General features: G+C 34.2%; 4 protein-coding genes across 5 annotated transcripts; 2 read left to right on the top strand and 2 right to left on the bottom strand.

Annotated features, from left to right (window-relative positions):
• The first annotated feature begins 7,378 nt into the window (after window positions 1–7,378).
• Window positions 7,379–10,456, top strand: LOC105250062 (forkhead box protein D3). The gene is made up of 2 exons (XM_011255942.3): window positions 7,379–8,266; window positions 8,387–10,456. The coding sequence occupies exon 2, from the start codon at window positions 8,694–8,696 to the stop codon at window positions 9,807–9,809; it is 1,116 nt and encodes a 371-aa protein (XP_011254244.2). The 5' UTR covers window positions 7,379–8,266; window positions 8,387–8,693; the 3' UTR covers window positions 9,810–10,456.
• A 21,248-nt stretch (window positions 10,457–31,704) lies between these two features.
• Window positions 31,705–34,921, top strand: LOC105250052 (ATP-binding cassette sub-family B member 8, mitochondrial). The gene is made up of 10 exons (XM_011255931.3): window positions 31,705–31,860; window positions 32,083–32,410; window positions 32,478–32,642; window positions 32,717–33,130; window positions 33,201–33,512; window positions 33,583–33,806; window positions 33,897–34,071; window positions 34,148–34,326; window positions 34,398–34,545; window positions 34,645–34,921. The coding sequence occupies exons 1-10, from the start codon at window positions 31,802–31,804 to the stop codon at window positions 34,723–34,725; spliced, it is 2,085 nt and encodes a 694-aa protein (XP_011254233.1). The 5' UTR covers window positions 31,705–31,801; the 3' UTR covers window positions 34,726–34,921.
• Window positions 34,922–35,077: 156 nt separating this feature from the next.
• LOC105250174 (uncharacterized protein DDB_G0289357-like) lies at window positions 35,078–37,728 on the bottom strand. The gene is made up of 2 exons (XM_011256137.2): window positions 37,530–37,728; window positions 35,078–37,096 (listed from the first exon to the last, which is right to left on the bottom strand). The coding sequence occupies exons 1-2, from the start codon at window positions 37,626–37,628 to the stop codon at window positions 35,078–35,080; spliced, it is 2,118 nt and encodes a 705-aa protein (XP_011254439.1). The 5' UTR covers window positions 37,629–37,728.
• A 515-nt stretch (window positions 37,729–38,243) lies between these two features.
• On the bottom strand, window positions 38,244–39,595 carry LOC105250045 (TM2 domain-containing protein CG10795). Of its 2 annotated transcripts, none has more exons than XM_020027220.2 (3): window positions 39,224–39,595; window positions 38,810–38,879; window positions 38,244–38,703 (listed from the first exon to the last, which is right to left on the bottom strand). In XM_020027220.2, exons 1-3 carry the CDS (start codon window positions 39,423–39,425, stop codon window positions 38,427–38,429), a joined length of 549 nt encoding a protein of 182 aa, XP_019882779.1. In that variant the 5' UTR covers window positions 39,426–39,595; the 3' UTR covers window positions 38,244–38,426. The 2 variants fall into 2 exon arrangements, with proteins under 2 accessions (XP_019882779.1, XP_011254220.1); XM_011255918.3 differs by having other exon boundaries at window positions 38,251–38,703; window positions 38,810–38,891; window positions 39,224–39,593.
• Window positions 39,596–52,086: the final 12,491 nt, after the last annotated feature.

The following is a 52,086-nucleotide window of genomic DNA, read 5'->3' on the forward strand; positions in this document are numbered from 1 at the left end:
AATAAAGTATCAATAATACGTATCTTTTTAGCACTCAATAATAATTATAATAACAACAATAATTTAAAGATTTTAAAATTTTTTAAAATTAAATATACTTTCGACAGTTTCTCTATCGAGATTTGCTCTCCGCAAACAATGCTTTTAAATGCATATATACGTATTTCAAGCTTAAAATTGCACTAGTCTTGTTAAATTACACTACTATAGAAATATTTGCTTTTCGAAAAGTAAATATCTTCTAAAGGGATAAGATCAATATACATATATATATTATTTTTACAACCAGAGAGAGAGGAAAATCGAGATCGAGTATATAGCTTTCTTTCAATTGATCCAAGTATACAGTAAAGATATATAATAAACTTTGGCGAAATTAGTTACCCTGGAAATTCTCGTTTGATTAGCGATAGATTTCAATTGGATTTAATTGATAACTGATAAAAACTGATAAACAAGATAAAACACTGTAAGTATAATTACGACTTTAATTTGTAATAATAAAATGATTCTTTAATTTTGTACAATTTGGTTTGCATTAAAATAAAAAAAAAATGTTTCGATACTATATTGTACTAGACTGCTAGTTAAAATTTAATGAAGTTTAGAAAAAAGTGACTAATATAAGAATCAAATTTATTTAATTGATGAAGATGAATTTCGTTAAAAGAAAAGTTAAATTTTACAAAAGTGAAGAGAGATCTCTCTCACCGAATATATAGCCTACAATTGTCATTATTAATTTGTTACTCCATTATTGTGGCAGTATTTTGCCAAAATATTTTTTCGAAAGGGAAGAGCTTCAACGAGGCTCTCTTCGGGTTTAACAAAAGCAAAGCGAAACGTATAATAGAGGCGCCAATCGTCGAGGTGACGTCGACATCGTCATCGACATTCTCAGATCGCACAATCAAAGTCGGCACATCCCTCGGGCTCGCGTGTGTGCGCGCCTCTCCATTTCTTGATTCGGCCGCGCACAATGCACAATAAAAGAGCATTAGATCGCCGGCTTTGTCGAAAGAGAGCGGCTGCACGACTTCTCTCGCAACAATGGCGTGGCCTCCACTCGGCGGCGGTGCTCGAAACACCTGGCAAACAAGGAAACAATGCGCCGCACGAGCTGCACTTCGACGGGATTTCGCGCATTTGGGGGTGCGCACACGCTAACAAATTATCACCCTCCCACCCTCCATCCCTCCAGACCCCATGTCCCGTGTCTGTCGTCCTTCTCGCGTCTCGTCCATCTTTTTCCCGCTTTCGTTTCATGCTCTATCGTGAGTTTCGCGATTAAGAGGGGCGCGCGTGATGCTTCATGAAAATTTTTAGAGCATTTTATAGCTACGGAAATCGCCACGCTGTATATCTAGAGTCTTATTTCTCGTGGTACGTACAGGAAATTATCAAACGTCATAAAGAATTTCATAAATTATATGTAGAGAAATAAATAAGGGAATATAACATTCAAAGATAAATATATTTTCTTAAACATAAACATATATTTAAAAATCTAGATCTCAAACTTGTATAGAAAATATTGTTAGGTTCACGAAATAAAATATATTTAGAAAATAATTGTATTATCTAGCGTAGACGTGGACCAAGCACCAGATCGCTATGTCTGTTGCGCGGGAGGTGACGCAAAGGGGAATGGAAAGCTATACAGGAGAGAACAGAGGGTCAGGAAGAGAAAATCAACCCGCATATACTCGTACGCACTCGAAAACGAAAAGTACTTTTAGTGAGAGTCGGGCGCGCGGAAGCGGGAACTATAAAATGCACCGAGAGCGACGAAGGGCGGTGTGCCCTCCTCGGGCAAATGCAACTCTGAAAAGCCACGAGAAATGTTTGTAATTGGGATCGTTGGCCCGTGGTGCTCTCGCGGCGCTTAATAGAGGGAAGAAAGAGAGTAAGAGAGAGCGAAAAAAGCGAAGAAAGAGCGCGTGCCCCTCCTTTTTACTCGAATACGTCCGTGAACGTTTTTACGATTCGCATTGGCGTTTTATTTCGTCAAGAACATGATACGTTCGACTCTACAACTCTCTGTAACTCGTAACGTAAGATATTGTATAATTTCAAAAAATCTATTTCTTAAGCAAAATTCATTAAAAATATAATTGTGCTTCTAAATAATTATTTCACAATCTTGTAAAAAGAATAAGAAAGTAAATATATTTTTTCTTTATATATAATCATTAATTCAAAAGAGCGCTAAAATTCTATTGCAAATTTGCGCATTTAACAATATTTTCAAATATAAAAATTTTCATTACTTTCATATATTATATTTTTACATTTATGTCGCGATATGATTTCCTCTTCTTCGACGTATGCGGTAATAAAGTGTCTCCTTACGAAAGAACGATCACGGATAATTCGTCCGTCGAGTATTTCCCACTTAATGACGACGACATCGTTAGCGTCGTTGGCGCGTTAACCTGTGTCCATCAATATTTCATAAGTCTCGAGTAAAAGTGTCGAGTGTTTACCGCGTCCTAAGCAACTAAGCGAATCCTCGATCTCGTTCGCCGGTTAGCCGTAAGTGTGTCCCCCGCCGACATGCATTTGCATTGAATTGAATTTCAGATTCGATCGCACGGCTTCATCGCATCGGGCCCCTCCGGCCCCCCTCCGTGTCTTTCTTCAATCTGCGCGAAATCAAATGAGACAATATACAGGGTGAACCACGTAATTTAACCACCCCTATCATTTACTGTCGTTGGTAGAGTGATCCATTTGTCTTGAGTAATTTAATTTAAAATTGATTTACAAGATGATTCTTTTCGTCGGTCGCTTTTTTTTTTTAATTTCCGACTTTTTTAAAAACTGAGAGAATATAATATATAAAATTAAATCTGTATATTCTCACTGATGCATAATTAATTTTAAAATTGCTATTATCTAAAAGAAAAACGATTGAATCTTCATTTCTGTTTTACTTTTATTGTGATAAAATAATTTTGCGTGTAATCTAATATTGTGGAACTGAATGTATCAAAATTTGAATTTTGTTTATTTTTATCTCTTATCAACAGTTATTATCCATTCACGAATATATAATTCGCAATATATTATATACGCGAACTCGATTGTGATAAGGCAAATTTCTCGGTTTACTATCTTTGAATCGCACAGGTAAATGGCTGTCCTTTCTCGACGCGATGTGGCAGAAGGGGCGGAATGAAAGCGGAGGACATCTCCGGAAGACCGATGGCAGAAGTAGCGAAGTCGGAGAGTCTGGGGACGGGGGTGGAAACGGGGGCAGAAAGGGAAGGACAGAGAAAAGGACAAGACGACGTTCTCGAGTGAGGAAGGAGTAGGGTTTTTCTCGACGCAAAGCGAGAAAACGGCGTCTTGAGAAAGGTGCAAAGCCGACAGTATTCTTTGTAGCGGGGGATATTCGCCTTGTGCGCCGCCAAGACCTCTCTTCGCACTTCTTTACCCTTTCCAAGCGCCGCTTCCGTCCCGCTCGCCGCGACACTTTCGACTTCCTTGCACAGGCGCCTCCTTCATCCTCGACCATCGCCACTTCGTATAAAGTCACAACTACTACCACCACCACCACATTGTTGGCCGGTTAGTAGTAACGACGGCTTACTTCCCCGCCCATGCCGGGTCCCTCGCTCGACTGGAGCTTCTCTTTCGGCGCGGGATATTTACCAACATCCAAGATGGCGGCATAATCTTGCCTGGCTTTTTGCGGAGAGGGCCGACGACAATGATGACGACGACGACGACGAGTTAGTAGTAGCGGCGCGGTTCCTTTCCGCCAGTAAACACTCGCCCTTTCTCCCGTTGCCGCGCACTCTTCGCGGTTCTTACCGTCTTCATCCTCCCGACTGCTCTTTTTCTTCTTCTTTAAACCCTTTGTGAGCTTTGTACCGCACGTACTTGGGTCACCGCGGAGCGGAGCTTTCTATTTTTTGACGTTGACTACGACACGCTGCATCGCTCCCTCGCGAGATTGAGGATTTTAGGTCGCATAATGCTACGTAGATGACAGAATGCGACAACAGTTTCTTAATCCGGAGTATCCTTTTTGCACGCGCGAATATTTTCAAGATTTTATATATTTGACAAGAGATATTTTTAAATTATTATTTCAAAAAGCGACGCAATGTAAAGTCATTCTATATAAATCTCTCTTTTTGTATTTTTTTTCTCGTAAAAAATTTGATCCTTTAAATCCAATTATATTCGGATACTTAAATGATTAATGATAATATATGTATTTCATATAACGTAATTATTCCATCAATTTTCAACCAATTGAAATATTGGCCAAATCAAATTAGATTCGAATTTGGCACAAACTCACTTTGCCGTTTGTAGCTTCGTAGTTGCTGGTATAAATTTGACATCCCCGACCGCGCGGTTCGCCCTGGAATTTCCGGAAGATTTGGTCCGAGAAGACTGGCGCGAAGGGTAGGGAGGGGAGGGGGGGGAAGAAATCAGGAGGTAAATACGAGCGGCGAGAGTCCAGAGAGAGGTAAGAAGCAATCGAATCGAATGGTGGAACTCTCGGAATCCGCAATCCTCCACCGAGTGAATGGCGAACCTCTAAGAGTTTCGTGGAGCGGGGTTTCACTCCGCGCGTTTCCCTTCCCTCTTTATTCTCGTCGTCGGTCTTAACCTAACCAGAACTCGAGATTAAGACGCGGTAATCGCTGAATCGGCAAGGGAGATTGCAAAGCGGAACACTCTTCCACGATATTTTGCTGCGAGAAAAATCCCGATAAGAAGAGATTGCGCGAAAATATTTTTATTGAGTCGCCACGTCGACGAATCTTTTTCTTTTTGTCTAACAGAATGCAATTATTATTTCTACCTGTGAATATCAATGACCGATGTGTTATTATAGGATAACTAAAAATAAATTAAAAAAAATAAAAATCATGTTTGGAAGAGTTACATAATAATTTAGATTTCATCGAAACATTTTTTTTTATACAAAAGGGATATTTATCTATTTTTAGATAAGCCCTTTGATCAATTTTGAGTGAAATTTCTTTACGTCGAAATGTTATTTCTCAGATTATAAGAGATAAGGAGCTTACAAGTGCAAACAAATAGATACGACAGATATGGGATACGTAAGGCATCGAACAATAATCATTATGGCGCCTCATGGGTCGTGAGAGTTCAGAGATAGAACGGCACACAATGCAACGACGCGGCATTAACATTAACGCGAGCGATATTGAAATCCGGAGAGCGAAGAGCGTTACAACACAAAGAAGCGGAAGCACAGTTGAGCGGGGGAGTGACTGCAGTTGGCGAAGAGTTTTACCCCGCGCGCGTACGTGGAGTAAGTGCAATAATACCAGATTATTTGCACCGCAAAGCCATGCGTACGGGTAAACACAATATTCGCTCTCGGCTCGGCTCTGTGAACCGATAGTGCGCCCAGGTAGACTCGCATCCGGATCCTATATCGCGGTTCCACTCCCTATCTCTCTCTCTATCTCTCCGTCTCTCTTGCTCTCCCATTCTCTTCTCACCGGCTTCTCACTTCCTCTCACTTGTACACCAGGCGTCATAAATGTCACATTTACTCTGGATACATTTTTCAGAAATATTTTTCGAAGAAACGCATCGGCTCTAGATATTTTTTCATTCCTTCATGCAAATTATATTATTGAAAAATAAAAAGGTAAGAAATATATTCAGTATTGTTTTTGTGCATATTTTCATAATAGATTTACTAACACATTTCCCAACAAGTCTTCCAACAAGTTTACATAATAGATTTCACAATAAGTTATAATTGATCAATAATTATCAAGATAAATTTAATTTCGTGTTGAGATAAGTTGTATCGGATTGCTTAAAATTGAATTAAGTTCAATGATTTTATTAACGATTTAGATTATTTGATATAAGATCACATAGCTATCTTCTTTCTTCTATATAAGATGTGTAAATTATATAAAATACATTTAAATTAACATTAACTATATTAAAAGTTAATTATATATACGTATATAATTTTTAATATAGACAATTATTGTAGATTGTTACGATTTGTGTGTTTGTGGTAGATCTAAAATCAAAGTATTTATGAATCCCAGTGTACATCCGCGTCTCTCACTCCTAACAACCCTTTCTCTCTCTCTCCCCCCCTTCTCTCTCTCTCTCTCTCTATGTACCGCTCTGGCGTAATACAGATTCTATTTGAGCTGCCTCAGGGAAGTTAACTTGTGATGCGTGCAGCTCGTCTCGCTCTGTTGGCGATTCTACGGATCTAGTCGTTGGTTGATTGCAACACTTCTACGATGAAAATGCGACGCGTTAATTTAACATGGTTATTTCCTTAACCCTTACGCTACATATCTTGTGTCAAATTACTTTCTTCAGGAATTTTCAAACCAAATAAAAAATGCGTCGTTGCAAAAATGGAACTCGAGGCGACAAAAGTTCGGATTTTTAATTACATAATTTTTATATAAATTTGAACAAGAATTTTTGTCTCAAAAGTTCAGAACATTTCTTAGAGATAGATTCCTTTCCATAGATTTTTTTCTTATAATAAGTAATCTGAAATTTAACTTGAAAGTATTTCTTTTGAATTGTATTATCTCTCTCTCTCTCAAATAAAGTATCAAAATAAAATTTGTGCAGAACCTATAAAGTCTCATACAGTATTTAATATAAAAGAATATTAATAAATTCAAATAAAATCATCATTATTGTTATTACTGGTCAAATATGGACCACCTTCTAACGTTTTATGAAATATGTACGTTGACAGAGTAAAAAATAAAAAAAAATATGAGAATTAGGAAAATTAAATTAAATAAATATACATGACGAGATATTAAATTCCAGATGTTAAATTAAATTAAACGTTAAATTAAATTAAACATAATTGCGGGAGGAAAAATTAATGCTGCAATTTTAATGCGCCGTTTGCAAAAAGCTCGCGCTAGAAAATTAGTGTCCGCGGCGAGAAAGCAATCGCTCTCGACGAAGACCTCGCTCGCGTCGACCGTTCGTAGATCAGCGGAGCTGGCGCTCCATCTTCATCGCGCCGCTCAAAGCAAATCAGCCTTCGGAGTGTTACAATTTTGTTCTCCCGCCCTCTTCAACCCCCACTTTGAAAGTCCCTTTAACTATCCCGCTATTTTCCTAACTCTCGTCCTAACCCCCTCCGGGGGCTTTCTCTCCCCGTCACCACGTCACTCCTCCACCCCTGTACTCCTCGCAGGGTGGAAACACGTCGGCCGAGCAGCGAAGTGGGGTGATTTCGTCTGACGGAGTGCGTGCCAGGGTAGGGGTTGAAACGCCCGCCCATTGGTCCGCCCACGCAGGACCAAAGCGGCCGCTTCAAATCAATTCGAGCCTCGATTTCACCCCGTAGACGATTCTACGCTCGCGATCGTGCACCCTTCGTCATCCGCGAGCTGACGTCCGATTCCGGCTCGATTTTAACCTCAAAAGAAGCGCGTCAACGTCCGAAGGAGCTTACAATGCTTCCTGAAAACGTCGCGAACGATTTCGCGCGTGAGCCCTTCATGTACTCTTGACTCAAGTTCCGGAAGGCGATTCAATTTCAATCGAGATCATCAGATTAATAAAGAAAAAGGGTCGATCAGTCTCGTGATTGCGAAATTATTTTATAGCGAGTGACCTGGTGAAAAGGATTCGATTAATGAAGTTCGTTCGGTTAAACGCTGGCGAAAGGTGCACACTATGGAACGTATTCTTGTAGACGGATCGCGAGAGACATTCTTGTCGAATGCCCGACGTGTGAGTTGCAGTTTGAGGCCGCGAATCGGATAGAAGTAAGACAAAGAAGCAAAGCGAAGCGAAAAAGTTCCGTTATCGTTGTGAAAACAAACTATTAGCCTAAGATAGCACTCGTCAAGCGCAGGATAGAGTGACGAATAGAATGCAACAGTCTGAAATATATCGCAACAGAAGTCGCTTGCGTGTTTTTCCGACAGACGGTCCGCGGAAAAACTGCAAGAAGTGCACTACATGAAGATACAATCGTAGCTTTCTATTGGTTATATAGTTGATTGCGATGTGGAGCAAGTTTTCTTATATAAGGATCTGACTGAAAGACTAAAGTTTGTACTTTGTGGCTGAAATTTTTCATGGAAATTGCTGCAGAAATTGTAACAATTGTTTGTACCAAAGAAATTTTGTGATTAACAACGTGTGGGACTCTTGTTATATTTCGGCAGTCAAGGTTCTCTTCCGAGAGATTACGTTAGACAAGAATTGCTACAATTATACTATGATTCTTGTTGAAAGAGGACGCGTTGTAAGTGAAACATTTCATATATCAGACCTGGTATAATTAGCCTGAAATTTATGATACAACTTTTTTCATAAGCAGAACTTTCCTTAACGAAAAGACTGCTATCAATTGAAACATTTTCAGAGATTCCATGTGACAAAAGTGCTAAATACAGAAAATACCCTGATAAGATTGTCTTCGAAAATCAGGAAAGGATCTCGACTTAGACATTTTATAGAAAAAAGTCACTTCAAAGAACTCTCGTCGGATTGTTTTTGTCGACAAAAATTTGAAAGCTTCCACCAAGAAAATAAGAAAAAAATTTGATATATTTTATACGATAACGATTTGAAGAACGGAGGATGCTAGCGAGAGGCGATCTCAAGGAACCGGTCGCAGGATCGACGACGAAATAGGAGCACGTCCTAACGCTAATGAGGCGGCGATCACGATGGAGCCACGTGCGATGATGATGTCGAACCTGTCATGCGACGGCTGCGCGGATAGCGACCGGGACTCGGACAGCAGCAGCATGATCGTGGACCCGGTGAGTCTCGACAAGAACGATCTGTCGCCGCCGTCGCAGACGTCATCGAGCCCGGTGATACCGAGCTGCTCGCCGATACCGATGCCGACCTCGGCGCCGTCGAGCGGCAGGAATCGAGGCGGTGGCAGCGGTGGCGGCGGCAGCGGGGGACGTTCCAAGAAGACGTACTCGATGATGTCGGCGTCGAGTCAGTCGGGAAAGTCCAGCTCGGGTCAATCCTCCAGCTACAGCCCCGATAAGATGTCATCGTCCTTGATAAAACCACCCTATTCGTACATCGCTCTGATCACCATGGCGATCCTGCAATCGCCGCAGAAGAAGCTGACGCTGAGCGGCATCTGCGAATTCATCATGTCTCGCTTCCCCTATTATCACGACAAGTTTCCCGCCTGGCAGAACTCCATCAGGCACAACCTGTCGCTCAACGATTGTTTCATCAAGATTCCGCGCGAGCCGGGCAATCCGGGAAAGGGCAACTATTGGACCTTGGACCCGCTGGCGGAGGACATGTTCGACAACGGTAGCTTCCTGAGACGCAGGAAGCGGTACAAGAGGCCGCCCCCGCACTACGTCCTCCGGGATCGCGCGATAATGGCTACCTTCGCCATCTGCGGCGATCGGGGACCTTGTCCCGGTGGCGGTGGCGGTCATCCGAACGCCCTGACTTATCCCGGTGCCGCTTATTTATCGCCGCCACCAGGCTTGCCGCTGCTGGACTTCTCCCCGTCGACCTTGGAGGCGTTGAAGCTCGGCGGTTTCCTGGAACCGCCGCCGCCGCTCTACAAACCCGTTCCCATCACGGCACCGCCGATCAGGCAGATCGATCCGACCCCGGCCAGGATCACGACGCTGCCGGCCAGCCACACGACGAGCGTCGACAAGAAGCGCAACTTCAGCATCGATGCGCTCATCGGTAAACAGGCGGCCAACGACCAGAATTGCGGCGCGCTGTTGGATCTCAGCCCGTCGGAGCATCGAGAGATCAGAAGCCAGGCCTCCGCCTTCTCGCCCCTCGTCTAGGATCCCTAGCGATCCTCTTTCTTCATTGCAAATAGTGACTTTCCTAGCGATGGCGTAATTGAGCGCGGATGCGCTTTAAACATGCGTCCTTAAAAAGAATTGATAACTATCACCGAATGAAAAGTCCGCCTTTTTAATTGTCAACAATTAAAGTCCAAGAGCTTTCTTCCGATTTAGTTTCCGCCCCTCCTTGAAATAAAAAGTCGCACAAGAGAGATGGCATTCTCTCCTCTGGAGAAGACAAGTGATCGGACCGTAAAGTGGACACTGAACCTTATCGCGTTATCGAATAGTGACCATATCGAGATCACATTGGTGAACTGTGCGTCGCTCTCTGATCAGAGACTTAACTTTATCGGAGTATCTTCAAGAGATTCTCAAGAATGACCCCAAAGAATGTAATCGCTCCGCGATGGACAACTCGCTTCAAAAATGATGGTAATCGATATCAACGGATATTTTCTGATCGATGTCCAAAATAAAAGAAACATTTTAATTTTGTGATAGAGTATACGATATATTTGCAATTCCAAAATTATATTTCTCCGAGGTCTTCATTTTTTTAGAATCGAAACACAAGAGAAATCTTATTGATACAAAATCAGCATCTCCATAATATTCTACAAATAATAAGTTTTTCTTCAACTATTGTTTTGTTACATCATAATATATTCTTTTATATTTTTCATTTGATCAGGATTCATATATAGTGGAATACTCGTAATAGTTTCACATCTTACGAAATCTCCAAAAACGAAATATTTGTTCTGCATGTGTTAACCGTTTATTATTACGATAACATGAGTGATTGCAAGCGATAAGTAGGAACGTACGTGAAATTTCAAGCGTTATCTGTGTTATCTACAATTTTAATTTTTTATTCCGTGAGAGAAGAATGTCATACTTCGCGTAATCAAATCAATCCTGACATAAAATTCCAGATGGTCGTTTCTTATCGAGTAATCGAGAAATGCAGAAATTATAGGGAGACGTGAATTGATTTAATGAAGATGTATACCGAGGGATAATGGCGCATCCCGTATATATCGGCGCATCTTTGTAAAAAGGCGTAGTGCAATAGCGTAGCATTTTTGTTTAACATCCCGCGTTCGCTTTTCAAAACGACCGGTGGAAGTAGATAAATTTAAGATCTGAACCCTCTCATCTTTTGATAACAATATAACGCGATAATATAACCCGCGAATGGAATAATTAATACTTGAATTACTTCATTTGTGCGCACACAACTTTCGCGTAATATGATTACAGTCATTATAATCATATTAATTCGTAATAAAACGATACGTAAATTAATTACACAATTAATGTAAATCTCATCCACAAACAGAGAACTCGAACAATAACGTACTTCCACTTGTCGAACAAACGAGCTTTTGCGCGAACAAAGTTCGTTGCGCGAATAAATTGCCCGCGTACCCTCCGATTCCAGTTTCGTTGCCTAGAACTGTCGGTTAGGCGAACTTAGGCCGCTTTTATATGGTCGATTAATATCGGCATTGTAAATACGAGTCCCGAACAAATATATGCGCAGCACTTTGTTGTAGCGCGCGCGCGGGGAGCACCTTTCTTCGGTGGATTTAACGTAAAGCCGCCCGCCCTTCCCATTTTAGCCGTAAGCGGTCAAGTAGACGTTTGGTGTACATACAGAACGAATAGCGCGATCCGTATGTAATTGTGAATATCTATACGGCATTTTACGGTTAAATAAAGTTAAGGCACGTCTCGCGCGATAATAAAGAAAATACCCCCGTTTTAAAAAGGGAATATCTTCGATCATTTTTATCATTTCCGAGATATACATTTTGCGTTGTGATAAAAAAAATATCATGCAATTTACGCATATCCGTATTTTTGAAACTTAAAAAGGAATGAAAGATTATCGAATTTTTTTTTAATCGGGAGAAAATGGTGTGTTTTGGAAAATGTGACTTATGGAAAAAGTTCTCTAACGAAAGTTTGTTTTTAAAATTTTGAGAAAATCGAAATTACGAAGGCGCATGGTTAAATTTTGTTTCATATTAATAAAAACTTAATGAAATTTGAATTTTGTTAAAGTTGGATATTTCACGCATGACTGTCGAAACGTGTAAGATCGATTAGTGTACATTAACCCGATATTTATACTATATATGAAATGATATTATTTGACATTTGTTTAAAAATCACGACGCGAGCGTATGCAAAACTTTTGAAAATTAAAAAAAAAAAACTAATGATACACATGTATAATTTATGTTTGATAACGAAATTGAAAAAAATCTACCCGCAAATTCAGATTATTTTAACGTAAAAATAAGCAGGCCCGCTATCCCTACATTGCTACAACTAGTGTACGCAAAATGTGAAAATCTCGTAACGAGCGAGCTTTTAGCGAATTTTTCCACGGTGATATATTTTACTAACGTCATATATTTTTCAACTTGTTACGAGACATCACTTCGCGGTACATCACTTTGTTCCTAAGATTAAGCAGCGAAGTCAAGATATATGTTTAGTTATAGGCTACACATCCTATCGTTAAAAGAATCGTCTGTAGATCTTAGTAAGTATTGTATGTGTCAAAGTGATAGATTTATAATAATATGTATAATGATAAAAAAAACACAATAAAGTATCGTTAAGTATACGTGCATTTTCCTCAATTTCTCACCCGCTCCTTTTATTTTCCTTCTCTTACTCCTCATTAATGTAAGCTTCCAAATACGACGATATTCCATTCGCGATCAAATGATATAATTATAATTTTAGTTACTTTTACGTAATCGGGACAGAAACAAGGGCTGTATAAATATGCCGGATAAATTTGCCGATCACCCGAGAGAAACGAGCAATTTTCTTCATCGTGCTTCGACGGAAGGGGGAAGGATGTCGCGCGCGCGAGATAAAGCGATAACGGGGAAAGATGCGAGAGAAGTCGACGGAAGCGAGAGAGGGCGTACAAAGCAATATCTTGTTTACCCGCTTCTCTCGGAGCTGGCAATACGAAGCGGAAAAGAGAAGAGGGCGGCGGCGGCGAGGAGAATGAGTGGATTTTCATTGCAGTTTAATCCCTGTCCCCTCCCCCTCCCCCTCGCCCCCCCGCCTCGTTTCCCCCTCGTATATCCGAGTCGACGACGGTATTCTAAATGGCGATACGAAGGCAACTCTTGTCGCTTGGGGTGACGATATTACATTCCTCGATCGTGACGAAGATAACGGGCCGCCGCCGCATCTCGCGTCAATTCGAGCATCGCGCTTAAAACACGTTTCTTCTAATCTCTCCGTTTCTCTTTGCCACCTCCTGCTCGTTCTCTCTCTCTCTTTTTCTCTTTCCCTCCCTCTCTGTGTCTCTCCATTTGTTTTCCTTTTTATTCTTTTCACGCGTCTCCCGCGGGGAGGAAAATTTATGACACCTGATGAGACGCGCAAAAGCAACTATATTATTGTCTTTTACACACGATTCACGCAAGCATCCATACCTTGAATCAAGAATGATGAAATAATTTCGTGTACAGTGCTAATTAAAAACTTGATAAAAAGATTTAATTCAAATGGATATTTGAATTAAGTTAAATTAATTATTTTAATTAAAAACATGATAAAAAAATATGATTCAAATATATATTTGAAATATATAAGTTTTTAATTAGCATTTGACTTGAAATATATACGGGTAATTTTAAGGGAAATATATCTCCTGTCCCCGAAACGATTAGGTTAATTAATTTATCGATTAATTAAACGATTAGCTTAATTAACTGATAAACTCAAGAGCGATAAAATGAATTATCTTTCGTATCTTCGTATTATGCGTGATCGCGCTTTCTCGATATGGAAATAAAATCTGAAACTTTAGATTGATATTACATTTGTTGTATGATAAGACTATCAAACATGTTTGTGCTATTGGATAGACAACTTAGTTGGCAAATCATTGTTCGCAATTTTTTTCACATTGACGTCTTTTATATCTCCGTTATACAACAAGCGTAACATCTGACTCTTTAGAAAAGTAGTTGTGAGTGTGTGTATGTGTAAATTTATTATTAGAGTAGTCTTATGATGGAGATATCAATGTTGCAACTTGCAACATTCATTATGAAATCGTTATATTTACGAGTATTACGTTAGATCGCAAAGATTTACGATTACGTGTACATAAGATTTATACGTGCTCCGAATAACGATGATGCTACAATTTACAAAGGCAACTATTATTGCATTATCTCAAACACATAAGTAAACGTTGTATTGCAATGCAATAAAATAATTACGCATGAGATAAGAGCGCCGAGAAGTCCAGGGTCGAGAAGATAGAAAATTCATAGATACATAGGTGTATCGTAGGTAAACAGTGGCCAATAATTTAACATTGGAAAAGTTTAACGTAGCGCAATTTATCAAACAACAATCTTAAGCGCGTCATTTATAATAGTCACTTCAACGTCACTTTATCGCATATTCGTTGTGTGATCCATGTGATTGCAAAGTAATAAGGCAGAAATTATTTATTATTAATCAATTTCTCACTGTTCTTGCACTGTTAAGATTTAAATTTTAAATCATCAACATTTTTCATTAAAATAAAATTATGTTATCTGTAAAAATTTAATAAACATGAAAATAGAGAGAGAGAGAGAGAACATCTATGTGTATTATTTTAATTAAATTAAATACTATTTTAATATTATAAATAATGACAAAAACTGGATAAGTTTTTTGAAAAAAGAACACTAAATTAATTTCTAGAGATTAACTAATTGAATATATTTGAGAAAGAAAAATAGACAGAGAGAGAGAGAGATTCAATTTTTCGATCAATCAATAAATACTTTTAAGTTTATATTTTTACCTCAGTTCCAGAAATCTTACGAATTGCTTTACGAATATTTCTCTCCACTAACATATCCCTACTTGGATCTGATGATCGCGTAATATAATGTACACGATAAATAGTTGACGAAAAAAAACGAAGAGAGAGAGAGATACAAGCGTGTATCGTTGTCACGATCGTGGTTCTTCGCGCGTGCAACACCCCTTTAATCGTTCGCCAACTGTGTGTGCATTCGGAATGTAATATATCCTGGCGGCCACGTGCCGCTCACGTGCCGCTAAGTGTTTGTTTCGGTTTGCATTGTCACCACGGATACAAGGGCGCACCCGTGCCAAAGGCGTGTGCCGGCCCGTATTCACGGGAAATGGAAAAGAAGGAGGTGGTGGAGAGGGGGTAAGTGAGTCTCATCGCTCCCCCCCCCTCTCTTTCCTTTCATAACTCCTCGCTCGGGGGGTAAATAACGTGCCGGTGGTTGACAATTAGGAACGATGGGAACGAGGTTCATTATGCGAGAAGAGAGAAGACCCTCTGATCCGTCGAGCGTATCCGTGAAACGTGGAAATATTTTCGACCTGGTTGCGCCTGTTTCTCTCTCGATATCAATTGGGGGGGGCTCGACTCGAGTTTTTGCTCAGCTTATTGCGAGTTATTTCATTTTAAAGATTGCCGAGAGGTTTTTAACAACGATCGCGTGCGGAGAGGTAAAGTCACTTTTCGTTGCTCTATTTTAATTAACTGCAAAACAGTAGGATCTGTTAGGTCGATGGTAAACATCTTAGACATATAAGGATGTTGACAGCCTTAGTAGAAGCTAGTAATTATATTGAATCTTCATAAATACGGAAACTCTACGAACCGCGTAATGTTATATACGTATGTAGCAAATTTGTCGTAAACAAATTAAAGTTTCACTTTAACGTTCAATCAAAATTAACATATTTATTTTGATAAATATTTTGCAATTATATTGATAAACATAGTTTATCAATATATATTTTGCAATTATATTGATAGACATAGTTTGCAGCTATTTGAAAAGGCAGATAAAAAAATCATAATAAATACTTATTAATCGAAAAATATAAAAAATCAGTATCAGAACAGTACGAATAAAAATAACATGAAAGGAATGATAAAGGAAAAAAAATCTCGACAAGTCTAACTCTGCTATTATGCTGTCGAGAAGTTAGCAAAGCGGAAAAGCCAAAGAAACGCGCAAAAACACCCACGCTCGGTTTTGCCGCGGAAACTTAGCAATTACGCGCTAAAGAGAAATGATGGGAAGTCTTCTTCGGTGGCTCGTCAAGGGTAGCTATGGAGCAAAGAGAGCCTTAACGACGGACACACGTATACGCAGAACGGCAACATACGGTGGTGCTTCAACGCGATGTGGTATAGGGTGGTAATAAGTCGCCCGAAGATGGTGTACACAAGGGAGAAATCAGCTACTTCGCTTTTCGACTTCTCGAAGGAGAGAGACGTAGAGAGAGAGAGAGAGAGATGGGGAGAAAAAGAGAAGCATCAGGCAATGACCAATATTATGATAATTCGAGCCTCTCGCGTTTTATTCTGTCGCCCTCCTCGCGCTTCCCCTATCCATCCTCCTCCTCGTCACTTTCGTACGGAGGGCGAGAACCGGGTGAGTTCTCCACTCACCCCTCCTCTCGCGGAAGGGACCGGAAGCGGCAATGGCGGCAGCCATGTTTCGGAGGCGCGGGCGTGGCCTTCCGGTTGCCCGGGGCAACCGGTGTTATCCGGATATCGACCTGGGTGCGACGAGAAGGGTGGCTAGGCTTCTGTCCGGGAGGGAAAATGTTATCACTGCTTTGTGGTGGCTAAGATAGCAACCCGCCCTACCCCGCCGCTCCTGCGAGTCTCTCTCCTTCTCCTCCTCATCTTCTCCTCTCCCTCGTCGTCCTGCCCTCGTTGTCCTCATCCTCCCTCCGCTCGCTCGGCCTCCTTGTCTCTCCTACGCACGATCCTCCGCGTCGGACGTTCGTGCGGGTTGGCAGTCGCAGGATCTATCCCGTGCTGGTATATCCTTGGAATGTACAGACACCACAGATGGCCCCGATGATCATACGTGCATGTGTACATACATGCGTGCACGCGTTTCGCTCATAAATCGTATTAGGTTCTTGCGCCTTACGAGTTTTCGCACGAATATGTCATAGGAAGAATTTCAGAGAGATTAGATTGACGATTTTGCGGATAATATTTTCCGATAATATTGTCCAAATCGCGCGATCAACATTCCTTGAAAAATTGTGTTGAAAAAGTAGATTCGAAAATGCTTGAAATACGCGACAACTTTCTCAAAGAATTATGCGATTCAGAAAACTTTTGGTCGACAATTATTGAACGACATAATTGCGTTAATATAATTAGAAAAATCTTGAAATGAAAAAAAATAGAATTGAGAAAGCTAAAAGGATAATTATTGCGAAGATGCATCATTGTTTTTAGTAATTTTATAATATTATAATAATATTTATTGTGACAATATTTCTTTAGAATTTTATTACGTATCTAATAACTCAAACTAATTTTGCGCGAAAACATTGTTTTTTTTTTTTCAGTCGTGATCGTTCGAGTATATCTTAAAAGCATACCATTTGAAGAGAAAAATTGGAATATGGCGTCGCAATTCGAATACGGCGTAGCATTATAAACGTTTGCTCGACGCGAAATTACAGGGACCTTGAGATGATTAAGGGGTGAAATCCTGTCGCGCTATCCTAGCGTAAGAAGGACATCGTGTACCATAGAGCTATCATCGTGTCCTGGCGTACTATGGAATTCTGAGAATGTGTGCGAGCCAAGGATGATATTAGATTCTTGGACAAAGTTTTCGCATGGTCGAGGTCTCGAGAGCAGCTGCCGGAGACTGCTCGTCCCTGAGCAAGGACGCATGTTATCCTTCGGCATTGATTTCTTCCCAGCTTTTTCGCCCTACCGTTGCTGCGGCGACAAAGAGCTGAAAAATTTTATTCGAGCGTGGCCCCGCTTAATCTCTTCGCGTATCTCTTAATTAATTTAATATTGCGACACATGTTTTAATATGTCGCTTATTAAAATTCTCTTCATAAAAACTGTTTCAAATATATTCTATAAAAATATCAGTTGCCGTAGTGTCTTAAATAAAGATTCTAAATGTTCTCTATAAAAATATTTTGTACGTTATATTACTATACGTATATAGGATGTTTCGCATTTTTGCTCCATTTTTCTTTGATAAACTTTTCTCTTTAATAAACTTTTTAAGCAACTTTTAGGATCTATTTTCCTCTAATGAAAATATTAATAATTTGAGAGACATTATATCGAAAAAATCATTTATCTCGTCCATATATTATATTAATATATTCCAAGAAAATATCACTTATCGCGGAAATACATTTGAAGCATGGAAACGAGAGCATGAGAAAAATTTGCATACATTTATTCTAAAAGAAAAATTTTGAAGAGGAAAAATTATCTGAGAAGATTGAAAAAGATTCATCGCGGCATAAGACGAGAGATGAGAAACGTATATTGGGAGAGGGAGTACGATATTTATAATGTATAGCATCCTTGGGAAAGTTCAGGCATGTGTCTCAAAACTTTTGGCCGCTTTCGCACCAATATCGAAGTGGTTTCCGCAAGTAGAATAAAAGTATACGAATATATCAAATGTGCCGACGTACATACACGCGATTGAAATACAGGAAAAAGGACGCAGGATTCGATATTTCCTTCTTATTTTTCAGCAAGTTTATGGTGCTAAAAAAACTTTTGTCTCGCACTTTTTTTACGGAAAGTCGATATTTTCTTTAATTGTAAAATGCCGAGATTCTATAAATTAATTTTTCCAATTAAAATTCCTTGATGCAGCATCTGGAAAAATATTATTTGGAGCATCGGTCATAGTTTAATGGACGACTCTCGTCACGCGATCAGTATGCGTAACCATGTATTTACAAATTTAATTTCACTGGAAATAATCATGGTACGAGGTGTGGTCCATCCGATATCACATTCGAACGAGCAGCCTCGCTTATTCGGACGCGTCTGGATGAGCGTAAACAGACAGAGAACGAATCCACGCAGTATAAGGTCGGTCGCGAAATCCCCGTGGGAACAGACACTTGGCTTTGCGTTTAAGGACGCACGATCATACGCATGTACATACAGACGCGCAGTTTAATGCACTGTTTGCTGTTTGCACTTTGTACTAATGGCCGAGCTTAGCGAGATTTAAATTTCTCGGTGAGCGAGCCAGGGAGGTGTGCTCCCCCGGGGCAAAGGAACCATGGAACGATTTAAACTTCTCGGTCCCCTCGAGTAATAATTCGGCCGAGTTATACAGCCCGCGGGACGCGACAGTTTAATTCTTCCTTATCCGCGCCGTTCTTCTTATTATTAGTTAATAGCCACGTCATTTATGAGCGGATAAGTTTGCACCTCCCGATGGGGCTGCGAAAGATTTGCAAATTTCTTGGAGAATTACCTGTCGTCGCGAGGCTTATCGCTAATACACGAAAAAAAGACACATGACAATGCACGAGCATATTTAATTTCAATTCTGATTAAAATAAAAGTGTTATTTAAATTTAGAATTTTAGATTTGAGGTGTAATTGAAATAAATAAACAAATAATAGATATAAATATATAAATGGTTAAAGAGATTTGGAAAATAAAAAGTTGTCTACATTTTATATTATCTTCATCAGAATTGATTTGCGTATTTAATTGTATATCTCTATTTCTACGAATAATATATTTCATGCTCCTGAAATCGATATATAAAGAGCTTATTTCACAATTTATATCTTTTGAAAGATAGAAATGTGCATGTGAATAAGCTTATTTCTATTTTTTAAATATGAATGTATATTTTAATTCTATAATTTGAGTAATAAAACATCCAAAAAATGGATTCTACGCTTTGAATGTGTGCTTTATAGTTTGGATTATGTGTGGACTTATAGTTTCTACAAATGCAAATTTAAGGTTGAAAAAGTAAGCTTTTCATGGATAGAATCGTGGCTCGTTTAAAGTGGGGTCTTTATCGGTAATACTTGTAATTCGAGTGAAATAACGTATGCCAAGATTTTCGACGAGGTTTCGGCGAGTTCGCGTCAAGCGGACTCGCAGCAGTGATTCGTGCGCGTCGCCAAAGGCCGAAGGACGCCCCTACAGGGTGCAGGGCTGCTGAACACGATACGAGGGGTGCTCGGTCGAGTGTACGTCGACGCGGAGCCGTAATTGTTTTACTCCCGTAACGCTCCAACGAGAGAGAGAGAGGGAGGAAGAGAAAGAACTCTCTTCCTCTCTCTCTCTCTCTCTCCCTCAATCTATTTCATCCGCATCCCCGTAGCCACTCTCGTTTCATCCCGACACGACACCACCCGCAGCGTGCCTATCATGCGCCACTAATGCCTAACAGGTTAACGTCTCGCATGATTATTCTATTGCCCCACGTGCTTTTGCCCCCGCTCACGCTAATTCGAGCGGCTTTAACCGTAATATTTTGCGTCCCAAAGCTGAAGCGATTTTCCCGCAGCTTTTCCCATCTCACGCGGAAATGATCTACGATCGACGATTACAATGAATTTCATTGATCGATGTAATTTTAATTAATTTTTTGTAGAGTGTATTATTTTTTATTTTATTTTATTTTATTTTTTATTTTTTATTGCAATATATAAGGAAGATAAGGAAATATTGTATTGCAATTTCTTTTGCAAAAACGATAATTACATTATTCTATTTTGTTTGTTGTCTCTACATTATTCTTTACATGATTTATATTAATTAAAAATGTCCGTTTATAGATTTTTCGCTTCATTATCTTTCTTTAAAAAAAAAATTTTGCCACGATATGGCCGACCAAATTAAATTCGATGTGAAATTTAATCACAGCTTTCGGATGATTAAAATTTACACGCATACATCTGTATGCGGCGCGCTCGATTATCTGCGCTAAAATTGTGAAAAATTATTGCTTAACTCCGCGATAAATTGTTTGCATTAAATTAACAAATATACACTGCAAATACGCGCGCGGAACGCACAAAAGCGGCGATGCATTCGGCAGCCACGTTAAATTAAAAAATATATATCATTAAATTACAAATATATCATGTCTCGGATATTATGTGCATGAGATTCGCGCACGGGCGTTTTTTTTTTATTAAATTGCACACAATCTGTTTGCATCGGTGAAATCGCACCGTTTCGTCTCTTACCGGATTTTTCAGCGACCATTATTCAACGTGCGATTATCGATCGCACGTTTCAATATGCGATGAGAGAAATTTTCGGAAAAACACATCAGATATCAAATATTAATTTAATCTATGTTAAATTCTCTTGCAAAACTCTCTAATTTCACATAGATTTTATAGAAATAATGTTCAAAGGTGACACTAAAAAATATATTTTCATACGAGTGACGCGATAATAAAAAATGTAATACTAAAAAAATCATCGACGGCTTGTAATATTTTAAAAAGCATTCACATTCAATTTATCAAAGAATACATGAAAAAATTTTTATAGAAATATTTAGCATGTGCATATAAAGTATTAATAAAATTCATTAATAGTGCTTGTATATTTGAATTATTAAGATATTAATAAACTAATGTAAATTTGATAATTTTATCTGTCTTGAGAAGAATCTTTCGAAATTTCTCACCGTAAAGTGAAATTATTTGCACACAATACTATAACAGATGAGCCTAAAGACTCATCGATTGATTCGGAAATCACAATAGCGCGTTCGCCGACGGCGCCGACGAATCCGTCAAACGATCGGACACATCGGAGCAAATTTCGACATTCGAACTTACTTCCGTTAGATCGGCATAGGATCCGATGTCTGCTACGTTGACATAACATCGAATGCTTATCGAGCAATCGAGCACGATATGCTCTCTGTACACTCGCGTTCCCCGATCAATGCACCGAACGTTCCATCGGATGGCAATTGCATCCAGACATTTCGCAAGCTAGCCGACCGCTCTAGCGTTATTATAATCGGGCTCCGTTCGTTTAAAAACAGCATCATTTCGCATCGAAGTTGTTTTTCTGTGCCTGAGGAATCGAATCGCCGCGAATTATGATCCTGTCATGTTAAATGATAAGAAATAAAAAATTCACTACGATTTTATTATAAGATGTAAAGAGAAGACTGATCAAGAATTTAAGTATTCAGTTTAATATTGAAAATGCTGACAATCTAGAAATTACGAAGAATAAATTTAAGAGAAAATAATATAATAAATAAAATAATATAATAAATAATGAATAATAAATATATAAAAGAGAAAATTTAAAAAAAAATATAATTCAAATAAATGATTTGCAATTACTGTCTTACTACATAGTTAAATTGTAAATGTGTATATAAAACTTATGGAATTGTATAATATATATTACTTTACTCCCCCAATTTACATTTATTTAGCTCTGTGAACATTCGTGCTTCTCACTTTTACTTTTTAGCAGATTAAAATTATATTGCACAGATTATATATAATTCTAATATATATATGAAACATATTAATTTAAAAAAGAGATAATTCTCTTAAAGAATTAAGATGCATACAAAGACGGATAAATTTAGAACGAGTAATGTTTAATGATATTGCGCGCATAAATGATTTTCCATATTTTGTTATTCCATTTGTCGCTTCTGTGATGGAACGCTTTGTGATTATTTCATCGCGATTATAATCGCGCGAAAAGCAGAAACGGAGAAATAAAATAGCGCCGCGGAACGCGCGTATAACGCGAGGTTATTGATTTCTTTGGCCGCTTTTTACCATACGCGCTTGTCGCGTTTAATCCCGTATAAAATACTTGGTGTTCCCCGGGGCGCTCTTCACCAGTTTAAAACTGCATTCGCATTTAATTCGAACAACCGGTAACCGGAAAATGGCGCGGCAGCGTGCAGTCTGTCGGAAAATCGAAGTAGAAAACTTCGCAATTAGTCCGGCTACCTCTTTGCTACCCCGTCGTCTTCAATGGCAGCCGAAGTAATTAAACGTCGACCAATTAAACTCCTCATAACATTTTTGTAAAGTTCCGTTCGTCCGTACGGCCCGCAAATGACGAGCGAAAATGTGACGGATTGTTATTACGACTATGCGAAAGCCTGCTGAAAACAGATACAATCGCTAAAATATAGAGAATATTTGGAAAATAAAATATCAATACCTTCTCATTGTTAAAATTTATATTAAATTTGTAAATATATAATATGTTATGAATGCACGAAAAATACAAAAAAATAAAATGCATAGTTATTTTAACATTTATCTTTATCAAATCTTATACAAGAAGTACAACGTATTAATAGCTTTTTTATTATCATATAATTTTTATTATCATATTATCATGTAAAAAAATATTAAAAGAAATATTTTTATATTTGCATATATATAATTTAGAAAATTTTATTTGATTTTTATAAAAGATTTTTATAAATCACTTATAAGAAAATAAAGATTCGATTAAAGGTATTTTGATGGTACACTACGGCCAAATATGATATATCAATTGATCCGCAGCCGTCGTGTAGTGCGAAAAATACTATTGCATCACTAGAGAACGTGTTGGAGCCAATCGAAAAGCGGATACGCGGCTGCAAACGAAATTATGCGATGAAACTATGATACGCCCGGCTCGATCGCAACCGGCTGTTTAAAGTTCATAACCAGCTCGACAGTTTATCAGCCGCGGACCGTAAATCCGATTACAAGAACAGATTTATTTTGACTGGCGCACGTGACCCAACAAAAACGCAGGCCGGCTCTTAATCCACTTTCGGCGTGAATTGAAACGCCGCACCTGCTCACGACAACAGATGCGTTTACCGCGACAGATTATCATTCATTCATAAGGAAAGAGAGAGAGAGAGATTCTTCTCCTGTGTATGAGACCTGTCACGTGCTACGAAATCATTTTATTACTTTTCATAATGTATTCGAACGCACGCATTTTCGAGGCAACCCTCCCGGCTTCGATTAAAATGAATTTTTTAAGTCGAGTTTCGGCTTTTCGAGCGATATATTTTTTAAATTTTGCGTTATCAATAATTTTTATAAATAATTAAATTGATCTAAAAAGTGTAATATATACGTATAATATTAGTATTTTTATTATTGCTGAATAGTGTAAATTTTTTAATAAGATTTAAATTTTGCTCTCATCAAACATTATTAAAATGGAGTTAAGAGTTTGCAATTTATATTAATTTCTACATCAAATTATCTTTGACACAATCAATTAATAACAATGCTTAATATGCGAATTAAATGTACGTCACACTTTATCCCAAATATTTCTCACGAGTCAAAGGAGTTAATAAATGATACATTTAGTAATATTACTTCGTAGTTTGAAAAATAGTTCGATATTGGCATCGAATCAACAGACAGGCGTTTCTATTACCCGGTCGCATGGAACTATTTACTTCTAATAACCGTTCTCTGAGGCAATAATTGCGATCCCGATGAAATGGCACAGCGACGGCCACTGTGAATCGGGTTCCGATCCCTCAGTGATGCACGACGATCCCGCAAACAAATCGATCGTCGCGCCCCACAGTTTTACGATCTAATGCCGGCCGTAATTTATAGCGATCTATCCCGTCACCGCGTACTCGCTGGACGAGAAGGGTCGTCCTTTAATGGTTATGTCGTTGGTCGCGCCGAGAGTCATTTATTTCAAAGTGATCCCCGGGTATATCAAGGAAGCTAAGCCGAGCTCATAAGCCACCGCACGCGAGGATACAATGCTGCCGTCGTCTCGAATCATTCATAAATATCCGAGGATATGTGGATGAATCTGTTTATCCGATCTGTCACCGCTGCAAATTGTGGATTCAACCCTTATTCTTAATCCATATTTAGCATCCATCTGATATGGAATGTTATTTTTTTTTTTGTTCAAAGAATGCGAAGAATTGCATCTTGCGCTGAGAAATATTTAATGTCAAATATGAGATATGAATAAACTTTATGATAAAAAAAAATAAAATTTGCCTCGCCTTCTTTGTGAAAGAGACTGAATTAATGCATGCAAAAAATTTTTATTAACAAGTAAATTTTAATTTTTATAATTTCTGAATTATAAGATAGCTTCATATAGCATTAAAATGAATATAATTACGATGATTTTGAAATCGTAATAAAATAAAAAAAATCTGAGAAAATTTAAAGCTTAATATAGCATTGTGTATTTTCCTTATTTATATATTTATATATTTAATTTATATTTAATAATTCAAAAATACACACATAAGACAAAGTTAGACACTAAATAAAAAAAAGTTTTCTTTCCAATAAAATTATACATCATTATGCAACATCAATAAGATGTGATTCATTAAAACGGTTATCAAAAACCTATTTTCCATAATTAAATAAATAAATAAAATGAGGGAATCACCAATATTGCAAAGAGAGAGAAAGCGAAAACTGTATTTATTAAATATCGTGAAAAAATATTTTCTTAGTACATTCAATAATTCCTATCTTGCTTTAGAGCAAGATACGAACGAATAATATATGTTTAACGGAAAATAGTAGCGCAAATCATAATAACTCGCTCAGAGAACAGCAAATACATTGAATAGTCGCGTCATGGAAGGCAATGTCATCTGCTTCGTTCCCCGCACTTCCTGCGTTCTTTCGCTCGTTCCTTTGTCCGCTCCTTCAACACGGTTCTTTTCCCTCCCGCCCCCTGATACAATCAACTTCAAGGGTGCACGAGAAACGAGGTAGCCATTTATCCGCTACCCTAGAAGTAACCAAGCGGAGAAAGTCCAAGAAAACTGAGTGTCCCGCCATTATCGCGACTTTTTCTTCGTCAGAATCGGAGGGAGATATTTTGATGCCTCACGAGCACGTTACTCTTGCACAGTCTCGTAGTAAGAGCGACAAAAATATTTACGAAGCTAATCAAATTTGAACGCAAAAAATTCCGAAAGAAATTAAGGCTCTTTCTCGTTGAAAAATTACGAAAAATAAAATAAATAATAAACTCTGCGCAATAGGTTTCTACAGCAATCGATTAAACGCAAGTGTATGAAATGCTCGAGAGAATTAAGAGGAAAATTAATATTTCTTCGATCAATCATCAGCTTATCAAGATTGTGGCAAAGCGAATATTGGCGAAGGTTTCGCGACGGTAGCCTCAACCGCGCGCATTCTAGACGTGTACGTAGCTTAACGCCCACAATATCAGGTTGCTGAGCGACCCACCGCCCTAGGAGGAAAATTTAATTTCAGCTGACAACATCCTGTTCCGCTGCACACCGCGTTCAGCATTCTACAAAATCGCATGCGAGACGCGATGGCTGCTTCAGGCGCGCCAGCCTTTTCTCGATGACAGCTCGTTTTCTCCGCACTAGATCCACCGATATCCTTCCCCGGCGGATTCTTGTGCGTCGCTATTTACTTCCGCAAATCCGAAGCGTATCCGGCGACGAAAATATATTTGCGACGAATTACAGAGCACCCTTACAAATTTGAACACGCATCGAGATTCAATATTGTATTTTAAATTTTATCTTTTTTTTGTCGATACTTTATTTTTCCTCTACTCTCTTTTGTGAATCGAAATTTTTTAAAGTTATAGAATAAAGTTATCAAAGAATAAAGTAAATATTTAATACACATTTTATTGATTATTGATGTTGACATGTTATTTATTGATATTATTTAAAAACGCGTCTACGAAATTTATTGCATTTCGAAACACAGAGATTTAATTTTGTATAGTTACAATATATATATAGAAAGAGAGAGAGAAAGAGAGAGAGAGAGAGAGAGAGAGAGAGAGGGAGAGAGAGAGAGAGAGAAATGGAGAAAGATGGACAGATGTTACTTTAGATTTAAACCGTTTTTTATACGTTTTATGTCTTTTTGGTCCCGACAAATGTGTGTCGTAACTAGATCCACGAACGACTGACACTCTGCAGAAAAAGATCCATCCATTCCGTTCACCGATGTAATAGAGTTACAGCGATTCAGCGAGATACCCGTATATCCCGACAATGGTCGATTCGGCGTTTTCTCGAATTACTGCGCGTAAGGTACATCGTATATCTGCTTGTGGATGCATTTGAATCTCGTGGCACGTCCCTATATGTGTAAAGATTGCTGACGCAAGAACGCGGAAGATTCACTAAGCGATATCGATGAAACTTCAAACCATAGTTACGTAAATTTGCGAAACTAGCTCTGCAAAAAATTGCATCGAAAGGATGCAAATTTGTTATGACGCACGATAAATTGTTTCCTGCGATATAATTACTAATCCGAAAGAATATTTTCTCATTTTCGTGTGAAATATTTTCTTAAGAATAATTTTTTTGATTTAATTAACTTCGCAAAATGGTGGAAAAGTGTACTAGGAGGCGTTCATATTTTATTCTGAAAATATTTGCATATATAATGCTAATCTCCTTTATTTACGAAGGAAGTTAAACGAACATTTTTTTCGGGATTTTAGCATATTTTAAGAATTAATATCTTATGGGGCCCCCTTGGCAGCCTTGGCGCTCGCCTTTCCCCGCCGAGCGTGCCCGAGTGATTCGCGCGACTGGAAAATACCTCTCCGGAAGCTGAGGCTGACTACAACTATTATTTGTTCTAGTTCGCCGTCGTCGTGGCACACAGCCGCCCGATTCCTCGTGCATCCCTCCCCCGCTCCGCGCATCCCTCGCGCCTGCCGCGCGACCATTTTCTAACCAGACCTGGATCCCACCTCTTCTCCGGCTGGCCTCGAGCAACCATCCGCGACCTCTCCATCGTCCTCCTTCTCCGCCGTATCTCTCCCTACACATTTCGCATATCCCCGAAACCTCCGTCCCCTCGTCCTTCCCCTACTTACCGCGTCTCCGCTCCCTCCGCCCCCCCCCCACCGCCCCTCTGTCCCTCTTCCACGGTCTCTTCTCCTCGTCGCTCCTCTCGACGCACCGACATACCCTCGCGCACTATGTCTATTTATCCACCTAGCGGTATGATATTACACCCCGGGGCACACTTTGGGGATTCTCCCACCTCCGATAGCGGGGAGTCGAGGGCACCCCCTTGGAGCCACGCCCAATCGCGAGCCGGCAGTCGGTGCACCGCTCTCCGGCTGTTTCCAGAGCCGAGTCCATTGGCCCGCGCTGACTTTGCGTCATCGCCACCCCGTCGTTCGCCGGCACCTGCACACCGCGTGTGTTTCACGGATGAGGCTTTCGTACCCGCCGCCGCGGATCGCTTCGTCCAGAACGGGGCGGCGAGAACGGACGGGGAAGAAGGAAAGGCAATGGGGAACCCGGTTTGCAGCGGCAAGACGGAGAGACTCGCGAGACGAGGAGGGTGTTGAAATTTAGAAGGCTTCATTTGATCCATTCTTCGGCCGTCACGGCGCGACAAACTGTCGCAGACAGTTACAGCGCTTATACTTGAATTCTTCCTCCCTCACCCATGCTTTCTCTTTCTCTCTCTCTCTCTCTCTCTCTCTCTCTCTCTTTGCCTCGTTTTCTTCGTTTTAATATCCTTTTTACTATTCGCCTGCTTGCGCGGATTTCCTCTAAAAAAATCTCTGATATTGGATTCTTCGCGAAGTATACGGTATATTTCGATGGTTTGTATACGTATAATGATTGTAAATGGTTTTGTATAAGTCTACTGTGACGAAATATTTTTCCGCGAAAAGGACTTCGTGGCATTGATGCGAAAATCTGAATGAAATTTTAAGAATTTTTCACGAAAATGAAAGTTTTAGTGTATCTGACTTTCACATTCGTTAAATGTAATTGTTTATTGCATGAATATATATGTGTGTTTGCTATTAAGATATATCTATATTTTATCAACTACATTCAATGTTTTATTTATATTTTATTGAAAATTTAACTACTTATAATTATGCTAATAATAAGTGATAAAAATTGATATTTATAAATGAGCAACTTATAAGCATTAAAACTTTATGAGAACCTAAATATAAATTATGTATAATTATCACTGAATTTAATATAAATAAATAAATAAATAAATATATATATATATAATTATTATATTAATATTAAATTAATACAATATTATTTTAGACCTTTTCGTGAATACAATAAAACTTTTTCTTTCATTATCGTTACTTTTGTCGCGTTAATTCTTAAAATATCGCAGAAAATGGAGGAAAGGAAATATATCGGATTAAAAAGTATTAAGAACGATAATAAGACGAACGATCGCGAATGGCACAAATCTGGGTTAAAAGGGTGACCTCGGCTCGATGGCTTTTGTAGGTTTGAGAGGAAGGGTCTAATGTGAAGTTCTCGTCATTCTCCGAGTACGTTGAGTACCACAGATGATGCAAACTCGTTTGCAAGATATTCTTCGTAAAGAGCATTCTTCAAAAACACGTGCTCTAACAATTTATCCTCTCCCTCACCACCCTTCATCGCAGATGAATTGTGCAAAAAGAAAAACTATCAGATTCCCGCAGCATGTATAAGTACAGTGAATTGTTAAACAATTTTCATTTAAGAAAGATTACAGAAAAATACTGCACCAATTTTTTTAAGATTAGTATGTGTACAGATCTTTTTTTTTCTTAATTTTATCTGAAAAATCTTAAAACACACACAAATACGATGTAATAGAATTAAAATTCCTATTAGAACAAAATTTTAAATATTGAAATATTTAATCAAAAATAAGAGAGAAAAACATAGATTATTATCATTGATTTGTATTTGTAAGATTGAAAGATCGATCTTTTCTAAAAAAAACTTTGTATGCAATTATGTAAAGATATTCAAAAGCTTATGTTATTATACGAAAGGAAAGAACAACCGAGATTGATCGATACACAATCAAATGTTCAATCTTACAGCGAGACAGTTTCGTTGATTCTGAATCACCGCAAATGTTTCATAATGCATAGCACACAAAGAGCAATTAGAATCATAAAAGGCATTAACGTTGATAACAACTTCAAGTACAGCTAGAGTAACAATGACTATATGTAATATTAAAATATTATGTCATTTTCAGTCATACATTTTCAAATTCTCTCCTTGTTGCATAATATAATTTAAATTAGTCCAACATAGAAAGATAAAAACATAAATAAAACATTGAATCCTACATATTTATGTTTTTGTTATTATATCTTTGTGTTTTTATAACTGTTTCGAATCTCTTCTTTGAAAGAATATAAAACTTTAGGAGAATATATTCCTCTTACATTTAATAAGACTTAAAAAATCCAGGTTGAGAAATATTTATTTAATTTGCTGATACAATATTTAAAAAAGAAACAATTTCATGCAAATATATAGATGTAATTTTTAATTCTGTTCTTGATGATTATTGCTATAATTTTTTTAATTCTTCGTTTTGAAACGCAATATCATGAATTGAATTTGAATTTATGATTTGAATTCTCCGAAAAAATGCAGAGAAATTAGATTTTATATAAATAAGTACATACATATTATCTTTCTGAAGTTTCAAATTTTTCAAATCAATTTTGAATTAAACAATCTCTTAAAGCATAAGAAGGAGAGAAATGTGCTAAATGCTTCCTTTACAATCATTTTTGTCTTCCCAGATTAGGCAATTCCAGCAGCAAGCGATCAAATACTCACCCCTATATCGCAAGTAGTATTCAACCGCGAGGGGAGAGAAGGCGAAGTAGAGCGCTAATAGCCACACAGGCAATTAAACGCGGCGAATACATAAATACACGTCATTAACTCGCCGCTCAAAGAGTTTGCCGGGACGATTAGGTCTTTTAAGGCCCAGCGCATGCCATTCATCCGGCCGCGGACCCTTCATCGAGACGCAATTTTCGAGCTTTTTTATCCGCACGCATATACACCCACGCACACGCGACATATATGTTTCCGATTCCAAAGTCTTCTACTTTTATTATGTCAAGGATATCGGGAATTGTTGACGGGGCTTTCGACAAAGGGAAAGTTGCAAATAATAAAAGAGGCGAGTTTTTTTTTTATAGAGATATCGAAGGATTTTTACGACTTCATCGAATAACCCAGGTACAACATGAAACTCATAATGACATCATTATGACGTCATCATGATTTTATTTATCACTTAAAAGTTACCTGAACAAAAATGATTAAAAAATGAGTTAAAGATGACAAAAAGAATCATAAATTTTTAAATTCAATAATCGCATTATATAATTTTAAAAAGATTATGTTGCTTAAAATATGCATAAATAATTAAAATATGCATGAATAATTAAATAAACAATTGCGTAATATATATAAAAAATGATATTATGATTGATTCTTAAGATTTCATACGCGAAGTATATATATTCTCCAACAGAGTTCGCTAGAATTGTTTAATATCATAAATAAGTCACCAAAACATTGCCAAAAGTATATCAAATGAGATCATTATGATTTTTCTAAAATAAGACTTTTAGGTGACGTCATAATGATGTCATTATGAGTTTCACGTTCTACCTAGGAAATTAACGAGTTTTTATTAAGTTTTTATCTTTTCGCTAAATGCCCCATTTATCTCTATTATAATCGCGATGCAATTCGCGATTCAACGCAATCTCTCTCTCTGTATCTTGCTGGTGTATATTTTACATAAAATAATCTTACCTTATGTACGATGTCTGAACCGCATTTACCGTGCAACTACATGCGAGACTCTCCAATCTATCCTACTTGCTCTAATTGATCTTGATGAAACAATCGAGTCTCTTCGAAGAAACAGATTTCTTCGTAATATCTTCGTCACCCACTGAAATATTGAAAATATATTTGTTATTCACAACTTCTTTTTTACAAAATTACAACTTACTTTTAACTTCGAACGATGCACATAAGTATGCACGCGAATATAAAAATGGCTGTTTATAATGGCGCAATTTAAAAAACACATTGAGCGCTATCTGTGAGAAATTCATGGAACTACTGGATACGTTAAATATGGCGGCACCCTTGGTCCGATATTATTCTTATTATAACCTCTTTAATCATTAAATAAAAAATCTCTTTAACATATCTGCATATATTAATATTAATGCAAACTTAATAAATACAAAGTCTACAAAAGCTACGAAATACATGTCGACATAATAAATAATATCGATAGCAATAGAAATTCTATTATAAAAATGTCCATGTTACGCGCTGTATTATTTAAATGTCATAATAATTCCTCGATAATTTCAAGGTAATTATAAATTTATTTATATCATACTTAATTGTATTCATCAAATATTTAAAAATAATATAAGTATAATATTTATAAAAATACAAGGAGTCATATATTACTGTATCTACTATAGATACAGTAGTACTATTATTATGGATGGAATTATTTAATATAATAATATAAATTAAATATATTATTTAAAAATAATACTATTAAATGAGTTTTAATAAAATATTTCAGATATCCATTACAGAAATATGTTCTACAAGGAAAGAATCAAAATATATGGGGAATTGCAAAACGTGAATTTATTAAAAGTACTCGAAAGTGTTCCAAAGAAAATATAAATGAATCAAAGTCAGTTCTCTCATATATTTTTAAATTTGGCCTTGGTGGACTTGGAGTAACAACTGCTTGTATTTTGAGATCACGTAATCAAATTGTGCTCTGTAGAGAGGCCAAAAGAATTAGCGACATAAAATCTGACACTCCTGAACTGACTTTTGAATGGGAAAAATTTTTTAAATATTTATATCCACATATTTGGTACTTATTAGTAGCATTATCAGTAAGTACTTGCAATTTATAAATCCCACATTATGCAAATAATAATATTCTTAATTTTTTTTTTATAGAGTGCATTGATAGTTGCACTATTAAATATTCAAATACCACAATGCGTTGGAAGTGTCATAAATGTCCTCACAGAAATATGTCAAAGCAAAAGTGATTCTACCAATGAAATTTTCATGCAACTAACTCAACCAGCTTTTGTTTTGGCACGCATGTATATTGCGCAAGTATGTAATATAATTAGAATAATAATTTTTTCAATCAAATATTCTCATTTGTATAAATTTCAATATTTTTCCAGGCATTTTTCACCTTTGTATACATTTATACACTTTCTCACGTGGGTGAGAGAGTTGCAGTGAGTTTACGTCAAGATTTGTTCAAGTCGATTATCATGCAAGATATAGAGTTCTTTGATAAAACACGTTCAGGTGAAATAGTAAGTCGATTAACTAGTGATATTCAAGATTTTAAGAGCTCATTTAAAACTTGCATTGCTCAGGGCTTGAGAAGCCTCACACAAATTATTGGTTGTGTCATCTCTGTAATAGTGATATCACCACAATTGACTACTCTTGTAGTATTTAGTTTGCCAACAATAATTTTTATTGGTACTCTCCTGGGAAGAAGTTTACGCAAGCTATCAATGGAGGCCCTAAATCAAGTTGCAAAATCAACTGCCGTTTGCGAAGAAGCTATACAAAATATCCGAACGGTATTAGAAATAAATAGTTAATTAAAAAGGTATGCTATAAAATTTTATTTTTATACTTTATTCTTATCAGGTGAGAGCTTTTGCTGCGGAAGAGAAAGAGGCGGAAATGTTTTACAAAGAAGTTGAACGTTCGTCTGAGCTTTACGAACGATTAGGTTTTGGTATAGGCTTCTTTCAAGCAGGAACGAATTTACTACTTAACGGTATTTTACTTTCCACGCTATATTTTGGCGGGCAGTTGCTTTCTACAGGAGAATTGTCTCCAGGAAATCTTATGGCATTTTTGATGGCTACACAAACCATACAGAAATCTCTAGGCCAATTATCAGTGCTTTTTGGATCCTTTGTTAGAGGACAAAGTGCAGGTGCCAGAGTTTTCCAGGTATCTTATTCGAATTATGCAGCCTTGTTCACATAAGAAAGAAAGTTTTAAAACCCTAAATATCTTATAGTATCTAGATATGCCACCTTCGCCAATGATGACCGGCGGTAATATAATCACGGATCAATCTATGGCAGGAAATATAGTTTTTGAAAATGTAAAATTTAGCTACCCCACTAGACCGGATCACATTATTTTAAAAAATTTTAATTTACATATTCCTGCTGGAAAAACCGTGGCTATTGTCGGTACCAGTGGAAACGGTAAATCAACTGTGGCTGCATTATTAGAAAGGTACAATCCATAATAATCAGAGAGATATATAAAATATGTAAATATATATAAAGAAAATTATATATATAAATATATATAATTTTATTATAGATTTTATGATGTTGATGAAGGCTCCATTACTATTGATGGTCGTGATATTAGATCTCTTAATTCGAGTTATCTCAGAGGTAATGTTTTTGGCTACATAAATCAAGAGCCTACTTTATTTGCTACCAGCATAATGGAAAATATTAGATTTGGGAAGCAAAATGCTACAGATGATGAGGTGATACTGTAATTATAAGATATTGTGCAATTATAAATGACTATAATATATTTTACATATTTAATTATCAATTCAGGTCATTGAGGCAGCTAAAGAAGCAAATGCGCACGAATTTATAACAAAGTTCCCAAATGGTTATGAGACTGAGGTCGGCGAGAGAGGTACGCAGCTCTCTGGCGGACAAAAGCAAAGGGTTGCTATTGCCAGGGCTTTGCTAAAACAACCATCTGTTTTAATTCTAGATGAAGCTACAAGGTATATAAATAATGATAAAATAATATAAAACTTGTCTTCACTGTGCTTATTCATCTCCATTTTTTATATAGCGCATTGGATTATGAAAGCGAGAGAATCGTTCAAAAGGCGATTGAAAATGCTACGAGAGGTAGAACGGTACTTGTGATCGCTCATAGATTAAGTACCATTAAAGGCGCTGACGTAATCGTTGTATTACAACGCGGTGTTATAGTGGAGGTATGCTTTAATCGATAAAATTAATGTCATTAGATTGATGCTGTTATTGGATAACATGTAAATAAAATATACATTTTTTCTTTTTATTTTCTCTTGTAGATGGGCACACATTCAGAATTAATTAAACGGAAAAGCGTTTATTATACACTCGTAAACGAGCAAGAAAAGGAAAATATGTAATGATGTTTAAGATCATGTGCAAAACTATTTTAGTATAAACGATTAATGATAGTAAGCTATATTTTTTATTTTTCCGTTTCGTAGAATAATTTTTCCTTTGTATCATAATGTATGTGTGTATATGTGTGTACAGAAAAATATTTTATGTATTATATTAATTATGTTAATAACTACCTCAGAAGTGAGAAACAAATTACAAATGATTACAATAAATTATTATTTTCTCTAGATAATATTTATAGTGTAATGTGTATCCTTACACATATCTTTTATCTATTATCTTTTATCTACTATATTGATACTTATGTATCCTAACAAAATATATATATATAAAATGAATGCATTTATAATATTAATTATTTGTAATTGGAGCATCTTGTTCAATGAAAGGTGATGCTTCTGTGCTATCTTTACCATTCTGTGTTATCAGATCTGTATCTGAAATAGCAGGTAGATCTTTTATTGTAGGTGTTATGTCCATTTGTGGGGGAGATATTGTCGTCGCTAAATTTAAAGTGTCAATATGTTCGGATGAATATCCGGTAGGAACACTTTCGATTGCTTCCGGCACATCAAAATTAGGATCGACAAGTTTACTATCAACCGAAGGAGAAGTTTTAAATAGATCTTTGGTATACTGATCGTCATTAATGTCTGCTTGTGGTAAAATCGCAGATGCTAATGTAGATGTATCAAAATCACTTGGATTATTTGTAGTTGCAGATATATCACTTAATATTGGGTTCTGATCAACCACTTCAGTGTTAGAATTTGATGGTGTTACTATTCTGTCATCATTATTGTATTGTTCTGTGGTTGCACTCTGCATTTCTTCATATAATTTAGAGATTTCACTGGTTGAAGGAAATTCTAATATACTACTTATTGTGGATGTTGAATCAATTGCTCCAGTGTTTGAATTTAGTAATGCCATTGTTTTATCATCATTATTGCTATATTCTTCTGTTGTATCCTGCATTTCTTCATATAATTTCGAGGGTATATCAATGATCGGGGAAGATTCTGGTACATTACTTATCGTTGATGTCTGGTATGAATCAACTGCTCTAGTCACATCCCGCGTTTCTTCATCTATCTTCAATGACTTATCATTGATTGAAGAGAACGGGGTGTTCGTTGGTAAATACGAATCAAGAGTTTCAATGTTTGAATTCGGTAATGTCGCTGTTTCATCGTCGTTGTACGGTTCCGTTGTTATATCCTGCGTTCTGTCATCTAATTTTAGTGACTTATAATTGACTGTAGAAAATGGAGTATCAGCTGTTTCAGGATCAACATTGGAATTTATATCTGTATTATATTCTGGTGTCGAGGTCATTGGTGTCATTATGTACGCATTATCACGGAATTCTACCGTTGGCGGTGATGTAATTCGTAAATCCAATATCGAATCGTCTTTCTCATTCTGTATTTCTCGCGCACTTTCGGTTGGACTTAATGCTTGACTTGACATTTCATCAATACCATCAGACGTTGAAATGTCTTGAATTGGTTGCGTGGGCGATGAACTTACTTTATACAAATCGTCATTATTATCTTCATAATTGTCCACTGATAGTGGATTGTCTATTATACTTTCAGGGGTAGAGATAACGTCATCATAGATGTTGGAATTTACGCTTTCTTCCTTTTTCGCGGCAGAATCGCTTACATTTCTGAATTCGCTTTCTTCAGATATTCCAGTAGTTTCTTCGACATTTTCTTCCATAGCTTCTTTAGAGTTTAACGATTCCACATTCTCACCTGGCGCATCTGGAACGCAAATTGCGGTGTCTACCGAATCATTATTCTCACAATCTGTTACGACAGCGCAGACTTGTCTATTTGCTTGGTATCCCATATTTCGCGGACATTTGAAGACGCTCTGATGCAATGTATGTCCATTTGTATCGCATGTGTAAAACATAGAACAATGATCGGGTACGGGAAACTGGCCAAGTCTCGTGCAGTTTGGTATCGAAAATGATTTTAATACATTAACATGTTCGTAATACTTGTAATCATCCGGTCGAATAGTGCTGGGAGTCAATTTGCTTGAATCATAATAAGCGCATCGTTGCAGACGACTGTCGAAGATCTGTCGATTCGCGCATTGCGCTAGGATCGACTTGTCATGCTTGCAAATGTGATAATATAGGGAGCTGGTGCAATGTGGTTTCAAAATATTGACACCGCAGGATTGTCCATTTTCAACGTGAAGCACTTTACCACCTCCAGGCACGCCTAGACAACGTTTTTCCTCCTGATCGTAATACTGATTGACCTTGCAATAACGTATTTGATCGGGTCTAATCGCTCGTTGATGCCGAGACACTTGTAGTTTAACATTGTTTTCCCCCGCGTTAATATACTGCAAAAATTATTTTTTTTAAATATATGTAAAAGGTATAAGAAAAATAAACTGCAAATATATTTATCACTTTTCAAATGATAAGAATGTAATACAAAAATATTATATTTTGCTATTAATATTTATCCATATAATACATATATATATATATATATATATATATATATATATATTATATAGATAAATATTAATAGCAAAATTTTTGTATTACATTCTTATCATTTTAAAAGTCCATAAATTTGCAAAGTGACAAATATATTTGCAGTTTATTTTTCTTATACCTTTATATATATATATATATATATATATATATATATATATATATATGTATACATATGTATAATACAATTATATGCCTAATTTATATATATATTAGACATATAATTGTACAGTTAAATTATATATAAAATGTAATAAATAAAAAAGTACTTACTTTATAATCATTTAATGAATGATGTACTGTCATATATGTTAAATATAGTATAATTCCCAGTGGTACAAGTTGAAATATAATTTCTCTAAATGAAGTCATGATGCAGAGCGACTCGTCTTTCAACAATATATCTTCCAGAACACTGATTTAATAAGTCGTTTCTGTTTTTTAACTCTCATGAAATGATAATTTCTTAAAAAAGCTTCCAAAGAGAGAATATGTATATGTGTGTACAGATATATATTTTCATATCGAAAACGTGCCGATTTACAAGTACACAACACGAAATAGTAACATGTATGTGTAATGTATATTTCCGATTCACATTGTCTCGAAATTTTCAACAATACAAAGTGATAATATATGTGATAATATAACGAATGTTAGATAATAAGCGTTCTTATTTCCGCGTTTATATCAGAAGAATGAGATTAAGGACGAATAAGAAATCGCACGAAGCGAATACGGTGCATGATATGAGGTATAGTTTACAGTTTCGCGATAAATCGTCCAAGGTCGATTAAGTCATAATAGCAGTATTCAAAACTTGATTGCTGCTACCTATACATTCTGAAAAGAACTGATTAAAATTGAGAGAAAGATAACAGAACGTAGAAACGAAAGCGATAAATTTATTATTCAATTATATTACCTAGCAATGCGTAAATTCTTATATACAGTATTTCGTTGAGATGTATATATACAAATTAATATTCGACTTATTCATTGGAATAGTTATTAATATAGTATAGTAATAAAGAGAATAACTAATTTACATTCAAATATATAGCGAAATATAGGATTCGAGTTTAGGATTGTACATCGTTGTTCGCGGTATAGAAGAGATATAATATTTTAAAAAAATTCCCATTTGTACAGCGGATTTGCTTCTTGCTCTCAATATTCGTATTGTGGCACTCTGTACGTAAAATTGTTGCTCGTCACAATGTTAATTCCGGCACCGTAATATGGCATCACATAGTGCGAACCATCCGCTGGTCCTACAATTTGTGTAGCTATCAGTATTACATCAGCAAATTGACCAAGAAAAAGGAACCCCAATGTGCTCAACTTGAGTAATCCCAAGGCAGGATATCCAAGATAAAATCGGTCCGCGCCAAACATACCAAGAAATATCGACAGCAATAACGATGTCTCGAAAGAATATCCATTCCTAAGAACAATTATTCTGAAGTAAATATCTTAACTTTCGCCTATAATATTTCTCAAGAAACTCTAGCTTATCTATGCTTATCTAAAACGATGCAAATTATACTTACGTCCATTTACATGGTATATCCTTCTTGAAAGTATTATTTTTCGTCTCTGAACAGATGAGACCATCGGCAACTAGACATAACACTAGTAAAAAAAGAATCTATGTTTAATCTTATTATAAAATAAAGATTCTCTAGCACGTTGATAAATAATTGTCTCTAAATGTAATAATACAAAAGAATAACACAACCAAAGGAAATGTAACGCAACCAAGATTTACAGAGACATGAAAATAGACAATAGATTTGTTTCTTAATTGCGTTCTCCGCATCCTTATTCCTTCTCCCAACGTCTGAGTGTACATCAGTTTCATATTAAATGTACGAATAACAAAAAAAAAACAAAAATAAAGAAATGTACACATGAATAAGATGTCTAAAATAGAGGTTAGGATGCTCGACCGAGATCGAGCTTACCTTTGGCCTTGTTTTCCTTGGTGCAGCCGCGTGGTTGCTGCGTCTTGGGGTCTATGAAATCGTAATCGGGATGGGGACAGATGTACTGTCCCATTCGTAGATTATTGCAGTCGATCTCGTACGTCCCGTTCGCGCCATCGCAGAACGCGATCGTCGGCAGAAGGATGAGCAGCCCGTTAAGAAGTCGCACCGAATGGAACATAACGTCTCATTTTATGCGTTACCTCGGTATCCGCCCGATATTCACCGTATATACACGCGATAACGACAAGCGGACGCGACCTTCCGCATCTTCTCCATGTGTTTTCAAACGCTGTTTTTCCCGAGCATCACTTCCGCAACGGTCCGCGGCGCGAACTGTCAAGAGTGTCAAGTGTCAATCGCGGGAGCGTCCCGTTTGTCCACGTCCCGATTGACCGCAGCCAATCGTATCGACCTGTGCCTAGGGTAACCAGCAACGATTAACCAATCAGAGAGTTCTATTTTGAATTGGCCAATTGGCGACGTCGTCAATCGGGTTTCGGAGCAAAGAAATCTCGCGTCCTGATTGGTCGACAAAACGAAACCTCCAAACGTCAAGCGGAACATCCAGACACTTGGAAACATTCGGTCTTGAACAGCCTTGAGTAAAGTTCTGCGATGACAGAGAGAAGACTAAGGCCCGATTGCACCAACGTTATTTTAGCTTTAAGCGAGACTTAAATATATATCTATCTTTAACTTTCTTTCTAAATAAATAAAGATAGAGAGACACATATTTAAGTTTCATTAAAAGCTAAAATAATGTTGATGCAACTGGGCTTTAGGCCGAAGTATTTCACATCACTACTCTGTATTCTTCGAGTGTCGTGATACGAATGATATGAAAGCCACGACATGTAAACACTAATGCGCTATAACACTTTACGCTGCTAAAATCAAATACCGTGTTATTGTCCATTCATTGCCAAAATATTTTACGCACTTTAACGTGTATATACGCGAATATTAAAATATATATATAGAGAAATATTTTAGATTATATAGAATTAAATGATTGTTTATTAAAAGATTATATATAAAATATATAAAACATATATAAAATCTTTTAATATATGATTAAGTCTTTTATAAATCCGAATTATATTTAAATAATAAAAAAATAAAATAATAAACATCACGAACGAATTATATTTGACTCTAACAAAACATTATTAAATAATTTCTGTTTATATCGATATATTCTGTATAGATCGATTTCGAAACGATAATATATTATTTATTATTTTGAATTTCTATTACTACAACTTTCACTTCACTATAAATATAGTTACATATTATTGTTGTAAAGATTAATTACTTATTATGTTATTATAACAAACAACTTTTTGATATTTATCACAATCGCGTTTAGAAAAGAAATAACGGAACATTTCGCTACTTTTCTATTCGAGTATCATTGTGCGACTAACACCAGATCATGATGTGTATAAACAATAACCCGCCATTAAGGTCGATCACCATGTTATTGTCTATTCATTGTCAAAATATTTTACATACTTTAACATATACATGCGTGGAATATTAGAATATAGGGAAAGAAATATTTTTTATAGATTATATAAAATAATAAAATAATTATTTATTAAAAGATATATATATATATATATATATATATATATATATATAACATTTTATGGAACCTTCCATTATATTAATTATTTAGATCTATGACTAGATTATTTTAATCGAGCATTTTCTGGATTATATTTAGATGGCCAAAATATAAAACGATAAGTTGTTCCGTACACATTTTATTTGACTATTAATATTATTAAAAAAAACTTTTGCTCGTATAAATCGATTTCATATCAAAACAATAATTTATTATTTTGAATTTGCCATTACGAGTTTTACTTGATTAAATAAATAAATTACGCGAAATATGCGTTTCGAAATATATCGCGTTATACGTAGTTACAAAAAATATATTTTTTTTATGAAAGATAATTAATTATTAATCACGCATTGAAAACATGATGATATACTTTCAACTAGGCAACCATAAAAATAATGAAAAAATTATTTTATAATATGAAAGAATACAGTTACATATTTGCATGTTTTATATATTAGATAACATGCAATTTTAATAAACATATTAATTATATATACTCTTGATAATAAAATAAATAGTAAAGACATATATTTGCAAAACATTTTTAAATAAAAATGTAGAAGAAATTCTACGCAAAAAAGAAGAGAATTTTTCATACATAACAAAGAATTTACATGAAAAAAAAATTAAGTAATACATATTATTAATTATTTTGTTAATTTTTTCATATAATTCTTTTACATTATATCGTATGAAAATTTTGTTGTGTCTGTAAAAAGATGTTTCAATCCTTAAGCACGGATTTTATTTTTCGTCATTAATATATATGGTATGTATATATATATATATAGCTTTTATTAAAAACATTACTAAATAACTACAGTATCTCTCTTAGTCTCACTCTTCCCCTTCGACCTGTCCGGCATAGGTGACCTTACCGGTAACTATTTAGATAGCAAAAATAGTCATTTTGATCTCATTTTGACGCGATTTGACATAATGAAAATGACATAAAAATAATTATTTTTACTATCTAAATACATTACCGCCGACATAGCTCTCCGGATCATTAGAGTACTCAAACCTCCTCACCCGGCAAATGCCTTCGTTAAGGTGGAGATACCATCGAGGAGGTAAAATTTTTATTATAATTATTTTATTTAAATATAATAAATATAATATTATTTGATAAAATAAAGAGAAATATACAATATATAATATACAATAATAATATTGAACTATAGAAAGTAACATACATATTTTATAAAATATAATATATTTATATAATATAATTACATATAATTATAATATATTAATTGTAATATTTATAAATTAATACAAAATATCTTATTTTATAAAATTATTTTATAAAATTATTATATAAATTATTACATATTATTTTATAAAATTATTTTATAAAATTATTATATAAATTATTACATATTATTTTATAAAATTATTTTACTTATAAAGTATTGAAAATATATACAATATACACTATTGTGTGTATTTAACACAATTAATATATAATTCATATTCAATATAAAATATACAATAATTGAACTATAAAATATAACATAAATAGTTTATAAAATATTATTACGATATATAATAATATTTACAACATATACAATATATTTATGATAAGAATTTATAATATTTATATAATTATTTATAATTACAATATATAATTTATAAATATAATTATAATATTTATAAATTAGTACAAAATATCTTATGATACAAAATTACACGAAAATGTCTGAAATGCACACAACATTCATTCAAAATTAAATCAAATGATTTTCAAACAGACGATTCAAATTATTCGTGATATTGATTAATTATCAACTTTTCATTACAAAACTTATTAAGGATTGCGTAATATGAATAAGTTGCGATGAAAAAATCGCCAATACATTTACATTATTTATTATATTTCTTCATTAATTATTATATCTTATCAACAATTATATCTTTTAAATACAAAAAGAAAAGTATTTATATTGATACATTTTAATTTTTTAAGAAAGTTTGACACGTGAAAAAATAAGCGAAATTTTGTATAAGCCAACGATCAAGTAAAAAAATAATAATTGCAATTAAATATAAGACGAAAATATCTCGCGGATAATCTGATGATAACAACTCGAAAGATTAAAATAATTTCGCCCGATCGTCAGTTAATATCCGACAGATAGAAGAACAATATTAAATGTAGAGAACGACTTTTTTTTAACGTATGTTTTACGTAGAATTCTATCGAGATTGATCCGCGAAGGAAAATTAAACGACTCGTTAAATGTCAAGAGTTCCGCTGCAAAATGGAACGAATCTCAGATCTTCCAGACTACTCCCAATAGCAATGATTTTAACATTTCAATGACAATTATCAATGACAATTATCATCACCATCTTTCATTCACAAGATTGAAATTTATGCGAAAAAATGTTCTTCCATTATTTAGAAATGTCTTTTTATTAATAAATAATAAAACTATTATAATATAACTATTTTTATGGAACTATGCATGGTTACAAACGAGTATTAAGAATCATGAAACATATGCGCATTCATCGCTTGTTAAATGTACGAGTACAATAATTTTCGGGTACCAACTGTTCGAGACGAGTCGAACCCAATAACAGCAAGATTTTGAAAAATTTCGTATTTAAATATTTCGCTACGTAAAATAAAAAATTATTAATTCTTTCATAATATATTTAATAATATTTTAATATGTCGATATCTTTCTGATATCAGGGTACCCATTCGACTAGCCTCGAATTTTTTACTACTTGTACATTTTATGTATATTTGTGTGTATTAATATAATATTATTGATATAATATTAACAAAAGAAAAGTTTTATCAAATGTGTCACATTTTGCGCATATATTTCCTGCATGTAAAATATCTAACAAATTTTCTATATAAAATATCAAGCGAATTATACTTAAAAATTAATATTAATGGCTTAAAATGGCAGGATGTCCAACACCTAGAAATGATCTCTCAAAAGAGATCAAAAGTAAAGTTAATTAAAAATCAATTAATAAAACATATTCGTTCGTAACCATATATTTTGTTAAAAAAAGTTCATAGATGAACAAATAAATTACGATTTAAATTTACCTATTTGGTAAATTAATATTTATCTCTACATAATAGCTATATCCATGCTCAATGCTTTACTACTAACAATAAATCTTTTCCGAAGCGATAAAAAATTTTTAAACCGATATTAATATTAAGAATAATAATAACAGAAGAAGAATTAATAAAAGAAGAAAAAATTCTTTATTCAAAGTATATTATTTAATTATAATTTTGTGATTCGACTTTAAAAAAATCTGTCGTTAACTCATTGTTGAAACCATTGCTTCCAGGAACTGTCGAAAAAACCTGGGTTTAATTCCAGCTCTGCAACGAAAACCCTTAATTTTCAACGAGGCAATAAATTGAATTCGTTGTAAATTAATTGTTCAAGAACCGACGAGAAATTATATTTCTGCAATAAAGACCCATTTCTTCGATAGTACGAACCGCGTTAGTATTTACAGGAAAGACAATAACATAGCAATCACGCCTCAAATCAAAAAGACGAAAAAAAAACGCGATGTTTGTAATATTAATTATACATTTATTTAACAAATATTATTTATTTATTTAATAAATATTTAATTTCAATTTGCAAATTCACGAATATATTTAATTGACAAAATCCCGAACTTCTAAATAATTTTGTCAAATTGCGATTTTGCATTATCGAAAGAGCAAGTATTAAATTTCGCGAGTAAGAAATTAATATTGCATCGTTGGCTTAATATCAAATCACATACATTATATAATCATTTTTATGTTACGCATTATAATAATTAAAAAGATAATTGAAACTATTCTAACTATATTTATTAAAAAGATAATTGAAATTTGGAAATAAAAATTTTCCGTATTTATTAACTTTAGTATCAAAAATAGACTATTAAATTTTAGAATAATTTTAAAATAAAATGTCTAACAGACAACGAGTATTTATTGGATATATTAATTTTGTAAATTTTGCGTTATGTATTATATGCATTTTTTCAATTTCGTGCAATTAATATAATTTACAATATGTAATTATAGTATTTAAAGATAATATAGATAACAATATTATTATAATGTTACGTTATTATAATATTATAATATTGTATCATTACAATATATAAATTGCAATATATTGATTATATACATAGTATAAATGTAGAATATAAATTAAATTGATGCTATCTCTATCAAATAAGTCGATATCAGTTGCAAATTTGTACAAAAATGTTCCAAAATAAGTACGTCTTTTATTGCTTAAATTAACAAATAACAATATTTTATCAAATCGAATATATATATATATATATATAATGTAAATTTAAAAAAAATAAGAAATTATATATGTTCTAATATATAATTTAGCTTTATTTAATATCTTAATTATCGGCATTATTAGATAATGATAGCATTACATTTGAACTTAACATTATATAAAATGTTTATAATGACATACAATATTTACTGTATTATATTTATTTTTATATATACGAATTATGTTATTAATATAATTAATAATATAATTCGTATATATAAAAACGTAATTTACAACACAATCAAATTATTAAACATCCACATTACATGTAACTCACATTATATATGCAATGTGAATATTTATTAAAAAATCAAGAATGATGTCAAACATTATACATCAATCTTGATTGTATAGCTTTTTCAGAGTACAATTAATATACAATTTTACATAATATAATATACAAGTTTGCGCTCTTAAATTATATCTTATGTTTCAATAAGGGAAAGCTTTATAGTACATTATATAATAATTATCTTACTATATAAAATACTATAGTCTAACAATTTACAGTCTAATAGTCCTACCAATCCTTATCGATCCTAATAGCCCTATCAATCCTGACAACCCTATCGATCCTAACAGGCCTATCGATCCTAACAGGCCTATCAATCCTAACAGCCCTACATTGATCCTAACAATCCTACAAATCCTAACAACCCTACCGATCTTAACAGTTCTACCAATCCTAACAGCCCTATCCATCCTAACAGCCCTACCGATCCTAAAAACTATAGCAGTTTTATTTGCTGATTAGGCCAGCAAGAATCCGCGATTACTTATGATTTAGGAATTGTGCCCTAAACACGATTTGTGGACCGATTTCTTTTTTTTCGCCATTTATTTTTCGCGTCTTGATTTATTTTTTAACATGTATTTTATGTCGGATTCGTTTATTTTATTTTTACGCGTTTATTTTATTGCGTGCTATTGCACGTAGAAATACATATGTATTTTTCGTTTATTTATTATTTCTGACCAATATTTTGGTCATCCTCTTTATCTCATTTAAAATAATATGTCGGATCAGTTAAACCTACCTTTCACTGACCACGACCGTATTTAATTTGGCTACTTTTAGCCAAAAACTTTAGAGACCTCTCTAAGGTCAATAAAGGAGAACAACTCCTTTCGCAAATTATTTATTTTCGCATGAGCGTAATTTTACGCTCATTTATAGTCATAATATGTAACGACCATTGTCATTTTAATATAACTTTGCTTTAACTAATATAATACTAAGTCATCCATCAAAATTGATTGATTGAAATTTTTATGTTATACGTATATATATATAAAATATTTGTAACAAAATTTATAATAAGCTTATAATAAAATAAAATTAATTAAACATATATTTTTATATTTTTCATTGTATTTTTTCTTTATATTTACTTACTTATTCACTAATTTTTTAAAATATTATATGTATATGATTTACTTAATCAATAACTTAGAATTATAATAGTCAAAGCAAAGTTTCTGATATGCTACACTACATAAATAGATGAACTACGAAAAATTAAAACAAAATCAGCATGTTATAAAGAAACAAATTACTATATAAAATATTAATAAAATTAATAGCATGTTCTTTATTAAACAAATAATTGACTGTAATAAAGAATTGATAAAAAATTAAAATTTTTTTCTATATTTATTTAATTTTAAATTTGCATTCCTAAGATGCTGTATTACTATATATTGAAAAGAACTATTCAAGTTAATATACGTATTAAAGTTAATATATATATACATACATACATATATATATATATATATATATATATATATATATATTAAATGTAATTTGTTTAATTTGTTGTAGCTCATTTATTTTAAGATAACGGACCTATAATCTACAATCTATATCTACAATCTATATCTACAATCTACAGCTACAAACTCCACAAATCCGTTACCTTAAAATTAAATAAAAGTTTTTGACTCACCGACACTGATGCGCAACAGCGGAGTCGATTTCGAAGCTACGTTGTCTATAACATACAAATATAAAATTCAAATTAGCAGTGTTTAAAATGATTAATATTTTATTATATATATATATATATATATATATATATATATATATATATTTATTTATTTATTTATTTATTTTTTATTATATTCAATTATTATTGTACGCAACGAATTTTATATTCGATACAAGCAATAATAAACAAATATATAAATATGGAATAATTTTATAAATTGTAAAAACCTATTTTTTAAATCAAAACTTTTTTTATAAGATTTATATAAAATCTTTTTCTTTCAATCTTTCTTGTTTAAATCATTTGAATAAGTGAATCAAACTAATGCAATTTATAATAGGTAATATACAAATAATAATACCATCAGGTTGTTCCGCTGGTGCAGGATGCCTCTCCTAGGCCTGCTCCTCCTCTCAGATCGTCAGGTTTGCTGCGTCGATCTATAACATATAAAGAAAAGATTCAAATTGTACCGGAATTTAAAATAATTAATATTTCAAAAAATTATTATTGTATGCATTGAATTATATTCGATATAATACATATTATATATATATATATATATATATATATATATATATGAGATATAATATATATATGATATGTATAATAATAATCAAATTAATAAAATAAATCTATAAAATAAAAGCTTATATTTTTACAAGATTATAGCTTTTATTTAAAAATCTTTATCTTTAATTCGTTCTTATTTAAATCATATAAATAAAAATTCAAATTACACGATTAATTATTTAATTTAAATTATAATAAAGATATTTTATATTTAATATATAATTACAAATAAATAAATTGCTTACCAGAAGGTTGGCTCTGTCGGAGCCCGATGCCTCTCCTAGGCCTCCTCCTCCTCTCAGTCTTAAACGCGCGATACTTTTAGCGGCACTCCCGCACTCACGTGCGATATTTTTATATCGCTACTTCCGCACTTTTACGCGCGATACTGAACGGCACTTCCGCACTATTCGATACGATTAAAAATTTTCTGTTTTGTCGCGCGATGTATATATTTAATATATATATATACTTTAAACGGCACTCCCGGTTTCGGTACGAGCGAAAATCCCGTTTCACTTGTGAAAGTGGGATTGCGAGAAAGTCCAACGCGAAAACGCGATAACGCGATGACGCGAAAAAGCTAAACGCGAAAACGCGGTAACGAAGCGCTTGCCGTCCGCGGCACGTTGACAGCACCGACAACGCGAAAGGGTACTTAGCTTCCCATTCAGGTACCTTGAGATTTATCCCAAATAAAAAAATTTAAAATAAACCTCAAGGAACCATCCAAGTACTGAGCCACCCCACCACGCCAAGGTGTACCCGTGGGGGGGTTGTATTATATAAATTTATGATATAATATAATTTGTGAAAGAGAGAGAGAAAATTATATTATATATAATTTTATATAATTTATATAATTTATGTGTGGAATTCATTATATCATTCAATGATGTAATATAAATCATTGTTGCGCTTCCGATTTTATGTCATATATGCAATAAATATAACAATTTTTTATCTCATTGTCAGTGTAAAAAGGTGTCTTTTTATATATATATTATTGAATAAAAGATTACAGGACAATAATTTTCTTTAATAAAGGAAAACTGAAATTTAATTCACGAAAGTAAAGATGTTACGATAAATAATGTAGAAATTATTAATATAATAATTATTGCTAAAATTATTGCAATCCTTAAATCATGTGCATGATATTAATTCGTAGTCGAAATATTTTACATGCTATGATTGTATTTTATATCGAGTGTATACTTTATATCGATTATATATTCATAAAAGTTAATTACACATTAATCATATTATTATATTAAATAATTATTCGATAATGATCGCGATCGCGTTTAAAAAATGAATTTAACAAAACGTCTCGCTCTTACATTTTTGTTCGAGAGTCGCCGTGCGAATGATAATAGAATCGAGAGCCGGGATACAGTAGCGCGTTTTTGTTTACGTCGTCAATGTTGAACACATTGTATTATTAATAATTCGTAGTCATGAAATATTTTACGTGCTATGATTGTATTTTATATTGTATATTATATTATATTTATATCGATTATATTATTAATGCAAATTAATTATTCATTAATCACATAGTATATAAATTTAATGAAGCTTCGATATCTGAATGTACTCCTTTTCTGTTGTTCATTCTTTCAGGGCAGTGATAAAATACTCACTCGCGAAAACGATATTTAATTATGTTCGGACATGTACTAGTCAACAATCAATCAGAATATGATAATCGCACGATGCTTTGAATGACACTCTCGACAAACATGAGACTGATACTTTATTCTATTATAACTTTATTGTAGTAAAAAAATATAAGTTGCACGAGATAGTTAGTGAGAAATCAAATATTAATTATTTATAACAATGTCTCATAATAATCATTTATAATAACCGTAAGAAATGATGGAAAGAATGCGATATATGCGAAGCGACTTCTGCCGCATCTCCTCCAAATTGTATCGTGCGAATGACAACAAAAATGTTCCCGTATAAACATTGTGTTACACAGAACGAAGGCCAAACCGTGTGTGAAGGCCGAACAGTTAATTTATTCGTTATCGATGAATATTTAACATAAAATAAAGAGTATCGACAAGTGCCCATAAACTTGTTACTCAAAATTTTCTCAACTAGAGATTGGACTTTATTCTTGGCTTAAAGTTTATGATACTTCAGAGAAGATAATTGAGAAAATACGTATTTTTTAAAAAGATAAAAATTAAAATTAAACTATAATTTAGTCCATCTAGAGATTCGCATATCCGTAATGTATGTGTCATAAACTTTATTTTAAAAATAAGCTGTCTCGAGTTGGCAAAATTTGGCACAACAATTGTTATGTTAAATATTATGTTAAATATTCTATTCTTTGAATTTCTAGAATTATTAATAAACGATATTGATGACGACATTTCAATATTTATAAATTATTTGATTTCACGATTCACATTTCATCTATGCGGATGGTTTTCATTCGGAAATGTTCGATAAACTTGATTTAAATCGATGATAAATTTAAATCGCGAGATATAATCGAATTCAAGTATCGTTAAAAAAATTATCAGTTATAAAGATCGCACAAGGAGAAGATAATTTATAATTCCTTTTATTTATCTCTTAAAATCATGTTGGAATATATATTTTTATGTAAAATCACGCACTTCGTTCTTCGCGTTTTATTCAAGTCGAAGTAACCGTGAGGAATGATCGAAAAATAATGCGATATACGGAGCGGCTCTGTTCCCCCCACTCGAGTCTCATCGCGCGAAGGACGCAAAGGTAACCGTGTAATCATTGCCCTACGTCACATAGAATGAAGGCCACGTAATAGTAATTCGTCGTCGACGAAATATTTCATAAAATAACATAAAATAAATTTTGTTAAATATTCTATTTCTTGAAATTCTTAAATTAATTATTAATAAACATTATTAATGTATTGCGATATTTCATTACTTGTGAATTATTTGATTCCGCGCTTCATATTTTATCTGCGAGAATCATTTTTAATCTGAAAATGTTTGAGAACTGCATTTAAATCAACGACAAATTTAAGATATAAAATATAATAGAATTTAAGTGTCGTTATAGAAACAATTATTGGCTCAAAGGAAAATTGCAAGACAAAGTTAATTTATAATTTTTATCATCGACAACTTCATCAATTTTTTTCAGTCAAATTTTAAAAGATACATGATAAAAATTATAAATTAACTTTTTCTTGCAATTTTCCTTTGAGCCAATAATTGTTTCTATAACGACACTTGAATTCTATTATATTTTATATTTTAAATTTGTCGTTGATTTAAATGCAGTTCTCAAACATTTTCAGATTGAAAATGATTCTCGCAGATAAAATATGAAGTGCAGAATCAAATAATTCACAAGTAATGAAATATCGCGATACGTTAATAATGTTTATTAATATGTATTATGTATGTGTTATGTATTAATATGTATATATATATATATATATATATATATATATATATATATAATGTTTGTATCTCTCTTAGTCTGACTCCTACTCTTTGACCTGTCCGGCATGGGTGACCCTACCAATAACTACAGCTAATATTCATATAGTCCGTTTTTTTACACTTAAAATCATCTTAAAGTTTGAAAATGTTAATGGCTATTTCATTGGCTAAATTTTAAGATACAATCTAATTATATTTAATCATATTTAAGATGATCTTAAATATAAAAACTGACTACATGAATACTAGTCGATGTTACCGCCGGCATAGCTCTCAGGATCATTAGAGTGCACAAACCTCCTCACCCGGCAAAAGCCTTCGGTAAGGTGGAGATACTTGAGGAGGAATATTTTTTATTTTATTTTTTTAATTTATTACGAAGTTTATTACAAATTTTATTACAAAATTTATTACAAATTTTGTTTACAAATATTACAAATGTATACAAAATTTACAAAATTTATTACAATGTTACAAATATGTGTGCATACATACAATAATACAAAGTTAATATAAAATATATAATTTGAAGCTAAAATAGTTCATTACATGAGATTACACGAAAATATCGAAAATATCCGTAAAATACAGAATTTATTAAAAATTTTCATATAATTTAGACAAGAATAATTAGCGATTATTAATTATATGATATTTATTATTAATAATCGATATAATAAGAGAGTTTTATAAGATTTATATAATGTAAACATTCGCGATTCAAAGAGTCATTAATAAATTATCAATCGTCATTTAATTATAGAAAAATATAGTTGCACAACACGTATTTTGTACAATTTATACTATTTGTGCAATTTTGTACTATTAAATTTTT

The sequence above is a fragment of the Camponotus floridanus genome, unplaced genomic scaffold (genome assembly GCF_003227725.1).
Source record: "Camponotus floridanus strain SB8 unplaced genomic scaffold, Cflo_v7.5 scaffold6, whole genome shotgun sequence".
In the NCBI taxonomy this organism is placed as follows: Eukaryota; Metazoa; Arthropoda; class Insecta; order Hymenoptera; family Formicidae; genus Camponotus; species Camponotus floridanus.

Bases quoted from the DNA above. Each gene is read 5' to 3' on its own strand.
- LOC105250045 (XM_011255918.3), bottom strand. From the start codon at position 39,425: ATGTTCCATTCGGTGCGACTTCTTAACGGGCTGCTCATCCTTCTGCCG. The intron at 38,892-39,223 runs GTAAGCTCGATC...TTTTTTTACTAG, and splicing joins CAAGGAAAACAAGGCCAAAG to TGTTATGTCTAGTTGCCGAT. The intron at 38,704-38,809 runs GTAAGTATAATT...AATTGTTCTTAG, and splicing joins GATATACCATGTAAATGGAC to GAATGGATATTCTTTCGAGA.
- LOC105250174 (XM_011256137.2), bottom strand. From the start codon at position 37,628: ATGACTTCATTTAGAGAAATTATATTTCAACTTGTACCACTGGGAATT. The intron at 37,097-37,529 runs GTAAGTACTTTT...TAATTTTTGCAG, and splicing joins ATTCATTAAATGATTATAAA to TATATTAACGCGGGGGAAAA.
- LOC105250062 (XM_011255942.3), top strand. From the start codon at position 8,694: ATGGAGCCACGTGCGATGATGATGTCGAACCTGTCATGCGACGGCTGC.
- LOC105250052 (XM_011255931.3), top strand. From the start codon at position 31,802: ATGTCCATGTTACGCGCTGTATTATTTAAATGTCATAATAATTCCTCG. The intron at 31,861-32,082 runs GTAATTATAAAT...AAAATATTTCAG, and splicing joins AATTCCTCGATAATTTCAAG to ATATCCATTACAGAAATATG. The intron at 34,546-34,644 runs GTATGCTTTAAT...TTTCTCTTGTAG, and splicing joins AACGCGGTGTTATAGTGGAG to ATGGGCACACATTCAGAATT.